Consider the following 72,089-nt stretch of genomic DNA (forward strand, 5'->3'; position numbering starts at 1 on the left):
GGAACATTTATTGTGATTAATCGCATCAAAAATACACGTTTGTTTTAACATGTCATATGTGTGAATTTTATATATTTATTATGTATATTTGATAGAAACAAAGCTCTACAAAACATTTTTATTACATGGATATTTAAATTTATACACAATTAGTATCATATACACATTTTATATGGAAATATAAATACACATTTTCTCAAATATATGCATGCCTGTGTGTATTTATATGTACATAATAAACGTACACAGTACACACCTAAATCAAAACAAACTTTTATTTTGGATGAGATTCATTTTTGCTCACCACTAATAATCATACAACAACAGGATTTTGGATCCACTTCAAATGCTGACTACTGTATATATTCACGATTAGCCTATGCCTCATATCCTGTTTTTATTGGTTGAAAATATAAAATGTGTAAGGTTCACTCATATTACAGTCAACGACATAACAAAATACGAAAAGATATTTAAAATTCATAATAAAACTTTTTCAGTAACTATTGGTGATTTTAGCACAGTGAAATCAGCAGCTAATATGGACTAGGGAGAATTTGGACTTACTGTTTCCAGCCAGAAGCGGTCCAGGTCAGCTCTGCGCTGCTGTTTGGAGAGGGTGATCAGCCAGCGGCCACCCCGCTTGTTTCTCTCATCTTCCCACATGGGCTCAATGCCATCCTATCACAAAAACACAAGAGCACAGACTCATTTTCATGGATTCAACAAAACTATCATACAGTTATTCTGCTTTATCATGTCTTACCTTGAAAAGGGAGTAATCACATCCTGACATTAAGTTACTTGATAACTGAATGTGATTGTATAACCTGAAAATATAACAGCAATACTTGTTAATGGCTTGTTGTAAGATACAACAATTTACAAATCTGAAGTCTTAGGGTTAAAAAAAATAAAATAAAAATAGAGAGAAAATCCACATTAAAGTTGCTCAAATTTGATTATCGAGACGGAAATGCATATTACTAAGCAAAAATTAAGTTTGAATAGATTTACAGACATACATTTACAAATCTTTATACAAAATTCTCCTGATTTTTGCCATAGAAATGACTCGTAGTGTAATTTTTGGCCATTCCAAAAAACTATACCCTTACAACAGAAGACTGATTTTGTTGTCCAGGGACTCACACAGACATAAATGTATTTTTATTATGATTTTTAAGTCACTGTTTTGTGCATTGGTTGTACTAAAATAGGATAACAGCTTTTAACAATGGAAAAAAACAATATTGTTCCCATATTGTACATTATTGCAGGGTCATATTCTCAGGCATTCTCTGTCTAAAATGTTTTTGTTTATAAAGCCTTTGCTTCCAGAGTTTTCTATTGGCCAGTCAGAAATACTTCACCATTATCACCAGGATTCATTTTAAAGGTACAATTCACTCTTGAGGGGATGTAAATAGTGAGTAAATTAAAATTTTTGGGTAAACTATCCATTTATGGTAGATTGGAGTCTAATTTCTGTTAAATACTTACAATATACAATATTTGTTGTGGTAGGCTATGAGCTTTAATAACATATACATTTATAAACTTATAACAGACTTAAAAAAGAAAACATAAAACGCAACAGATGGTCTTTTTTATCATATGTTTTAATATTATCAATCATGTTATTTGAGTTGCTTCAATTGTGTCAAGTTAATACTTACGCCCAGAAGTCCTCCACGGTGTCAAACTTTGAGATGAGACGGAGATTAGCTTGCCATGTTTTGCTTTTGTCATTTTTAAAGAACCAAAGAGCCCATCTGAGGAAAAAAAAGGGGGGGGCACGATAACTCCTCTAGATATTTTGCCATCGTATCACATCAAAATACATAAAACATGTGGCCTGGGTGGCATTACCTGTTCTGCAGTGGATGTTTAATGTAATCTTCAAGACTCACGATCTGTTGCTCATTTTCCTCATTTTTTTCTTCTGAATTTGATGGATTTGTTGAAGTTTCCTACAGAAATAGAAAACAACAACTGTTATATTAACAAAATATGCATCTAAAGCTCTGCATACTGAATGAGAGACTTTTATGGGAAAATAATCCATATTTTGCCATTTTAAAAACTATTGTAAAAAGCAATATTTTAAGTCCCCATAACATTTTTTTTCATTTGTTGAATTACTGACAAACTGTTTCACATTCAATATTTTTACCAATATTTTTTACTATTTTCATGCCTGCCATGAGTGGAAATAAATACTATAATGAAATGTGAATGGAAATAAATTAGAAGACTCAGTTAGCTAATTAATTAACATGTTTTTATTTATTACTTATATAGTCTATGCCAGTGGTTCTCAAACTTTTTTCATCAAGTACCACCTCAGAAAAAATTGTCCCTCCAAGTACCACCATTTAACCAGTATTGAAATACAGTAGCGTAGTAGGCCTAATTAAGCAGCTACAGTTCTGCAGTTTAAAAAAAAAAAGTTTGAACATTAACACTGCTGTGCTTATGTGTAAAAAAACAAATAAATAAAATTTCAATGTTTAAATTAAAATGTAATTTTAAAAGTTAATTAAAAATGGTAGGCTACTGTTCTTAAAAAGTAAAGAAAAAACACCTGTACTTAAATGTAAAGTGTTCACCTGTAGTATAAAAGCCTGGAAATGCTGCTTGGACCTCATAAATATAGGCTATATGTCATCATATTCATATACGAGTCATTTTTTATAAATATTTAAATATCTGTTGCATGTAGATATGGCATATCGGATTACTCTGCGTACCACTAGAAGGCAGCCCGCGTACCACAGTTTGAGAACCACTGGTCTATGCAGTTTTTTGTTTTAAAATGAGAAAACGCTATTAAGAGAGCAATCAGATTTTTTTTTTTTTTTTTTTTGTATTGTTAATGACTTTCTAAACGGGTGACAAAAGCCCCCACGAGTGAGCAATGGCCCTAACAAAAAAAAAAAAAAAAATGAACAAAAAATACAAATAATGAAAATAATAAGAAAATTACTCTGGCTTTCCACTTTCAAAAGCATTCTCTTTCAGATGAAACATGTTATAATGGTATATGCATAAATATTAGAATTTATTAACAAAATCTAGTCCTAAATGAGTCGAAGAAATAAAAAAAGGACTTAAATTTTTTCAAAAGCTTTTTGGCACTAATGTAAATAACATTAAACATAAATAACTAGCATTTTCATATTGAAGCACTAGCAAAGTTTTGTCCTAGTACTAAAAACTAAGCCAGGTCAAACTCCCTGGAATGTATTATCAGGCTTAAAGTGAGCACTATTACTTACTAATACTTTTCCATTAGCTCTGCCTAATACACACTACATTACCAGACAAGGCATTGGCCGGTATATGATTCTGACGGTGTAATAACCTTGGATAAAAATATCATGGTTTCCAGGTATCACGGTATTTCGATTACTGCTTTAATTTTTTTTTCCTTTTTGAAAACAATATATTTTATTTTTTGAAAGATTTTTTACAAATCTGGAGCAGTAAACATGTCAAGATATATAATGAAAATGAATCATAGACATGAATCTTTGGATATCTTTCCAGCTTGAGAAACTGTTGTCTTCAAAAACAAACAAAAAGTAAATAAAAAATCTTACACGGTGCGGTATTACAGAAAATTTTGACAGTTTTAAAACCTTGACTTTTCCAAACCGTGGTATACCTTGAAAACGGTGATCGTCACCTGCCTAGATCACACTGTATACGCTACAAAATACTGAGGTAAAGTTGGATTTATATCCGCACATTCGTTCATTTAATACAGTCCTTGACTACTAATATAAAGTCCCCATTTAGAATTGGCAAATAATACTTTTCTGAAATTATATTAAGAAAATCCAAATATGCTAATATAAAAAACTTTTTTACCTCAATTACAAAAATATATAAAATAATCTAATTAAATAAACAGACTTATGGCACCATTTTAGTTTCAGAAACTCTGAATAACCTCAAAACAGCATTTCAACAAAATCTTGAGGGTGAATAAATAAAATGGGTATAAATACTTAAAAAAATAACAAGTAAATTTCTTTATGGGTGCTACTAGATGAATAATTTAACCTAATATGTTTTGTTCAAAAGGTTATTTAGTTAAAAAGTTCTCAAAAGCTGCTTATATACCCTAATGAAAGAAAACTGATAGAGGTTAAGTTGGTTTAAATTCACACATTTATTCATTTAGCAGTGTCTATATTGGTTACCATATTACATTGAATATTCAATCGGAATTAGCATGCACGTATGACTTCTAAACAACATTAACACTATTTAATTCACTGTGAACAATGTTGTGCTTTGATAGTTTAACTGCTGATTTCCCTATTTAGAATTTGCAAATAATACGTTTCTGAAATTATATAAAGAAAGTCCAAATATGTAAATATAAAAACAGTTTTACCTTAATTACAAAAATATATCAAATAGTCTAATTAAATAAACAGACTTATGACACCATTTTAGTTCCAGAAACTGAATAACTTCAAAACAACATTTCAACAAAATCCTGATGGTGAATAAAAAAATTGGTATAAATACTTAAAACAATAACAAGTAAATTTCTTTATGGGTGCTAGATGAATCATTTAACCTTATAAGTTCTGTTCAAAAAGTTATTTAGTTAAAAAAGTTCTCAAAAGCTGCTTATATACCCTAATGAAAGAAAACTGCCCATATTTGAAACAGAGTTTCTCCAGAGGAAGAATGAACATTAAGTTTCAACCTTCTCATTGTTATTACACTAAAACATGAATCTTTCTAAACACATAATATTAACTCACAAACTAAAGGTTATATTACAAAAATCTTTAAAAGTATACAAAGTTAACCTTTAACAATATCGCAATATGTAACGTTACTTATATTAAGTTTCATTTACTGTCCATACAGAGGCTAAAAACAAACCACATACTTTTCATTGACACATCAGCAAACTACGAGTCTAAATAACAGAGATGCTTCAACACCACGTTCAACTCTCTGAAAAAACAAGCAGCCCACAGCCCTCCATTTCAGAGAAAACATCAACTATTTCACACTTTTGAACAGTCTCCTTCAAACGCATGTGTGCGACAGTCGGGCATCAGCTCATTTGACTGTATGATGGAATATAAATCTGTCTCTACTTGAATATTTATTCAAATTAGCTTATACACAAGCCCTGGTCGACATAAAACTCGTATTACAGATTAAACCCCGCCGTTAAAGTATGTGCAGTAGTGTTTGTGAGAGCAGTTACACTAACTCACCGGTTCAGCAGTCGCCATCTTCTACAAATGTGAAGGGTCTTTCCGTGTGTGAAAACAACATTTGATTGGCTAAACTCAGGCGAACTCGTGTGCGAGCAGCGCGCGCCCGGACAGCGACACCCAGAGGACGGCAGTCTGTTTATGACTGCCAAAAATGTCTATGGGAATTTAATAATAATGATAATAATAATAATAATTAAAAAACTTTATTTAAAAAAATATTATTTCGAGGTGCTTCACAGATATTTAATCAATGATACCAAAACTCTTTTACAAACTACTCTTTTTTTTATTATTATTCTTTTTAAAACTACTTTTATTAAATTATCATCTTGCTTCGGACACAAAAATACATTTGTAACGAATTGTAGAACATTGAATTGACCTGAAGCATTGCCCAAAAATTTAGAAGAATGTTATAAATGGAAAAAAATCATTTAAACACGTAATATGAGCTTTATTTAGATTTTGTAATTACAAAAACTTTTATTATTTGTCTCATTCATTCATTAATTTCCTTTTCGACTTAGTCACTAGATTAATCTGGGGTCGCCACAGCGGAATAAACTGCCAACTTATCCAGTATGTTTTATGCAGCGGATGTCCTTTCAGCTGCAACCCATCTCTGGGAAACTTCCAAATCACACTCATACACGATGGACAATTTAGCCTACACAATTCACCTGTACTGCATGTCTTTGGACTGTGGGTGAAACCGGAGCACCCGAAGGGAACCCACGCGAACGCAGGGAGAACATGCTTCTTTACACAGAAACAGAAACAGCGACATTTTTGTTGTGAGGCGACAATTTGTCTCACATTAAATGAAATAATTTACTTGGTTTAATGTTTTTAAGAGTCATATTGTCAACATTGGCATTATTTTACTGTATTATCTTTGAATGTTCAATATTAACTATAGCCTATTTTATTTGGCAAATATATACTTTTAGTCATTAATTTATTTTGTGGCAGATTCATATTACTTTTAGTTTTAAGAATCACTACAAATCATACATTTTGGTTTTCATTTGTTTAGGCAACTTGGACAATTTGATGTTAAGAATCAAAACTTTCACAAACATTGACAATCTTACTAAAATCAATTCATTACAACCAAATAATCAAACGTGGTTATAAGTATCATTGACAAACTAGTTGAACTGACTTTTCTAATAAACATTTTACATAATAAAACAGACAATAAATACGATCTTATTGTTCAAACCTTCAAAATAATTATATCAAGCCATTTACACTGCAAAGGTTTATTGTGAAAAAAATTAACTAAAATCACAAAATAAATTTGTAACAATTGTAGAACATCAAATTGACCTGAATTAATGCCAGAAAAAAAAAAAAAATGTGAAGCTTAATTTTTGAGGAAAAATAAATTTAAAAATCTCAATTTGACATTTATTTAGCTTTGTTTTCCATACCAAAATCTTTTTTTGAATCTTTTCTAAAGAAGGGGGGAGAATGGGTTAATACTTTTCTTTATGTGTTTAAATGTTCATGTTTATATCTTTATATCTTGATCTATTTTAGTTAACATTGATTAATTGTGACTGTTTGGGGTTTAATGGTTTTTAAATACTAAACTGGAGAACATGTACTGATGTTTATACTTACCTTTCAATTAGGGTATGTTGGTCTGTGTTAAGGGGGTGGGGCTTCACCTTTAAAAGGCAGCCTCAAACAACAATTCGGGGTCAGTTCACCTGGCGAGCGAGCGAGCTACTGTGGTGCCGTAAGCGATCTGTGACTTGTATATTTTTATTGTGATTGTACATATATCATTTTGTTTGTTGTTTATTTGTTCTTTTATTTTTGTTTGTTTTGCTACTTTGCTGGGTTTTGGGTTTCACTCTCGTACACTGTAAATAAACCATCACTTTACACGTTATATCAGCGAGTTGTGCCATCATTTAGAGGTTTTCTCATTTTTTTATATCCTTTGAGAACCCACTACGAGCCTTCCTGGCTCGTAAACCTCACATTTGGTGTCAGAAGTGAGATGGCAACTCGCAAGACGTCTACGAGAGGCAGGAAGCCTAAAGCGGGGCTTCGTTCACAGACTGGAGCCCTTAGCAAGGAGGATGGGGCATGGGTTGCAGCTGAGTCTACGGAGACGGAGTTGGAGGAGGAACTTCCTCTCGTTCGACCCAAGTCCACATCACCGCAAGTCACAAAACCTGTTTCTTCTCCTGAAGCAAAGACTTCATCTACTGGAGGTGGGATGTATGCATTAATGAGGGACTTTCTTGACTCACAAGCAGAGCGGGAGCAGCGTTACCTAACGGAGCTACAGAGCTTTAAAGAGTCAATTCTGCAAGCGGTCCGGCCAGCTGAGGGGTCGAGTGAAACAGAGAGTCCACGATTGGGGTTGCCAACGCCAACAGCACAACGACCCCCATCTTTCCAGAGAGATCGAGACTCGCCTACTGACCTGAGGTATGGCAGCCAGCCAATAATGCGAACAGAGCCGAAGTTACCAGTCTTCCAGCAAGGGGAGGACATAGAGAACTTCCTGCGTCGGTTCGAACGACTAGCCAAAACCTGGAGGTGGCCAAAGGAGGAGTGGAGTTTCCGCTTGGTGCCACTGTTGACTGGGCAGGCACCTGAGGCGTACTTAGCCATGGACGAGGACCAAGCTGAGGTATATGAGGACCTGAGGGAGGCGTTGTTAGCAAAGTTCAACATCTCACCTGAAACCTACCGTCAGCGGTTCCGGGCTATGTCTACTCCAGCAGGAGAGTCTACTGAAAGTTATAATCGGCTGCGAACCCTTTACCGGCGTTGGGTGAAACCTGACAGTCATTCCAAAGAGGAAATTGGTGAGACGATTGTCTTGGAGCAGTTACTCCGGGTCCTACCACATGAGGTGCGGATGTGGGTAAAGGAACACGAGCCAACAACAGGACTTGAGGCTGCAAAACTGGCACAGCAATATATTAATGCTCACCGAGGCATTCAGCGTTCTCAACCACTTAAAGGTACTGTTAAAAACTTTGTTGGTAATCGCACTGAACCTGTTCCAGCACAGAACACTGACACTGGGAAGGGGTTGGTGTGCTTTCACTGCCAGCAGCCAGGGCACAAAGCTCTTGTGTGTCCTGTGCGTAAAGGTAAACTGACTGGATTTTGTTATGTTCCAAGGGAAGGGGACAGTGACAATATTACAGCTCACAAAGTGCAGTATGTGAAAGCTTCTGTGAATGGACATAATGTAAATGCCATGTTGGACACTGGTAGCTCAATGTCATTGATAAAGCGGAGTCATGTCACACATGTGCCTTATTCAACTATGGTGAATGTACAATGCGTTCACGGGGATGTAAAATCGTATCCACAAATTGAAGTGAATGTGGGGGTACAAGACCAATTGTATTTACTAAATGTTGCAGTTGTCGATGACCTACCTGCTGATATGATTTTGGGAAGAGATATACCAGTGTTAAGTGAACTGTTAAACATGAACTGTGATACAAAATTGCCTATAAATGTTGCACTGTCGTGTCCGGTGGTAACACGGGCCCAAACAAAAACAGGTCTGCAGCCATTGCCTGACTTCCATGATAGTCTGTTGCAAGACCAAAGGCCCCAAAAAAACACGCCGTCAAAAGCGGCTGGAAAAAGGGCTTGGTACTCCAGCCCCAGAAACACAAACTGAGGGTCTGGAAACTCATAGTTGGGAAATCCCAAAGGACATTGCTAGCCTGCAGAGGGCTGATAAAACATTGACTGGGTTATTTGTTAAGGCCAATGAGGACAAAATGGACTTATGTGGGGAGAAGTATGTTATAATTAATGATGTTTTGTACATGCAAACCTCTGAATCCACACGTTTGGTTGTCCCTACATGTTGTCGTCAGGTGGTTCTGTCTGTAGCACATAACATACCGTGGGCAGGGCACCTTGCATTCCAAAAGACATATGCACGCATTAGTTCACGTTTCATATGGCCTTCCATGTATACTGATGTACAGAGTTATTGCACCACATGCCCCACCTGTCAAAAGACAAGCACTGTGCGTCACCAGGGTAAGGCCCCATTACTTCCTTTGCCTGTAATCTCTGTGCCGTTTCAGCGCATCGCGATGGATATCGTGGGCCCACTGGAGAGGAGTACATCTGGACATCAGTACATTCTGGTCATCAGTGACTATGCCACCAGGTACCCTGAGGCTTTCCCTCTGCGATCCATCACCACCGCCAAGGTAATCAATGCCCTAATACAGCTGTTCTCTAGAGTAGGAATACCCAATGAAATACTTACAGACCAAGGAACCAACTTTACTTACCGACTGATGAAGATGATGCATCGTCAACTGGGCATCACTGCAATCAAAACTACCCCATACCACCCACAGACAGACGGATTAGTAGAGCGGTTCAATCAAACACTGAAGAACATGCTTCGCAAGTTTGTGTCAGAGACTGGGAAGGACTGGGATAAATGGCTACCGTTTCTGATGTTTGCCTACAGGGAGGTGCCTCAAGCTTCGACGGGATTTTCTCCATTTGAGCTCCTGTATGGATGGCGGGTTCAAGGACCACTGGATCTCCTTCGAAAGAACTGGGAGACCACTTCGTCTGATGAGGTGACGGAGAAGGCAAAAGGTATTGTGCAATACGTCCTTGAGATGAGAGACCGTCTGGAGACCTACAGAGAGAAGGCCCAAGAGAACCTCAAGAAGGCCCAGAAGACACAGAAACTGTGGTACGACCAGAATGCCCGAACTCGTGAGCTGCTGCCAGGACAGAAGGTTTTGTTACTGCTTCCCACCTCGACGAATCAACTACTGGTGAAGTGGCAAGGGCCCTATACAGTACTTCGAAGACTGGGACCAGTAACATATGAAGTTCATCACCCTGATAAAGGCAAAGAAAAGCAAACGTATCACATTAATCTATTGAAGGAGTGGAAGGAGCCACCTAACAAGGAGACATCGTTGCTGATCAGGAAAGTGGAGGAGGTAGAGGAGGAGGATCTACTGGAGCAAAGAGGTGCAGAGCCGGCACAAACCACAGGAGTGGGGCTAAATCATCTGGAGGAATCCTGATGAACCAGTATTCTGGGTTATTTCGTCAAAGGCCTGGACGAACGAACCTGGTGGAGCACCGAATCCAACTTGTTAATCAAATCCCCTCAAGACAGCGACCATACAGGGTTCCTGAAAGTCTGGTAAAACCACTCAAGAAAGAAATTGAGACGATGATCGAGCTGGGAGTGATTGAGCCCTCAACGAGTGAATGGAGTAGCCCAGTCGTCATCGTTCCAAAAAAGGATGGTACCCTGCGGATATGCATCGACTTCCGGAAACTGAATGCACAGTCAAGGTTTGATGCGTATCCAATGCCACGTTTAGATGATTTGCTTGAGAGGATTGGCCAAGCAAAATATCTTACCACTCTGGACTTGTGTAAAGGCTACTGGCAAGTGCCCTTGGAAGAAAAGTCCAGACAGTATACAGCATTCTGTACACCCATGGGATTATACCACTTTAAGGTTCTACCTTTTGGGCTTCATGGGGCACCAGCTACTTTCCAGCGGCTAATGGATCAAGTACTAAGGGGATGTGAAGAGTGGTCTGCAGCCTACCTCGATGATGTAGTAATCTACAGCTCGTCCTGGGAAGATCATCTGCAACACCTAAAACAGACCCTAGACAAAATTCAAGCAGCAGGTTTGACCCTCAATGTCAGCAAGTGTGAGTGGGTGAGGGCACAAACCAATTACCTGGGATATCGCCTAGGAAACAGAGAGTTGCGTCCTCAAGTGGATAAGGTGGAAGCAGTACAACACAGTCCAAGGCCAACAACACGGAAGGAAGTTCGGTCATTTCTTGGTTTGGTGGGTTGGTATCGGAGGTTCCTCCCTGACTTTTCAACCACTGCAGCCCCCTTAACCAACTTGCTGTGCAAACAAGCTAAGAATCCAATTCAGTGGACACAAGATTGTGAAAAGGCATTCACAACTTTAAAGAGACAATTATGTTCAGAACCTGTACTCAAGAGTCCAGACTTTACCCAGCCATTTACCGTCCAAGTGGATGCTTCTGCAGTAGGTGTCGGGGCAGTCCTCATGCAGGAAGATGCAGGACAAGAAAGACCGGTGGCATATATTAGCAGGAAGCTACTTCCACGAGAAACCCGGTATTCCACCGTGGAGAAAGAAGGACTGGCAATAAAGTGGGCATTGGAAAGTCTCCGGTACTACTTGTTGGGCCGAGAATTTACATTAGAGACAGACCACAGAGCACTAACCTGGATTCACAGCATGAAAGACCATAATGCCAGAGTAACCAGGTGGTATCTGTCTCTACAGCCATACCAGTTCGAGGTTGTCCATCGACCAGGATCCCAGAACAGGACAGCCGACTACCTTTCGAGGTACCCGAATGGCAGCCGGCTTGGAGAGGGGAAAGGTGGTGTGATGAGGTGACTTGTCCCTGGCTGACAAACAGTGCTCAACATTCAAACATAATTCACTTACCAAAATTATCCAGAAAAGCTTGAGGCGATTCGGGTGCACACGTCCGCCATCAGCTCATTGGTTTTCACACACACACAAACGCATCCACAAACGCATTTCTTCATCGCCATCCATAACGCACGCTATAGTCACAAATACACGCATATACACATGTTGTCTGAGTGTTTAATGTTTTTGGTTTGTCCGTATCTAAGTGTTTTCAGTTATTGTTTGTTTAATTTTTACCGGTTGTTTGGTTTCCATGTTTCTCCTTCATCCTGTCTTCATTTTTTTAATATCCTTTGAGAACCCACTACGAGCCTTCCTGGCTCGTAAACCTCACAGTAAAACATCAAATTGACCTGAATTAATGCCAGAAAAAAAAAATGTGAAGCTTAATTTTTGAGGAAAAATAAATTTAAAAATCTCAATTTGACATTTATTTAGCTTTGTTTTCCATACCAAAATCTTTTTGAATGTGTTTTATATTAAATAAAATAATTTATTTGGAATACTTAGCCTATTTTGGGCTACACAATGACTCAGTGGTTAGCACTGTCGCTTCACAGCTTGAAGGTCGCTGGTTCAAGTCCCAGGGTCAGTTGGCATTTCTGTCAGATTGCATGGGCTCCCCTTGTATTTGTGTGGGTTTCCTCCGATTTCTCCCACAGTCAAAAGACATGCGGTATGGGTGAATTGAATAAACTAAATTAGCTGTGTATTTGTGCATGTAAGAGTGTATGGTTGTTTTTCAGTACTGGGTTGCAGCTGGAAAGGCATCAGTTGTGTAAAACAAAAGGACTAAGCGGAGAGAAAATGAATGCATGAATGAATGATTTTGACAATTTATGTAGTGTAAGTGTTAGCATTACCATTATTTGACAGTATTTTTAATCAAACATTTTATTTGGAAAATTTATTTGATTTTAAGAATCAACATTTCACAATTATTTGACAGTTTTACTGAAATCTTTTTGGAACATGTTTTAATACAAATCAAACAATTAAAAGTGGTTATAGTATCACTGACAAACTAGTTGAACTGATTTTTTTAATGAACATTTTACAAAATAAAACAAACAATGAAGACTTCAGATGCAAAATCTCTAAGTGCTGTCTCAAATTTCCCCCTAAAATGAGCTTTTTTTTTAAGCCTCCCATGTTTATGTTTAGTTATTTCACTTTAAAGGCAATGAAAAAACGTATCCATCACTGTAAAAGTAAAATCATTAAGCTGACACACGAGTCTGAGAAAAATGCAAAAATTTCAAATGCCATTAGGAGGTTTTTGCATCTAAACTCTTCAAATATGGTTTTAATGTTCAAACCTTCAAAATGATTTTATCATTTACACTACAACAGTTCATTGTGTAAAATAAAAATCACAAAATAAATTTGGAACAAATCATAGAACATCAAATTGACCTGAAACAACGCCAGAAAAAAGTGAAACTTGATTTAAAAAAAAAAAAAAGAATTTAAAAACCTTCATTTAACCTTTATTTAGCTTTTTTTCCCCAAAGCAAAATCTCTTTGAATGTGTTTAATATTAAATAAATTTATTTATTTGAAAAATTTATACTGGGTCAATTTCTGTCTATTTGCATGTTCTCCCCATGTTGGTGTGGGTTTCCTCCTGGTGCTCCCATTTCCCGCACAAGTCCAAAGACATGTGGTACAGGTGAATGCAATTTAGGTGTGCTAAATTGGCCGTATGTGGGTGATTGAGTATGTATGGACGTTTCCCAGTACTGGGTTGCAACTGGAAGGGCATCCGCTGTGTAAAACATGCTGGATTCATTCTGCTGTGGCAACCCCTGATGACTAAAGGGACTAAGCCGAAGAAGAATGAATAAATGAATAATTATATTGTTTAAGAATCATATTGTCACTAATATTTAACAATTTATTTTTGAACGTTTTACAATAACAGAGCACTTTATATGGAATATACAGGTTTATTTGGCCATTTACAAATTTTTGGCAGTTTTTAAATATAAAAAAAAAAATTATGGGTAATTTTTAATGTTTTATAAATCATGATTTCACTACAAAGTACAAATTATTTAATATTTTTACATTTCATAATTTATTTCGCCAACTTGTATTTTTCATGATAATTTTTTTTTTTAATTTATGTACTTTTAAGAATCAAAATTTAACAATTACTTGACAATTTTACTTTTCTGAAACATGTCCTATTACAATCAAACATTAAAAAATATGTGCAGTATGCAAGGTTGACACCCAGTGGTTGAACTAGGTATTGCATTCAAAATGAACGCAGGCACGGGTTGCCAGATAGTAGACCAAGGAGCAGGTATGACGATCAACCCTAAAGGCTGATTTAAACCGTGGTCTATATAAAAGCATTGGCACACGATAGGAGGAATATTTTTTTTTATTTTAAAAGGAGTTTTTGTTCTAACCAACACCTCAAATCGATATATTAGAAACGATTTCTATTTTTTTTGCAGCTGAACAACAGAAAAATGACAATGATTACCTCAGGTAAACCTCATATGCTATATTCAGTGTTAAATGCAAACAATGCGAGTTTGAATGCCATTTTACCTGACATTTATTGCAGATAGTTCATCTCAGACCTTGAAAATAAAGTAAACTGTTTGAAATTGAAGGTTAGAACTGTGTAATAATACAAACAGCACATATCAGTGAATCAGCATCTACATTTAATAATGTTAAAGAGGTTTAATATGTATTAATTAGAATATAAAGCTTACCAATTCGTGAGGGAGTGCATATTCTGTTCTTCTGAATGGCTGCATTTAAATTTCTGTCGTGTTTCGTTTGGTGCAAACAGCCAAATTGCTTATTGCTGCAAATCTCATCATGTAGCATGTTGTTAAGACACGGGATTACAATGTAACCTGCTCAGCTAATGTTTACGCTCGGAATATTGATATTATTGGCTAATTAACAACCTCATGTGGAATTTTGAATCTGTGTCACATTTCGTAAGCTGTAACTGTCCACCGGAGGTCGCATTTTGGTCATGGCGTATGGTTAAATAAATCATATATTTTATAGCAAGGCAAACCGGAGTGCTGAAATATAAGTGGCACTAGGCAGGTTAAAATAACCAAAACAAAGACAGTGTTCTGGCACGTCACGCACATGTTCAAAGCAGATTATCTGACTAACCCTTGTATGGTGTTCGGGTCTGTGGGACCCGTTTTCATTTTTTTTAAAAAGAAAAATTAAACAATGAATTACTTTTTCAACCTGAAATTCAATGGCTTAGGCTTATTTTCTTTGAAGAACATAAATCTGAACAAATTTTCAATGACCGCATAATGTACCTACCCCCAAACATTTACGTTACATACAAGGTGTTCGGGTCCATTAGACCCAGGTAAAAATAAAAGTCTTGAAAGTGGAGTAGGAACATGGTAGGAACAATATGAAAAAACAAATTTGTGGGTTTTATTTTTTTCATAACATTAATAATAATAATAAAAAAAAAGAGAAGCGTATTAATTCATCAATATGATCGAACAAAGGTAAAGGGGAAAAATTAACCATGTTTGCTGTGCATATGGCTTGTAATTGGGACTAAGTAAACATTTGTTGAGTAATTTAATGTAAAATTGTTTGATAGTGTTAATTTGAAAAGCCAAAACTCTAGCGGGTCCACCAGACCCATGAACACTGGCTGAGTAACCAAAATACGAACACCACAAAAGGGTTAAATATCTGCAAACATATTTTGGTGTTTTCATGCTTTAGAAGAGTCAAACTTAACAGCACCCTAAAACTGAATTCTTTCTGAGCATTTTACATAATAAAACAATGTTCAAAATGTTAAAAGCTTCAAAAATAAAAAAATATATATCAAGCCATTAAAACAGTAACAGCACATAAACTGTGTTTGGTAATCAAATTTATTGAGTGTGCAACTGAAACCAGACACACAGATAACCGTAATCAAAACAACCTCAAACACAACAGTGAACAGTGCAACTACTGAGACAAAGGTGACCGTGATTAGTTTGTTTGCAGGACGAGGCTCAGGCTTCAATTCAAGGCTCAGAACTGCAGGACGGCTCGGATACTGTTGAAGACACATAATAAAAGTTTGCTTTTAGATATTGATGCTAAAATGGGGATCAAATTGATGTTTTACCAAAAAGCAGTAAATAAATACAAGCATCTTATAAGGCGTTTACCTCTTCCCAGCATGCATCAGGTCAAAGGCCTCATTGATCTGGGCAAAGGGCAAAGTGTGAGTGACAAACTCATCAACCATCAGCTTCTTGTTCATGTAGTCGTTCACCAGCTTTGGGACGCTCTCCACACTCTTCCAGCCTGAAAGACACAGAGAAAAGTTACTGATGTTAAAGAAGCATACTTCCCAAAACATCATATACATGATTATATATTAGGGGTTCTCAACTGGTTTGGCCATGGGACCCACATTTTTACATGGTCATCAAGCCGCGACCTAAATTTTTAACAACTATAATATAATTAAAGACTTACAAATAAACAATATTTTATTGCTGTCATTTAACAAAATGTATCAAATTATAGAAATATTACAAAATAAAAACGAGAAATACTGTAAACAGTGGTTATGGTAAGGAAAGGTTCAGTTACCATAAACCAAACTGAACTAATTAAATTAATAAAACATGTTTTCTGGTTTCTAAATGTAGTTTTAATTTAGAAGGTTTCCGGCTCTCTTGTGAGAGCACCTTACTACATATGACTCTGAGGCTTTAGGTCTTTTTTGCCGTCAATTTATGTAAATCCACACTTTACATATTCAGGGTCGTACTAGCGCTTCGACATATTTGTTGCTATAATTAAATGAAATTTCACATGTCAAACAGTATAGTTGTCGTGCACGCATTTCAAAATAAAAGTCAAAATAAGTTAAAAGTTTAACTTTTGTTGATTTTTTTGACTACGCTCTGCGTGACCCACTGAAAATGTTCCCACAATTCACCAGTTGAGAAACACTGCTGTATATGTTATAGATATAATATTAATAATAATAATAATAATAGAACAAGATAAACAAAAAGTAACAAAAAAGTGTTACAAAATGATGCTGATAAAAAAGCAATAAAATTATTAACAAAGTCATTACATTATAATAAAAAATGCATTTTCTTAAAAATTAAATGATTTATGAATAATAATAGCACCAAGTAATATATATATATACATATATATATATATATATATATATATATATATATATATATATATATATATATATATATATATAAATGATGAATGTAACATTGTAAATTATTAAAGTGTGTAACCAAATGTAAATAAAATTTATTTTACAATATACAGAATCAAAATCAAACATAAAACAAGTAACAAAATCTAAAAATATAATTAATATAATTTAAAATAGAATCATACATATAGTCATACATTTTATTGTTATTTTGATCAAATTGTAATTAAAGTATTTATATAATTTCTTAAAATATTAATAAAAAGGATTCATAAAGTTTAAAATCTATTGTAAAACTGCTTTAGCTTTTATTAAGAAGAGAATAAAATTTCATTAAACACAAAAGTAAATTTAAAATGCATAACAATTTCCATTCTAAAACCATACCACCAAAAGCGGTGCCTTTCCATGTGCGGCCGGTGACCAGCTGGAACGGCCGGGTGGAGATTTCTTGTCCTGCTCCTGCTACACCAATGATCACACTGGTTCCCCAGCCTTTATGACAAGCCTCGAGAGCAGCTCTCTGAATTAAAATAATAATAATAATAAAATAAAATAAAAAAACACTGTCAAAAATATAATATTAGAGCCATGGCTGTGGTGAGTCGGCAAAATGTCTAAAATGAAACTATTTTTCTCATCAGAAAACAACAAACGCATATTGCAAGCGAAACATTGTGTTAGACTTTAGCAAATACAAATGTGACACTGTTAATTACTTTTGTGATAATGGCAAGACCTGAAGGCGCGTTCAACTGAACAAAAATATGAAGAAAACGCCTTCATCGCATAGAAACAACAAAAAATGTGTAAAATTTTGTATTATTATTATGTTTTTTAACTCAAATTTGAAAGTGTACCTTCTGTGTGGTGGTCTAGGGTGCTGTATTTAATTTTGTTGCTTCCTGCACATGTCTGTAGTCATAGGAAAAAAGAAAAATGTCTCTACCATAATCTATGCAAAAGTTATTGTATTCCAACAGATGAGAAGTGCTAGAAAAACCACAGGGACCAATTATTGTTTTCATATTTCACTATTCTTTTGTTTGATCAAACATAATTCACTGTGTATGGACCACGTCAGACATATAAAAGGACTACTTACGCACATCACCTCAAAAACAGAGGAGAAATGGCCCTGAAGCGCACAGCATGAGGTAAGAGATGACAGCTGTCTTTGCTATCTGGGGCTGCTTATTGATTATGAATGTATTGTTTTCACTTCTGCGCCATGGAAACACGGAGATTCATTTGACAACTGTTTGATTTGTGGATATAATTCAGTGAAAAGAATGCTAGAACCGTATAAGCATTTGCAAGAGTTTTCATTTGAGCTATAACTGGTACATGTGTCATATATGAACCATATGAAAATGAACCAAATGTTCAAAACCCAGCTCGGGTATCCAAAATACTGAGTATTTAAGAGTAAATAACTTTTGTACAGTAGGATAAAAACCAAAGTGATGCATATGTGCATAAAATATAGATTCTACACTTTTAAATGAAACCACTTAAAGGGGTCTGCTGCAATGCTAGCCCTTCAAATCTTAAAGCGAAAGTTGATGACATCACGCAGAGTTTAACTGGTTAAATGTTTAGAGATGGTTAAATAAATGAGCAAATAATTAAACATAGCACTGCTGCGCCCCCACCGCGATAGTATCGTGTATCGGCGATCTCACAGGGGGACGATATGGCGATCTAAAAACTATGTATACCACACAACACTAGTCTCTAAGATCAGAGAAGTGTATTTGAGTTTAAGTGTATGTGTTATCCTTGAAGTATAATAATAATAATAATAATAATAATCAGGATGATCCAATGCCATGTACAACAGAATTCCAATCGATGTGTTTTTGGATCCTCTTTTTATGAAGTGGGATTATTAAAGAAAATAGATGAATTTTTATCATTAGAGGCTGGCTATATTCTCTAACTGTAGCCTCAAAAAGGTATTTAAACCCCTATAAAAGTATTTCTTGCCTATTAGGTCCCCTTAAAATCACTGCATGTCTTATTATGAGTTACAAAGGCAGCAAATATTTGGATGAAAATATTGATTTGTACAACTGAGCAGAGATCTGCAGTTCAGGAGCACACAGCTGGGTGTCTGAATCAGTCGGCTTTCGTTGATCCCAAACTAAACGGCTGGTGTTTCTGCAGCTCACCATAATGCCAACATTGCCGATGCATTCGAAGGAATAGTCAACTCCTCCATCTGTCAGCTCCACCAGCACCTCCTGAATAGGCTTGCTGTGGTCCTTGGGGTTCACGAACTCGGTGGCTCCGAACTTCTTGGCGATTTCAAACTTGTCCGGGTTGACGTCGATGCCGATGATCCTGGTGGCGCCAGCAGACTTGCAGCCCATTACGACAGCAAGACCCACGGCTCCCAGACCAAACACGGCACACGTAGAGCCCGCTTCAACCTGCAGGGACAATAGGAGCCTACTGAGCACATTGTGAGGTAGTGGAATATACTACTTATTGTTAGACGATGCAAAAATCAGGGTTTCTGCACCTGTCAGTTTGGAGATTTTCACAAAGATTTTATTTTATTTTTTTCATTTTCATTGAATTCAAACTAAGTTTATTTGCATAGCACTTTTCACAAAAAATAATAAGATAAATAAAGCATTGCCCAGAGATGGGTTGCGGCTGGAAGGGCATCCGCTGTGTAAAAACTTGCTGGATAAGTTGGCGGTTCATTCCGCTGTGGCGACCCCAGATTAATAAATGGACTAAGCCGACAAGAAAATTAATGAATAAATAAATAAAGTAGCTTTACAAAAGTGCACATTATTGCATCAAAATCAGAAAAGTTAAGGTATTAGTTTCCATAAATTTATTAGTTACTAATAATTTCAACCAATAAGTTATCTATTTAAGAAAACATCCAACCTACACATTTAAGCATTTCATGTTTTACAGAGAGGTGTTTTCTGGATTCTATACAACATTAAACTCCATGAGAAAATTGCGCATTTATGTACCGGTCAAATGTTTGGGGTCAGTTGGATTTTAAAATGTTTTAAAATAAGCTTATCCTGCTTACCAAGGCTGCATTTATTTCATTAAAAACGGTAATAGTAATTAAAGCAATAATGACTGGACGAATAATTTCATTTTAAACTGTATAAAATAAGAAAGCAATTATTTAACAATTTAATAAATTGTTAAATTAAGTCTTTTACATTTAATGGCTTTTAAAATATTTAAAACTGCTTTTATTCTAGCCCAAATAAAACAAATAAGACTTTCTACAGAAGAAAAAATATTATCAGACATACTGTGAAACTGTACCTTGATCAGTTAAACATCATTTGGCAAATATAAAAAAAAAAGAACAAAAAAATAAAAATAATAATTCTGACTTCAACTGTGTGTTTGTGTGTGTGTGTGTGTGTATGTATATATATATATATATATATATATATATATATATATATATATATATATATATATATATATATATAAAATTTTATTTATTTAAATTTTTTTCTGGAAAGCAGTATTATTCTGAATTGTGAAGTGATAAAAGATTCCAGAATCCCCTAAATAAAAACTTTTCGATTTGCATGTGTCAGAAAATATCGACTTTTTAAAGGAGATTTTCTTTTTTGTGCCATAAATGTCTTTAAATTTTTTTTTTTGCAAGAAATGTATGCACACATTTATTAAAACTTTGTGTGTATGTATTTAGTGCACCCCTCATAAATCTATTTTTAAAAAATGCAGTTTACTTTACAAAAAAAAATATTTGTGCAAGTAAATAATGGGAAAAATATTTATTTATTTATTTTTTATTTATTTATTTATTTTCTATCAAAAATATTATACATAATATATCATTAACAAAAAATATATTTCAACATGGTCAAAAATGGAGTGGGATGAAGCACAAGCTCATTTTAAAGCGAAACAAAAAATATATACAATTTAATTAATTTTGTAGTTTGTAATTGGTTCTTGCAAAACTTTGCAAGAAATTAGATGCATTATTGTTTCATTTCTAAGGGCGTTCGGTGACTAAAATATAGTTTGAAAAAAATATCTGTTTAATAAATCTGTTTCGTTTATATACACCAAAATACATAACCTATATTTACTGAGAAATAGACACAAATGTTAATTTTCAAAATGGATAGTACTTATTTATGCTAAACACTAAACAACATTTAAGTAAAACAAAAAATAAAAATATATATTATTATTATAATCAATCAACTGGTGAAGTATGCTGATAATCATTTGGAAATGAATATGCATTGTCATTCAGTCTGAATATATCTATTGTTCTGTATAGGTCGGCTATTATGCAGCATCATTTATGTAGCAAGTCAAATCATTATGCTTTAAATTTTAAAAATGTAATAAGAGAAAAAAAATGATGTTATAATTAACCATCAAGTATTTTTTTACCCTATTCACCTGCAGTGTCTTATTAAATTGAATTAGACCTTAGCAGTATTGATGGCAGCTCCATATCCAGTGGAGATGCCGCAGCCCAGCAGACACACTTTATCCAGAGGAGCGTGTTCATCTACTTTGGCCAGAGAGATCTCAGCCACCACGGTGTACTCAGAGAAGGTGCTGGTGCCCATGAAGTGGAAGAGCTGCTTCCCTTTACAGGTGAACCTGGAGGTGTTATCGGGCATCAGACCCTGGCCCTGGGTCACTCTGAAAAATAAATGAATAAATAACAGCACAACTGAGTGTCTGCAACTACAGTCATGTCCATAAATATTGGGACAACAACACAATCTTAACAGTTTTGGCTCTATACACCAACACAATGGATTTACGATTAAATGAACAAGATGTCCTTTAACTGCAAACTGGCAGCTTCAATCTGAGGGCATTTACATCCAAATAAGGTGAACGCTGTAGGAATTACAACACTTTGCATATGTGCCTCCCACTTGTTAAGGGACCAAAAGTAATGGGACAATTGGCTCTGCACAAGATGTTTGGCCATCGAAGAAAAGGTCTTGCCCAATTGAGCCTGCTTTCTCTTAAGGTTTTTTTCTTTACTTTCGCCAATAGGTAAAGTTCTTTCCTCGCCGCTGTCACCACTGGCTTGCATGGTTCGGGTCCTGTAGTGCTGCGCATGGATGGATTTGCTCTTCAGTGTTTGGACTCTCAGTAGTGACTATTAAATCAATCAAGCCTTTATTTGTCACTACACTTTCGTATAGCTAAATTGGACCCCCCAGACCATACACAAAACATCACATTTTTCAGGGGAGACAGATCATAGGAGGTAGCATTTAGAAACGAAGAAAGATACATTTGGACAGTTAGGCAAAAAAAAAACACCCCCTTAGCTTGTCCTTGATTAGGACAAAGTGAGAAAAGGGAGAAAAACAGCCCTATCTTAGCATAAGCACACCGGCAAGACACAACATAGACACAGTGGATGGGAACAGGGGTAATGGAAAACAGTCCGTTGAGTGCGGGCAGCCAACCGGTCCAGCAGCCATTTCAAGGCGCAAGTCACAGCCCCGCCAACGCCCCACGTGGGTAAAAGCACACGAAGGCGTTTGGATGGGGATTAAACCACACTGAACTGAGCTAAACTGCTCTGAACTTAAACTCTGAAAACTGGACTGACACTGTTTCAATTCACCAAAATCTTCTATGTGAAGCTGCTTCGGCACAATCTACATTGTTAAAGTGCTGAACAAATAAAGATAAATTGAATAATTCATAATTACCTGATTTTCTGGCACAGGTTGGTTTTTGGATTTTTACAGAACTTGCACTCGCCGCATTGAGGCACATACAGTGGAATAACAGTATCACCTTCATAAAAATAAAGAAAAATAAAGTGAGCTTTAGGATTTTAAAATACCACAAACATCACTCTGTTCACCATGTCTTTTCATTGCTAATTTTCACTGTTTGCAATCTGTTAGCAAACCTGTCTCTGTGTTATTCGAGTCAGGGTAAATAGTCTATTTTGACGTGCCTGGTTTGAATTTGGTGACCCCTTCACCAACACTCTCAACAGTGCCTGCCCCCTCATGACCCAGGATGACAGGAAACAAGCCCTCGGGGTCACTTCCACTGAGAGTGTACGCATCAGTGTGACACACACCTGTAGCATGGATCTGAAACACACAAACACGTTCAAGATTTCCGACTACATTACACACTTTGAATACATTGCTCTCTATACATGTTTTTATTGCTTTATTATTTTAATATAGCACACAGATATTCTGCATAACGGTGCTTAAAACGAGAAAGGCTGCACCTGTACAGTGTAAAGCTGACGCAAAACATGGTCCCTTGACAGGTTGCAGCTGCAAACCTGATCTTGTATCCCTCCTAATGCTCATTGACCAGGTGGGAACCTTGGGCTCATCTATCTCTGAGCTCAGGGTTCTCTACCGGGACAGCATGCCAAACCTGCTATCGTAGTTGAGCATTATCTAAGTGTGAACTCTTGAAAACAACATTAGCACTATTTGACTGTGAATAATGTTGTACTGTCATTGGCTGCTAATAATAATCACTAATACTATTTAGAATTTGCAAATACTTTTAACGAAATTATATTATTAAAGGGCCATGAAACCCCCTCGTTTCAGCAGGGTGTTTTCACACCTCTACTTTGGAAAAAGTCAGAAAAGTGGGCGTGTCCAGCTTTGTTTAGGGGGACGTGTCGGAGGAAGAAAAGTGGGATGGTGTAGGAGTGTCTATTTGGGCACGCGCGAGTTTCAGAGTCAAAATAAACACACAAACACACAGGAGAAAGTGATGGTGTTTAACCTACATGGACATCTGTAGTCGAATTATTTGCCAAATTATTAAATGGTGGACTTTAACTGCAGTTTGGCTCTTTCATTCAGGGAATTCATTCATGTCCCTCGTGACAAACGAGATATTTGATTTGAGGAACTGCTCTAAGCGTGTATTTTTCATGCAATGTTTGATACCGCACGGCGAATGAGAGAAAAAAAACCCTCCGCATTTCCCGGAAACTTAGATGCACACGGCAGGTAGCGTCCATTCCTGTCACTAAATGCGGTGAAAACCCTACACGAGGTTAAAGTTTGGTTGTGGTGCTAACATGTTTACACTCGGTGCAATAGTTTGTTCGATACGAACAAACTGAATAAACAAAGAGCGCTGGTTGCTCGCTTACCAAATCTGTAGAGACAGGACAATCACCAGCAACTAGAGCCGCGTCTTTATGAAAGGAAGTCTACAAGCGAATCCGGATCTCAGCGTTTGCAGATGAGAACAGCTCTCAGGTAAACAATAGCCGCATTTCCACTATCAGGCCAGTGCGAGCCAGGGCTTATATCGGCCAGGCCGGGCCAATCGCCCGGGAGGTTGAGCAGTGAGGCCGAAATCATGTCGCGTTTCCACTGTGGGGCTAGTAGCTCGCAGCGCGTCACGCAAACCCCGCCCCCAGAACATCCCCCGAATCGAACGTCACTCAAACCGCCCACTTCAGCGAGATTCATGCAGATAAAGCACACCATCACATCATCACGAAACTATTAAAATTAGGACAACCAAAACAAACAAATGACACGTTACTGTACAGCAGTACAACGCATGTCTATACGCACATGCCTGTGTGTTTTCATTCATCATATTCATTTACTCGCCGACCGACTGGCATCGAAATCCAGTGGTCTTGCCACCAACGGAGGGACCCGGAGCGCAGGGAGCGCACACATCCATAATATAACACCACATATATATAATTCTCCGTTAATAACTCGATATAAAATGTTTTTTATAACATCCTCTAGACAGAATCTGTCCAACATTCATCCCAAATGCTCCGGAGAGAACTGAAACATGATTATTTTCCCCCTATAGGCTTTATGACACTTAGTAGGTGATTCCCTTTATTTAAAGATGTTGCTTATTATATCTTAAGTAAAGGAAAGTGTTCAGTGTTTCAGCACATAAGAGCAGCACGTAATAAAATATAGCCTATATTTCGTTGCGCTCTGCAGCTATGCACTAATAAAGCTCTTTATGTATTTAAAATGTCCTTTTTTAATTTTACCACGTCATATAAAAACATACACACTTGTTTGAGGACACAGAGCACATTTTGAACTTGCAGTTTTCCCCGTCAAAAAAGTGCTGCGCGTCTGCAGTCAGAAAAAAAGGTCGCCTAGTTTCTGCTTTCACTCACCCCGAAAATGCTCTGTTTGCATGATTTGATTAATTTCATTGTATCCAAATACTTTATAAATAATATTTAAAACATTTTCCGGTGTTTATTTATTTTTATTTTTTTAGAAAATATCTAAAATCTTTTTTTCAAAGAGGCTTTTGAAAAATGAAAGTTTAATATAAATTTGAAACAGTTTGATATAGTACCTAATTGTTATAGCTATAGCTTTTGTTAGTTTTATATTGGTTTATTTATTTAATGTGAATTTTTTATAGGCCTATCTAATATTTGTAATTCTTTAAATTATTTCAATATAGGGCTATTTTATCTAGATATGACACTATTGTTTTGAGCCTACAAAAGTGGACATGAAATTTGTAAACTTTAATGTCCTACTGTTGTATTCATATTATCTCCAAAATAAATTAAAACAATAAAAATAAAAGAAAAAAGCCGCTCGCGGCATCAACAGAGCTATGAATGGAGCGCTCTTTTCCTCTGTCTCACACACATACACAGGCATCTAAACGCACAAAAACACACACAGTATTAAACTTGACAAAACCTCTTGAAAACCTTTACTGTCTGCTGTGTCTTTAATATGGTGTAAAGATTATTATGCGTTATTGAAACATCAAAGATGCAGCAAAGAAAGATCATTTTATGCAACAGCCTTACATTTAAAAGAGAAACTTAAGGGCGATCATATGCAAAAAAGACCCCAGCCTATAATTTGTTCCAGATGTTTTCTTTCCCTTATTTATTTATTTGTTTGGCGCATGTACTCGAGTGCGATCGGAAAACTGTGCCCGCCTCTCCTTTCACTCCGCCCCGAAGCCCCGGCTGGCCTTCCTTGGCCCAAGGTATTCGGCGGGCCGAAAAAGGCTGGCCGTTGGCCCCGAGAAAGCCCCGCTTTGGCCCGATTAGGCCCCGGAAGTGACAGTGGAAACGCCACTGGCCTTGGCTCGCCCTGGCTCGCTCGCTTTAGGCGCGATAGTGGAAACGCGGCTAATGTTCCTCCTTAGACACATAAGTTATTGTTAAGCGTCGCGTACACTGTTAATCCACACGTGAGTCTGAGCTCTCACAGAGAGAAAATGAAAACGAAACTTAACTGCAGCAAACTATAAAAGCAACACTTCACGCTTGTTTTGCCAACACAACGTGGTGTGTCTGTCGTCTAAGCACTGTGACAGTAATGAATATTAATGAAGTTGCACAATAGAGCGCACTGATTGGTTTGAACCAAGTCTTACTCATGCATTAATGCAAAAATTTGTTTCAAACCGGAAGTACGAATTTGCTTGAAATAACGCAAAAACAACCAATTTACACTTTTTAGTGAAATATAGGTGTCCTAATAGTGTTTTTAGCAGTGTGGGACACATATACGACTGTCAACAGCTCAAAAAATGTGTTTTGGTGTTTCGTGACCCTTTAAGGAGAAAGTCAGAATGTGGGAATATAAAACCAACTTTACCTCAATTCTAACTACCCCCTGTGAATGAAATGAAGTGAAAACCCCTAATGTCCCCCTGAGAAACAATTACCATCCTGGTAGGACTAAAGTTATGACAGCATTTGACCTAAAACCATCAATGTGGCCCACAGTTTCAGCTACAAATCATCTTTTATGTCCTACTGAGGGGCTGCATGGTGTTCGTAGTGTATGTGTGTAAATAAGTTTGTATGGATGTTTCCCAGTGATGGGTTGCAGCTGGAAGGGCATTCACGGTGTAAAACATATGCTGGATAAGTTGGTTGTTCATTCCGCTGTTGTAACCCTATAATAATGGGACTAAGCCGAAAAGAAAATGAATGAATTAATGTCCTACTGAACAAGAGGAAAAAGTCGCCTACATCTTAGATGGGGTGAAGTTGAGTCAGCTGAAGGAATGCTTACATTATTGTGTGATTGTTAATTAACAACTGTAGTCTTCGCACTACAAATGATGTATTGCTTTTGTCGAGAGGTACAATGTTCAGATTAATAGTTTACCTTCACTCGAACTTCATGGGCTTTCGGTGGAGCAACCTCCACCTCCTCAATGGAAAGAGGCTTACCAGCTTCCCAGGCCACTGCTGCCTTACATTTGATCACCTGAAAATTAATTTAGAAGCTTTTTAGTTAACAAACACTTATAAGAGATGCTGTAGTAACAATTTTTAACATAAAACGAAGGTTATGTAAGCCAGTGCTCTAATACAGTACACTTAAATACACACTGTAGTTTCTTGTGGTTTATGTATTGCAAAATATGTCCAGCATATGGCGAATCTGTATTTGCATGCGATAAGAAATCGGTGCTGACGGTGAAAGGTTGTTGAATGCAACAATGAAGAGATCAGACGAACATGTTTCTGATCGTTTATGCATGCACAAGATCACACAGCTGAATACTGAAAACAAGGGCAACTGGAAACAGGTCAAAGCAGCACAAAAGATCTCTTCATACTCGGATTTGCACTTGGACTTGCAGTCCTGTCATGAACAAGGACTGCTACACACTCTGCTATTCTGCTATATTTTTTGATTGAACTGCGTTTGGTGCTCGAGTTTTTACACAAATATTGCAAAATTATGCACATTACAAACGAGCAGATGTACTCTTTTGATATTAATTCAGAGGGTGAAGGCAAATTTCGCTGCCGACTTACTTTCCCAGTTGTGTCCATGCTTTTTCTTTCAGCGCGAGAGGAAGAGAAGGAGGGGCGTGGCAAACTGAAGAACTCTTTCTTCGGCCAATGAGAGACGAGGACGTGCCTACGCTTGAACAAAGTACGTTGTTTTTCTAATCGAGGGCAGTTCGTTTGCGTCTCATTGGTTTGTTGGTAAACGATTTATAGGACGATAAATTAAAAAGCGAGCATTTTTCCCTTCTCCAACTAGAAATAGCTTGCCAAACCATTTCTAATACTTGTATTCTGTATATTATTATTTATATTATTTTATTATTTATATGGATTTCATTTAATGATTTGATATAGGCTTGTATGTATATATCCAAAATGACGAGCAAATGAATATTCAAAGTAAGAAAATAAACAAAATGTTAAAAGTAACGTACATAAGTTTAAATTTCTATTGAGGCCACTGCAGTATTTACATACAGAATTCAAGTTTTAGATAAATACCTTTCATCAAAGTTGTCCTAATGAACATCACCCATTTTTATCTTAGGACTATTTTGAAAAGCTGTTTTGATCCACGTCAAATGTTGACTACTATATTAAGAAGCCTTTGTTATTTTTATTTTTAAACGCAACAGTAAACAGCTTCTTGAAGGATCTAGCAAACTATATTTTTAAAATGACAAAACTTAGTTATTCTACTTTTATTTTTTAATATGAAAACAAATCCAGGAGGAATCTTTAATATTGTTAATCTCTGTATTTTATTGGCAAAATTTTACATGCACAACAGCAATATGCTTTCATCTCCCACATTAACCATTTTTGTATCGATTTTGGTTTATTTCTACTGTAAAATTGTTGAAAAGTATCAATTATTATAATAGTTTTTTCAATTTTCCCTGTTAATTCTTAAAATCATTGGATGTAGAAATGCTGTACATTATGCTTTGTGATTTTTTTTTTTACCATTGTTATATTAGTTTGTTAACCTTTTAAACTGTGTATGCATGTATGTTCCTGATGGTTTGTGCAATATATATATATATATATATATATAGAGAGAGAGAGAGAGAGAGAGAGAGAGAGAATGCAATGTACTCTGATCTATTTTATTCATTTGTATGAATCAATAAAAAAATGTCAATGTCAAAAAATGAACGACTAACATGTGACACATTGAATAATAATATATTATTTATGTTGTATTTAATATTTGCCAGTATCATGCCAATAAAGCAATTATTGCATTGAGAGAGGGATTTTTTTAAATACTTAAATAACTTGTTTATTATGACAACAGATATGCATATATAACGATATATGCATGCGTGTTCATTATTACTTAAATTCTTGTATATGTTTTGTATTTTATTTATTGTTACTGCTTTGGCATCATTGTGCTTGGTTTCAGTCATGCCAATAAAACTCTTTGAATACGAGAGTGAGTTTAATAGTGGGGTCAGACTGTTTTTTGGGGTGAAAGTCAAATGCTAAATAAAAGCATCAGTGTTAGAAGACAAGTCTTTTTTAGATACATTTAAATTAAGATCTATAACCATCATCATCTACATAGATTGCTTTATAGTTATTGGTAAACATTTTCAGGCAATTACATTTATGCTAAACCATTAAAATGCATTTTCTTGTGGGGAAAAAGTAACAATCACATTATAATTATTAGGACATTTCAACAAACTACAAGCGGCCATTCCCTTTTATCAAAAGCTTGAATAACTACAGATGCAGTGGGCAAGTGTATTAATGACCACAAATAAATAGCCACCAAAATGTGATTCTGTAATGCCTGAAATGGTCAAAATTCTTACAGTAGTTCAAACAACCCTCTTTAATCTATTAGGAGGATCTTCAAAATTGTATAAAATGTTATTTTTAACTGAATTCCATGGCTGTTTCCACAAGAAAAATTCAAGAGAATTTCCCAATCCTGTCTGGTTGTACACTGAAAGATCTGGAAAATCCATGATTAAACACTTCGTCCAGCTGCTGATAACACACACACTGCTGTTCAGAAAGAAACAGTCCCTGTTAATTTTGCAGAAACAATAAATCTCTCTTATTAAGAAGATTTCAAAACCTAATCTCTTTAGCTTTGCTCAGAACAAATATCAAGACAGAATTAGTAAAAACCGAACCAAAGTGTTGTAAATAAACCACAGAATTTATTAAGTCCATGGTGGCAGCTGGAGTTCAACTGAAACACAATGGCAATCTTTTTTAAATGTAGACATCCATCATAAACCAAAAATTAAATGTTATTACACTGTAATCTGTGAAGATGGCTTCACATATCATAATCCTGGTGCTGTTCAAGTTACTACTTGTCCAACATCAAGTAATTGTAAAAACATAAGTTGATGCAAACCAACCAGCCAAGGTTGTGGAGACACCCGTCCTCTCGTACACAGACATGCGAACATTAGCCTAAAACATTAGCCCTATCAGTATACCAAATAAAACAAGAAGTCCACTGCTGAGAAAATACAAATATGGTACAAAATGAAGTAAAAAGTTCAGCTGTACAAGAGAGGAGTCAATTAGCAGTCTAAAGACTTTGGTTGGCCCCAAACGCTGCTGCTTCTGACTTCACAATGGAGGTCTTATCAGCCAATGAAAGGACAGATCCCATCCTGCGAGACATTCATCATCTTCCACCTGCAGAGCAACAGGAAATGTGTGTTAATAATGCAATGTTTACACGTTCATTGAAAATGGTAAAAAGCAGCTCAGATATATTACATTTATACTTCTTAAATGGATTGTTTACGCAAAAAATAAATTGTCACCAATCAAGAGGTTCTAAACTTTTGTATTTCAGATTAACACAAGATATTCCAAAACGCAGTCGCACGAGTGGTCTTTAATGAACCTACAAGAGCACGTGTCACTCCACTACTCATCCGTCTGCACTGGCTGCCAGTTGCTGCTCGCATCAAATTCAAAGCTCTGATGTTTGCTTACAAAGCGACTTCTGGCTTTGCTCCTTATATCTGCTCTCACTTCTGCAGATTTATGTGCCCTCCAGAAACTTGCATTCTGTCAATGAATGTCGCCTCGTGGTTCTATTCCAGAGAGGGAAGAAATCACTTTCCCGAACTCTTGCATTCTATCTGCCCAGTTGGTGGAATGAACTCCCTATCTGCATCAGAAGGGCAGTGTCACTCGCTTTCTTCAAGAAACGACTAAAAACTCAACTATTTAGTAGGGCTGCACGATATATCGATTCAGCATCGAAATCGCGATGTGCGCATCCACGATAGTCACATCGCAGGAGGGTGCGATGCAAAAAAAAAAAAAAAAAAAAAAAAAAAATTCTATATATATTATGGGTGGAGCCGAACCGGAATACGGTATTCGGAAAAGCAGGAATAGAGTGTTTTTACGAATACTTCTTTCAAACAATACTTGATAAATTATTTGTATTTGGGAACAAGAAAAACATTATATCAAAAAGCTGCGTTTCCTCATGAGACCGCAGTGCATGCCCGCGTGAGTGAGTGAGTTAGTGAGTGAGACGTTCAGGAGTCTGTGGGCGGGGTGGGGCCGGGGTAAGGAGACTGAGCAGGCTGCTTCTCTATACAGCAACAGAGAAGGCTTGGCAGAGCGAAAAATACTTTTCTGTAAGACTATTTTTGTTTATTTCATCATACTAAAATAACACCTGACAAAAGTTCACTCAAAAGTGAAAGTTCTTTCTGTTATTAATTACTAACACTCCCGTCATTCCTACTACTTTCAGAACATGAATTTTGATATTTTACCATATGAAAATTGAGAAATTAAAGCAATACAGAGATCTGGTCCCCGCGTCAGGTCAGGGTGCACCTGTAAACTTAAAAACGCAGACGCGGCGGAGGCGCACTAAACTCACACGGGAAAGAACTGGGCATTCAATTCATGTTTTCGTTAAATAATTCTTTAAATACAGCTTTTTATCTCTAAAGGGGAAAAAAGCAAAAGAAATTTGTCATTAAATTAATTTTAGCAAAGACGCAACTGCCTGTCATTTTCACATTCGTTTTTCAGTTGGGGATTTGGTCTATTAGAGTAACCTAATAAAATTGTTTTGTTGAACACTGTAGTCTACACAATAATCAATATTATAATTTATTATATACTTAACTATTATTAAAACTAAACTATACAATTGATAAAACAAAACCCTTTTTAATGTTTGCTTTCATTTTGACACCGCTAACAGTTGTAATAAGAAACATCACATTATGCAGAAGCATGCAGTCAAGTTAAAAACACCTTTGAGTTTAAAGATGATCAGTCTGCCAAGTCAAGTTTACAGTGTCATAAATGAAATGGGTAGCATGAGTAAAGAGGATTTGCCCAGCACACAACATCATGCGCTGCAGGTAGGCTGAATGATAATCTTTAAAAATATATAGGCTATGCAATACAAAACTTTAAACATTTATTTATTTTTTAATGAAAAGAAAAGAAATCAGGAGAGTAAAATATAATTTAAACCACTGGTCTGGCGCTGATACTTTATTGTTTGTATCCAGAAGAAGGGGAAAAAAGCAGATGAAAACCTGTCTGGGGAGACGGCGATAACATATCAGTTCTTCAGCAAAGATCACGACATCATTGTGATGCGTTTATCATACAACGCAGTTCGTGTTTATAATCATTAATATTAACTAGTATTAATTCTCTCTCTAGACTTAGTTTTAGGGCTTGTTCTAGTCGGCGCAATATAGCCTCGGCTTATTGCACGTACGAATCCGATTGTGAATAATGATTAAGCGCTTGCATTTTTTATTGCATCCTTTTCGCAAGTTATTCATTTGTTTTGTTTTTTAAGAGGTGCGAACATTATTTACTGGCAAACATGTTCCTCGATCTCATACATCAACAAATAATGTAGCCTACCTAAGTTAATTGACCTTTTATGTAAAAATTAAGGAATAACTTAATTAAATATTAATAAATAAAACATCCGTATAAACGTACATGTTTATTTTTGAACTTTCGTTAATAAAACAAGACAAAACTGTTTATAAATATTGTATTTAAATATTAAATTACTTTAACTGCTTGAAACTGCATAATAATAACAATTAAACGTTACATTTTTAAGAACTTAACAAATAGTCTAAATGGCACTTTACAAATCAGTGTAATAATAGCTAATATAAATATTAATAATTATAAGTAAAAAGAAAATATTAACCTAGTAACAATATAAGTCAGATGTTTAAAAAAACAGCGTAGTTTATCTCCACCTTTTGAATTCCTATTTTAAATTATTTGCCAGAAAAAACTAACATGTTGACTTTGTCCGGTTTAAGTGAAGAATGGGGTTATAATGTTTCCAGCAATACACTGTCAGACGGTGTGCTTGTAGCGAAAATGCACAGACAGGCTACTTTTTCACAACCATGCGAGAGAGGGCTTCTCCTTCTGTTCCGCCGCCCGCATTTCTCGCAACGCAGGTTTCTCTACTCTGCGGAGCGGCACGTTCTTAAGTAGTTACCAAATAGCCTATGTTGCTCAATTTCTCGTCAATTTCTTCCATTTATCACTTTATCTTTTGTATCTGGCCATTTTTGCAAATGCCTCTGCCATGCCTGGCTGAGCTGGGCTTCTGCGTTTAGAAGACAGGAGTTGATAAGGCCTACATGGCTTTTTTTCCCTCGCCGTCAATCGCCACTAGCTTGCATGGTTCGGGACCCGTGGATCTGCGTATCGATGGATTTGCTCTTCAGTGTTTGAACTCTCAGCAGTGAATATTAAAACACACTTTACTTAAAACCCCCATACAAAAAGCTTAATCCAAATTGATTCGTTCACCTTTCTCGGTCGGCACGAATCCAAAATGTTCCCAGATGTAAGAGTTCGTTTTCTAACAAGATTCATGGTTGAACTTGAACTTGCTGAATCGCGCCTAATGTTATCTTCTAACAAATATGTAATACTTGGCAACATAACAGTAATTTGTGTTTTAAAGTGCGTGACTTCACGTACTACGGCCGGTGGCAATGGACAACCGAGGTGGCAATGACCACCGCGGTGACGCGGTTGTCATGGTGACCGTCACAGCCCTAGTTTTAAGTAAAATATATATATATATATATATATATATATATATATATATATATATATATATATAAAATAATCGCAATATATATCGCAGGGGAAAAAAATATCGCAATGTCAATTTTTTCCAATATCGTGCAGCCCTACTATTTAGTCACCACTTTCCTTCCTAATCTGCAATTGCCTCTCTGGCTCCACCACTAACTGTAATGCTCTAATGTTCTGCGTCTTACACGTTACATACCTGAAACTTGCCTACAGCACTTATTCATTGTTGCTCTTATAGTTGTGTAAATTGCTTCCTTGTCCTCATTTGTAAGTCGCTTTGGAAAAAAGCGTCTGCTAAATGACTAAATGTAAATGCATATTCTGAAGCCAGTTTTGGGAAAAAGCAGTCATTGTCATCAATAGTATGAACCAAAAAACACCATAGAAGTCATGCGCCTCTTTCACTACGATACTAGTAGATATCCAGAATGACTTTACCGATAAACTTAAACCGATGTCTACACAGACAAGAACAAGAAGACCGTTCACACATCTATTACTAAATACCAGTAAATTCTGACATCATTAACCAGAAATGAGCTCTTAACATCTGTGCTTGTATTTGTAAACATAGAAGAGATCAGGCTTTAGTTGACAGCATCACTTTTATTTAAAGCTTTAGCGTTCATGCAGCTGCTTTTGTAAAAAGGCATAAATATAAAATAAATAAAAAGGCAGAAGCGTTAACCACAGCTAAATGTTTACACATCTGACTACATTACAAATTCTGGGGATGGATGAGTATTGTTAACAACTTGGATAAAGACAGGGTACCCCTAGGATCCTCCAATTGAAATTTAAGGCTTTTTAAGACCAGTTTAATACCATTTCAAATGCCAACTTCGTACCCATTCTGACAGAAGTATGAGGGAAAAAAATATCTGTCATTATTTAGTTCATTGATCAGAATGATTGCTTGGTTTCATTAAACCTCAGTGTATCATCACGAGAAATGCTGTATTCATCAATGAGCACCGTTTTAGCTAAGATAATCTTTTATGTTCATCTGCTCAAGAAAACCTCTCCTACATCTTGGAGAGTGAGAACACAATCAGCAATTAAAATTTTTGGGTACACTATCCTTTCAAATTGATCAAATATGGCAGCAAAGACATTTTCATTTAGATGACTTATTTCTGACGATCTGCTAATTTACCTCTGAATCCACGTCCACCGCCTCCACCTCTGCCTCCTCTGAATCCTCCACCGCCACCTCCACGTCCACCAAATCCTCCTCCGCGTCCACCAAATCCTCCACGACCTCCACCGTTGGCACCACGACCTCCACGGAAGCCGCCTGCAGACACAATATTCACTTTAGGACTCTCTCAAAGGCAGAAACCAATTCTAACATAATACAATTACATGGTCAAGTGCCCATATAATGTTATTCCTTTGTTTTGGCGAAATTTAAGTTGCTCTAAATCTTCCTTATGTACAGGGATGTAAACAATAGTGGGGGACTTGGGTATTATAGATAAGATATAATGCATCAATTCAATTCAAGTGTATTTGTATAGTGCTATTGACAATAACTATTGTCTCAAAGAAGCTTTATAAAAATGCACATTACTACATTAAAACCTAATTAAGTTAAAGTTACAATCAAATATATGAAGAGTTCAGATGCGAAAGCTGCTAGACGCCTAAAAATGAGCTAATGACATTGAGCGAATGCTTTAGGCAAGTAGTACATGTTCAACAAATATTTTTTGTTCAAATCATCCAAATCGCAGCATCAGCCCATTCAGAAATAAGTTTGTTTGCAAAAGCTGCTGAACAACACTTGCCTTCGACAGCAAACGCCGCTATATCTCGAGAACCAATCAGAAGGCGTGAATGAAATCATGTTTTCAATGTTGCAGCGTGCTGATATGCCGGCTTTTATGAGGAGGCAGTTTTATTCCGCTACCGATTTTAAAAGATGGAGTTTAATGAACTGGATGAGCCTCTCTGACTGTCAGTGAATGGCAAATGAAAACGTCCCTTACCTCAAAACACTCTGCATTATAAAAACAAGAAAACACACTGTACAGTCAGAAGTGTAACATGCATTCATAACGTGTTTTTGCGCAGCAATGCTACTTTGAATGAGTCCAATTTACTATACATTAAACGGCAACTCCATTTCATGAGAGACAAACTTAAGATGACATTGTTTTATCCCACATGGATGCCATGAGGATAAACAAGTGACAAAAAAGACCAAGACATTGAGTACGGTGAGAATGAATGCATGACAGCTTCTAAAAGTGTGAGAGGCATCCTCTTTTTGCACAGTAGGCCTACCTTGTGTTTTGTTTGCTAATTTAAGCTATTTTTTAAAAGATAAATGTAAATGTGTAAAACAATTAATTCTTACTTTATTTGATATGTATATACAATGCACAGATATTGATGTTGATGTTTCACATTGTTTTTACACCACATTATTTGAATTTAACAAGCTTAGTTTACAGTGTTTGCAATGTCTACATTGCTCTACTTCCATTAAATCTAAATCCCAAATATCAGAAACGACAACAGATTGAGATTTAATTAGTCAATTTATTTTATTGTATTAATTAATGCACTTAACAGATTTTATTCATTCATTCATTTTATTTCTGCTCAGTCCCTGGTTTATCAGGGGTTACCACAGCGGAATGAACCACCACTTACTTGACAGATTTATACATTTTTAATTGTAGGTGGGATGTGTAATGTGTCTTTTTTTGTTAAAATAATTTCTAATTGCAGCTTTAGTAATTTTCAACTAATTACAATGTCTTGTGCTAGTATGTGGATTTAGAGGTTCTTGCAAAAAAGGCTTGAGTGGATTTAGCTGGTTTTGACGCAAAAAAACCTACCTTATTAAAAACCAAAGAATTGTCTAAAGAGACATTTTTGAGAAAAAGTTATTTTTCTACTAGCTATTAACCTTATAAAATGAGCCTTATTAAAGAAGCCTGACAGAAAATGCTAATTTAAAAAAAAATGAGGTCTGATGGATTTAGGGGGTTTTGCATCTGAACTCTTTACATGTATACTTACAAAAATTTACCCTGAAGTTTAATAGCATACAGGTAATGTGCACATGCCTAATGAAGTGTATTTGTGCATTAGTTTATGTGTTCAGGGCTCGGCCATTTGGCCTAAAAACAAAATCTCAATTAATTGAATATTTTAACGATTACGATTAATAAACAATTATTTTTTATTTATTTTTTCATTCATAGTTCACTGACAAGTTTTGAACAGCAAATATGCTCACATATTAAAAGAGAGATTTTCGAATGAAGGACGCATTACTTGATTTTAAAGTAAACACATTATCTACCAACTATTATTATTTATCGAACATCAACATTGAGCAACTGAAATTAATATACATTGACTAAACCAATTAACTTTTTTCTCATAAAAAAGTGAAAATAAATAACTTGCATCGCACTGCCCATACTTGTCATCACTACAAAACCAACCAATCACAGAGCTTGCGCAATGTGGCGTCGCATACCTTTTTTTTTTAAGTGTATGTGACCGTTTGGAGGCTGCGCCGGACCATATGCATGTGCTTAACACGAAGTGTAAATCAGCCTTAAAGTGGAGTCCACAAGTGGCAGGTAAAGTAATCATATTTTTTTATTGTAATTTTTTTATGGTTTTTGCACTATAGCGTCTACAATGAAATGTAGTATTTTAGAATAATGATGCATTTTTAGTCATAGTGAATATTGCATGGTCTTACCTCCTCTCCCACCTCTGCCTCCTCCTCCTCTCCCTCCACGAGGAGGCCCTTTCTCACCCGGAGGCCTGGGCAGGAATCTCTGCAGGGGAAGCAGCTTCATGGGGTCAATGTAGAACTGATGCAAGAGGAGAAAAAGAGAGAAAAGCTCATTAAAAAAATAGTCTGCATAATGAAGTTAATCACAATGATAAGAGGCAGAAAAGCTAAAGGAAGCCACTAAAATAGCTTGAAGGCTTGTAAGAATTCCTTTGATATTCTGGAGTAATATCTGCTTCTAAATTATGGATATTTCTAAAGGAACACCCACTGATCGTTGTCTAATATTGGAAATAACACTGATAAGCAGTGGGGTGTTTAAAAAATATATTACCAAGTAGACCATAAAACATGGCTAACTTTTGAAAAATCCTACACTGACACAAGCAAATGTTTAGAGTCGGGAAACTCTAAAAACTTTTAAATGATATATCATTAAGGGCAGCACAATATATCATTTCAGCCTCGATATTGCAATGTGCGCATCCACAAGTCACATCACAGGATCTGCAATGTTGAATCAGTATTCCTATTGACCAGAATTTGAAAAACACATTTGCAAACACTCATGAGTTTTTACAACGCTTAAAGTTATCCAAACATTTATTATGTGTCTTTATATTATTTAATTCGGTTTAAAAATATTAAGGCATAAAAAAATGTATTTTTACCTTTAAGGTAAATTATGTATATGATGAAGACTATAAGGTGTTGTTTTACATTTAATTATAAAATTTGTATATCTAAATACTGATAGATTTCCAGAAAATTATATAGCACCGTATGTTTTATGAGTACAGTATCGTTACTCTACTATTTCCCTCAGTGACTGATTTATTTTCTTTTATGTAATCATCCCAATGTATCAAAAATGATAAAGTATTTCCAAATAGATATTAATTTCATGAAATCACTCAATATCACAATATATATTGTAGAAAAATGATATTGTAATGGCAGTTTTTTTTTTTCAATATCGTGCAGCCCTGGTATTATTGCATTAAATGCTGATATGAACAATTATGCTTTTGAAATGTTACAACTTTAATAACACTAATAAACTTGTAATAAATTAGCTTACGGTTATAGATTTTCACGTTTCATTTTTTTACTGATGTTACTTGTTTTAGTGTTATTTACATTTTCATTCCAAATTGAATAAAGATAAAAAAATGAGTGTAGCTTGTGACAATAATTATTATACATTTCAAATATATATTTTTTTAATTTACAAAATCAAATAAGGCAAAATAAAACTTCCTACATTTTACAAAAAAGGGGGTTCAAACATTTAAAAAACAGAGAACAAAGAAAATTCAAAAGGCTGAACTTACCTTCTGTAACTTTTTGAATGAGGATGCCTTCATATTATCAGAAAGTTTGACTGAAAAATACTGAAGAAATGATTAAGGACTATATACATAAGAAAGAAGATTGTCTGCAAGTCGTTTTCAGCACAGTTCTGATCATTTTGAACATTTAGAGGTCTTAGAAACACATGCATCTATAAATCAGTGCTTCCACTCTTTCATGGACACCAGATCCAAGCACATTTAAAGCACCGTAAATTTTCAAATCAAGGTTTTTTTTTTTTTTCAAATCCAGTCATCATTCATTTTTTTAGAACTCACCATTAATGTTTAAATCAAATTTGTAATTCATACCCAAGCATATGTAGTGCCACTTAAAGTAATTACTATACCTTACATTTCACTTACACTTAGTATTTACAATATTTACATAAGTATTGCGAGTAATAAATCATGTTCGAGGAACTTTAATAAAATTTGTTGAATTTGATACTGGTAATATTCAAATTAAGTTTCTCAAATATTGATCAAATGTGCATTAATTGTAATTACACAAAATTTAAATACACGATTAAAGAAGATTTTTTTTTTAAATTGTTTTTTTAGGGGTTTTTTTAGGGGCTCGAGACGGGAATCGAACTCGGGTCGATGCAAGCACTTCGGTGCTATGTGATGCACTAACCACTAGGCTATTGGCGCCGACTTTTATTCTGTTTTTGACAGCAGCACAGTACAAAAGTTGAAATAACACTATAAACAAATTTGGTTTGAAATTTTACTTAAGCACCGTCAAGGACCTTTGTTTGTTTTTAAGTACTTTCCAGACACTGACTCCATATGTCTGATACTCAAGTACTTTCAAGAAGCATGGAAACCCTGATAAGCAGAGCAATTCCAAGTGGATTCTTGCAGCACCTAAATATGCTACGATAGCCTTTACAGAAACGATTATAAAATAACTTTTCACTCCACATTACTATGAAGTCATCTGACAGCACTGCCAACATCATATGCAAAATAATTTAAGGATACAAAATCACGGAGCTGCCCAAAGATCTCGTCCACCTTTCCAATCTGTTCTTTGTTCTCCAGATATACAGGAGCATTGAAGTATGGGACTTTGTTCTCTTCCGTCACACATTTACAGACAATCTCATCCTCACAGGGGTGCATGAACTCCCCCAGTGCTGAAAAACACAATGAGCAGAAATATAAAATCACATCACATAAAGACATCAGAAAGACAAAATAGAAAGAAACCTTACCGACAACATATTCAGGTGGGCCATAGTCTTGGTTCCTGTTAAATCCACCTCTGCCTCCTCGACCCCCACCAAATCCGCCTCCACGACCACCTCCAAATCCACCTCCACGACCACCTCCAAATCCGCCTCCACGACCACCACCACCACCTCTGTTAAAACCTCCTCCTCGACCACCGCCGCCACCACGGAAAGACATGACGGAGATCCTGTAAAATACAATCAATCAAATCTCAGGATATATAGGGCAATAATGTTAAAGACAAATAATGTTTGTTTTTAAGTACTTTCCAGGCACTGACTCCATATGTCTGATACTCAAGTACTTTCAAGAAGCATGGAAACCCTGATAAGCAGAGCAATTCCAAATGGATTCTTGCAGCACCTAAACATCCTACGATAGCCTTTACAGAAATTACTATAAAATAACTTTTCACTCCACATTACTATGAAGTCATCATATTGTGGGTTTTTGAAAATGACCTTCCATGCAGTGTGTAACGCAGCTCTAAGTGAAGTGAAATATCCAGCTAATGTTTTAATCTGAAAGTGCACTGTGTTGTGCGAATGTGCGAATATAAAATCAAGTTTACCTCAATTTATTAGCTTGTAAACAACCTTTATTACTCCCATAATATGTATTTATCCTACTACTGTAGTCAATGGTTAAGGTTTCCAACATTTTTCAAAATATCTTCTTTTGTGTTTAACAGAGGGGGAAAAGGCCAACAGGCTTGGAAGATGTAAAGGGCGAATAAATGACATAATTTTCAGTTTTGGGTGAACTATCCTCTTAAAAGTAATCTCAGACTAAAAGCAAACTAATGCTAAAAGCAGATCAAACGTTCTTCAGTTTTGATGCAAAGGTTATTGCGAATGCTGATAATATATTAATACATGCAAGTAATTATTAGAATATCTATGTATTATCATAATCACAAACTCTCGTAAACAGAATAAAGCTCGTGGTACTAGTTATCGTACATGCTGAACCAGGCATGGAGGTTAGCTTTTAGCATGTCTAATACTTCCGAGAGTAAAACAAGGGGCGCATAATACCAAAAGATATGCTACGTACACACAATTTACTATTAAAATCAAAGAGAAAGTACAAATTTTTTATTTACCTTTAAAGTTGTGTGGTTGGAATATGAATGATCAACACGCTGTTGACTCTGAACCACACGTGCCTGCCTGCAGTGCACAGCCTGCCGTAAATGAACACCGGTTCGCAGACTGTCGTAAACACGCCAACACGGAAGTAGTAACCATAGCTGCGTCCCAAATCGCATACTTATGCACTATTCTACGCCATTTTGTAGTATAAATAGTGTAAGTAGTGTGTTCACATTGAAAACTCTCAAAATAATAAGTGCACTTTAATTACCCGGATGCTGCACTCATTCAGCCGCTAAAATGAAGTGTGTAATGATGAACACTTCACGCACTCAACGACCGCAGGTTTGCTTACGTAGCGGAAGGGGCGGAGCTATCGGACGCGCATGTTGGATAACTTTATTTATTTTGGATGGTGAAAGCAAAATTCTCCTACGAGAGTGATTATAGCGCCTCCCGATGGTGAATGCGGCAATACTCACGGCAGGTAATATTTGATAATTCGGTTGTTTATTTCACTGATTTGGCGACCGTCAAATGTCATCAGGGAAACGGTTTGAATTTCCGCTTAGTAAAAAAACATTAGTGTGCCATTTGGGACAACACTACATACATATACTATTCTGTTGAGTGTGTAAGTGCATAAGTGCATAGTGCATGAGTGCATAGTGTATAGTGTGCCATTTGGGACGCAGCTTGTGTTTGGGCATTAGAAGCGTACGTGTCAAGCGAAAGATCATAGAAATGCTAATATTTAGACTTAAGATTTAGCATTAACAGGTAGAACATTACTTTCTAAAGCAGATGGATTATTTATCCCGCTAATATAAAAAGTTCTCAACTTTACACTCAAAATGTAAAAATTATTTTGTTAGTTTAATTGGTGTCCAACACTGTGTGGGTTATTTGTAACACCCTGTTACTTGTTTAATTTGCTGGATTTTTTTTATGTAACCCTTTTTGTATCAGTAATACTGTATATTTGTAAATGTTTTTTCTTGCATAATAAAAAAAAGAAAAGAAAAAATCCGTTATGCCCATTTCCTTTTTTATCATTTAATTTGATACATTTTCCTGGGGTGTTTTCCTTTATTATTCTTTTTTTATAATTACTATCATTATTATCATTATTATTTTTAATAATATTATCATTTTCTATCTGACTTATTGTTGGCAATATCAAACATATTACTCTGAAAATCATCTTAATTGTATGCTAATATTTAAGGGCATGTCCTTATGTCTGTTATGCCCATTTCCTCCTTCAATTTGTAATTTTAAGTGTTTTCTTGGGGTATTTACCTATATTAGTATTATTATCGCATATCTTTTTTTTAATCTTTTTTTATTAAATGCATTGATAGGGTTTTTTTGCTGGTTACTATTTATTATGTGCCAAAACCTTGTCAAGCAATGTGAAACATTTTGTTGTATAAGGAAACATGCTGGCTCTTATTAATAAAGCTAAATAAATAAATAAATAAATAAATAAATAAATAAATAAATAAATAAATAAATAAACAAACAAACCTCAGTCATAAATAAAGCTGCCATTTAATGCTAAAAAATTGGGATTTTGATTTAAAAAATGATCAAGACATGCACTGGTGAAACAGCAGAGGTCAGTCTTACCACACGAAAAGCAGCTCAGGCGGATTCAGTCTCTGATGGGCCCTGATGAGTCTGAGGGACCGGAGCATTTGGATTCTGATCAGGGAACCGCTGCTTCTCCTGGGTCCACGCAGGAGAAGGCGATATCTGTAAATAGAAGTCAGTTTCCCCCGAATCTCTCTCCCTCTTTTTTATTTTTTTCAGTTTTCTTGAATGCCGCAGGCAACTGTCAGCATCCAGCATAGGAGCTTGAGTAGTGTAGAGAAGAAGGAGAGAGAGAGAAACCCTACATCAAGAGCAGTGGCGCGCTTTATGTGGAGCTTATTATAACCTTGTGTTGTATATCTTGTACCGCAAATACCTTTACACTTTCCCTTAAACCTTTTAGAGAATAAATCCATCCTTTATGCCCGCACGTCCTCAGACTCAACAGTGACTGGAATTCTGACTTTATCTCTTCTTCGCTGACTGAGAGACACTACAGCATCTGAATGTCAATATTTGATGTTAGTCCAGCACACACATGCTCGAAGCTGTGCTGCTTTACACACAGGAGGGGAGACGTAACCCGAAAATTTTGTTTAGTATGTGCAAAAATGTGTCTGAATGGGTGACACAGATTCAGGGCTGAAAACACTATATTTTGTTCCTAATGCATTTTGTATTAAATCAGCGCTCTTGATGAAACCTTTATACTGTGAATGAATAATGAATAATATTTCATTTCAGAAAAGACAAAAATGTTGTACGCCAAGGACAACATCATTCAAAGCCAAGGTCTCTTTAAAATACATCAAATTCTTCTTGTAAAAGCCTACAAATGCTTTACCTTTGAAAACATGCTGTGGATTATGTTGCTTATTCTGGATGCTGCAATAAAAATGACATCAAAAATGATTCTTTATAGGGCGACACCGTGGCTCAATGGTTAGCATTGTCGCCTTACAGCAAGAAGGTTGCTGGTTCAAGTCCCAGCTGCATGTCGAATTTGTATGTTCTCAGTGTTTTGGCGTGGGTTTCCTCCGGGTGGATGGAATAAACTAAATTGACCATAGCGGAAGTGTGTGAATGTGGGAGTGTATGGATGTTTCCCAGTAGGCTACTGAGTTACAGCTGGAAGGGCATCCACTGTGTAAGACATATGCAGGATAAGCTGGTGGTTCATTCCTCTGTGTGACCCCTGATGAATAAAGTGGCTAAGGAAAAAGAATGATTCTTTATTGTCAGAACGCTCTTTACAATAAGCCAAGGTTTAATGGACATAGGCTACCTCAAGTTCTTTGAGGAACCAGGCATCCCGGCAAAAACATCCATTAGGAACCTTTATTGTTTAAATAACATCTTCATTCATTCATTTATTTTTCACTTAGTCCCTTTAATAATCTGGGGTCACCACAGCGGAATGAATCGCCAACTTATCCAGCATGTGTTTTATGCAGCGAATGCCCTTCCAGCTGCAACCCATCATTGGGAAACATTCACACACACACACTTATTCACACGCATACAGTACAGTCAACTTAGCCTACCCAATTCACCTATACTGCAGGTCTTTGGACTTGTGGGGAAAACCGGAGCACCCGGAGGAAACCCATGTGATAAATTGACATCTTTCAAATGTAAAATAATCTTTGCATTAACATTTATTACAATAACGGCTTAGCTCCCCAGTATTTGGTGTATTATAGCTCCTCACGTCCACTGCGCTCAATTAATTCTGGACAATTGATTATTCCCAGAATATCAAAACCAACAGTAGGCGGTAGATCACATCTGGCACTCTGTCTGTTTAAAACTAGATTAAAGACGCATCTCTTTGAATTAGCACTCATATAAAATACAAATGCTCTAAAAGATTGTTAGTCTGCATTATTTAGGGCAACCAGAGACGGTAACACTTCCCAAAAGACATTATAATTTGAACGGCATCTGCGCTTATGTTAGTCTTGTTTTTTATTATTCCCGAGGTTTCTATAATCCTGGACCAGGCCGTATCCTGAGCAGCTGCTGTGATAGTTATGGAAGAGTGGAGAGCATGAGACTGATTCCTTTAAGACCCCATTGACAGTAAAGTCCTCGCATTGATCCTGAAGGGCCAGCCAGTACACCAGCTGGTGACCTCCCTAACCTGCAGCTTCTCCACGATGGACGTCCAGCGTTCTCCAGCCTCCAGCGCCTAGACTGCAGCTCTGCACAAGACGTTTGGCCATAGGAGAAATGGTCATTCCCAACTGGTTTCTCTCAGGGTTTATTTAATCCTTAATTTTCGCCAATTGGTGAAGTTTTTTTCCTCACCCTTGTCGCCACTGGCTTACATGGTTCTGGAATTGTGAAGCTGCACACTGATGGATTTGCTCTTCAGTGTTTGGACTCTCAGCAGCAGTGAATAATAACCCCCTGAACTAAACTGAACATTAGTTTCAATTTACTATAATCTTCTATGTGAAGCTGCTTTGACACAATCTACATTGTAAAAGCGCTATAGAAATAAAAATGAATGAAATTAAGCGAATTTTGTAATACCCAGTGAGTCGGGGTAGGCTATTGGCAAAACAAATGAACAACATGCCTTCTGTTGTTGCTAACAAAAGCTACAACTAGCCTATGTTTTTATTAAACATGATGATTAGTAAAATATATTATGTGAAGAAAAAAATTCGCAAAGATGGTTTCAGATACATTAACATTACAACACGACAGAACAATCAACAAACTTCGGATCAACTGAATCAAATGATTCACTGTTTCGAATCACTAGGCTACACACGCCATGGTGGCGACACCTGCTGGTCAAAATACTGTAATTTTAACAAAACAGTGTCCAAATATGCATAAAATAGATTTAGTAATTTCTCTAAATTACACCCATTGTCATATGGATGGTTCAGCTATAGGAGTAACAGGGTGGACACGAAGTAACAGGGTGGACATTAGAACTGAGGCAACTTATTTGCCATACCCTTCCTCACTCAATTATTCATTTATTTATTCATTTTCCTGTCGGCTTAGTCCCTTTATTAATCTGGGGTCGCCACAGCAGAATGAACCGCCAACTTATCCAGCACGTTTTTACGCAGTGGATGCCCTTCCAGCCGCATCTCTGGGAAACATTCACCATCTCTGGGAAACATTCACAAACACTCATTCACACACACTCATACACTATGGACAATTTAGCCTACCCAATTCACCTGTACCACATGTCTTTGGACTGTGGGGGAAAACGGAGCACCTGGAGGAAACCCACTCAAACACAGGGAGAACATGCAAACTCCACACAGAAACACCAACTGAGCGAGGATCGAACCAGCGACCCAGCGACCTTCTTGCTGTGACTGCTTACTACTTTGCCTTCATTTAATTATCAATAACAAAATGAAGGTTACTGAATTATCATAAATAAAACAGCAACATTTTTCAATGTCACTTTTTAAATAAATGTAATTAAATTAATGCTGAATTTTAAGCATGATTAGTCTTCAGGTGTCTGTAAAGCTGCATTCAGTATTTGCAAATGATATTAATTTACTTACTTCAAAATTACGTTTGCTTTTTTGTTCAAATTATTTATTTAAAATGAGCTGAAAACAAGACAATTCTCAATTGCTGTATGTTTGAACCATTTAACTTGTAAAAACTAATCAGTTAACATAAAAAAATAGAACACAGCCAGAAACTATGTTTAACTATAGCTCCAGAGGTGTAATTGCAAGTGTACAAGTTTGCGACGCAGTTTGCGAATGTTTGAGGGAACGACGGATTTGGGAAACGCCAAATCGACGATCCATGCTTGTAATGACAGAACTCGCGACCTTATTTGGTTAACAGTGGTTTTCGGAAACGCACCTTCAAGAGGCAACATATAAAGCAGATATAACACAGCAGGGACACAATTTACAATAACAATTTCACAAATGCTGATATTAAACCAAGAAAAAACTAAAAAGAAGCACAGTGATCTTGTAATATTAACTGGATTAAATTTTTAAAGGATGATAGTGAAATAAAAGTGTGATTCCAAGTATCAGCAGCAGAAAACTAAAAAAAACTAGCAACCGAAAGAAGTGAAAATTTTGGGTATGTAAATGTTAATAAAAACCTACTAGAGCGCAGATTTCAACTTGTTTTCTGAATGTTAAGAAGTGACTAAATATAGTGGAGTTTTCCCAATAAGAATTTTGTAAATGAACAGAAACCAATGAATATGTCAACATGGTTGAAGCAAAGGCCAATTCCTTCATGTTGTCCAAACACAAATCGATTGTGAGCATTTTCTATTGCTCGTAAGACCACATGTATCATTGTGTAGGCCTAACATTTTTTTTTTGCCTATTTTTAGACTCCCAAAGGGGTGTCATTATGGATCACCAAGGAAGGAGTAGCTAAAAATCTTTAATGTTCTGCTGAAAAAAAGAGACTCCTAAACCTTGGATGATAAATTAACAGCAAATTTTCATTTTTGAGTGAACTGCTGGGTGGCCACTCCAGTAATTCCACCTTTTAGGAGATGAACCGTGTGATTTAATTGCACAAATGTAGAGCGGTTTTGTATTCTACCGTATCGATTTCTTGGTTGGGTAATCCGTGATTGTCACAATAGTCAGTCAGATTAGGGGGTAAGGAAGGTAATGTGGCCTTTTAGACTGTAATGGGGGAAAAGTCTGCTAATTGCCCCTGACTGCTGAAAGTAAATTAATTATTGATCCCTTACGCCACCCTTTTTCTGTACTTACATAGCTTTACAAATCCTTTTATCTCCCCTAAGTGTGAGTACATTTCCGTTCCAGCATAATTACACACGGAGGGAAACCCATGGACCACTAACCACTAACCACCTCATTAGAATCAAAAAAGTTGTTTATTTTGGATCTGTGTGTGTATCAAAATACATATTTTGTGTACATGGGTCTCATTTGGTAACTGAATTTTATTTACTTATTTATGTTTTTGTGCTGATGACAATATTAATTGGATTGTGCATAAATGTAGTCTAAATTTGGTGGAAAATTTTTAACTAACATTTACAAGTCTAATTTATTCACCATTTTATTTATAATATTTATAAAAATATAAATTTTTCCATGATTTTCAGATGACACCAACTAAAAAATCGTTCAGTATAATATTTACTGTACCAAAAACAAACAAACAAATATTGTCAAACATGTTTAGAAGATAGAATCGTTTGAAGACATTAAAATAATTAATACTTTTTTTAAGTTTACTATTTAATAGAATTACACAATTTTAGTTTTACCATTTTAAATCACCAACACAAAGTAGTTTTTAATAATTGAAAATGTAATAAAATTTATGTTGATCACTTATATTCATTTACAGTACATGTTTTACATTCAGGTCAGGAAAAAGTATGATCGTTTTACATAAAAACTTACAGCAAGAAGGTCGCTGGTTTGAGCCTCGGCTGGGCCAGGTGTCATTTCTGTGTGTAGTTTGCATGTTCTCCCCGCTATCGCGTGGGTTTCCTCCGGGTTTTCTGGTTTTCCCCCATAATCAAAAAAACAAGCGGAACAGGTGAATTGGGTTGGCTAAATTGTTCGTAGTGTATGAGTGTGTATGGATGTTTCCCAGAGATGGGTTGCAGCTGGAAGGGCATCCGCTGGATAAAACATATGCTGGATAAGTTAGCGTTTACCCCAGATTAATAAAGGAACTAAGCCGAAAAGTAAATGAAAGGATGAACATCTTTTCCACTGAATGACAAAGTGATTATTTCTTAAAAAATACTGATATTTTATTTTCCATCTGCGATAGCACCCTCCTAATGGATATTGGATAAGAAGAAACGGCCAAGCATCCAGCCCCACATATACAACTATATCTAATTGAAACTCATTAAAGTAATTTTTCAAAGAGAGAAGTTAAGGGCCTACAAGTCTTTGAATGTCTACAATTCTGTTGTGTGTGCTCATGTGCAAGAAATAATGTTCCAGGATTACCAGATTCAAAACTTTGTAGTGCTAAAATGTGAGATTCTGCCTAGCCAAAGACAAGGAAAGAAGACGGAACTGTACAAGGCCTGGGTAATCATCAACAAGCAAAACAACTGCATTCTTACAGCAAACTGTACCTGTACGGCAGGGTATGTAAACTAAACTCACACTTTCACGTTTTATTCATAACATTCGCTGTCCATAGTTTAATTCACCATATTTAACTGTTTTTGCTGATTGTCTGATTCAGCATAGCTTCAACTTAACAGATATTAAATGAGAACTGCAGAGTCCAGCAGTTTTAATCAGGTCCTCACTCCATTCAGCTCCCTTTTAGCCAAAGATGTCTGCAGTTGGCATTAAAAGCAGTGTGGTGTACGGTAAAGTTTAAGTTTGGCATCCTACCGCACAACACCACAATTTTGCTATTGCAACCAGTCTTTCTTTTTTTTGCAACCGAGAACCTGTGTGACGTCATGTGTGATGCAGGTTGGTAATTCCTCAATAGTATAAGTATGAGGAGTACATTTATTTCGATTTGCTGTAAATCAATTTTTAAAAAAACTTATAAAAATACACTAATTTAGGTATGTTTTGTCTGGTTGATTGATTAATTGATTTTTTTTCATTTTGCACCATGAACAAAGTTATGACTATATATGTTATTTAAATATGATGTTTTTATTGAATATAGTGTGAAAGAATCTTGAACAAAATGTATCATATTTATCCGTAAAAATATTCATCAACTAAATTGTTTAAACATTAATAATAACATGAAATCCTTCCAGATCCCCAAATCAACACATTAAAATTATTTAAGAAGGTCACATGATGTTGAGTACTTAAATATACAAATTTTTCCTGTTGTAAAAATAAATACATTTTAAACTCTAACATAATAATAATAGGGGCATCACGGTGGCTCAGTGATTAGCACTGTTGGGTTTCCTCCGGGAGCTCCGTTTTTCCCCACAGTCCAAAGATATGCTCTAGATCAGGGGTCACCAATCTCGGTCCTGGAGGGCCGGTGTCCCTTTAGGTTTTAGCTCCAACTTACCTCAACACACCTGCCTGGGTGTTTTAAGTATACCTAGTAAGACCTTGATTAGCTTGTTCAGGTGTGCTTGATTAGGGTTGGAGCTAAAATCTGCAGGACACCGGCCCTCCAGGAACAAGTTTGGTGACCCCTGCTCTAGATGAATTGGAGAAACTAAATTGGCTGTAGTGTATGTGTGCTGAAAGGGCGTCCTCTGTGTAAAACATGCTGGATAAGTTGGCGGTTCATTCTGCTGTGGTGACACCTAATGAATAAAGGGACTAAGCTGAAGGAAAATGAATGAATGAATAAATAATAATACATATGTTGGGTATTTGTAACCCAACTTGCCTCAAATATGGACAGAGCCAGCGGCTGGGTTAATTTTTTAAGTTACAATTTTAACCTAATAGTTGTTTTGGTTTTATCCATATTTGCTGTCACATTTGAATTAAAAGAGCCCAAATATTTTTACCCAAATATGAGTGTATTGTCACTTCACAGTTTTATTCTTTTTTTATTTTTCATCAATCAAACTGCACCTTTAGCAAAACCAACTCAATGGTATCTGGATGCAGAATTTGCAAGCTGCATGAGACATGCCATATCAGACACAATGCACTCACTGGATCTAGTGATGTCATTGTGAAGGGTACAGTTAGGTGTGCGCATTAAAAGCAATGCATGCAGCTCAGCTTAATAGTATCTGGATGCACAATTGGATATGCAAGCTGAGACTGCATGCGTGCAGCTCACCATGCAACTGTACCAAATCTGCAACCAGACCCCTCTCACTCAGCTTGCAACTGCACTAAGTCCGCATCCAGACCTCTCTCAAACCAGCAGAACTTTAGCATGAGTTCCTTTTTCACTCCACACACAACAATAAATAAAACTTCTCACTGACACTTCCGCTTTTCTCCATACAGCAGCCGTGCACAAACTAACCCACTTCCATCATTACTTGTTGATATACGTGGATGGACAGAAAGAGAAGAGAGTAAGAACTGAGAGAAATTACTAAGGCAGGTGAGAACTCGCATCCAATCTGTGTTCAGGATGACACTGAATGCAAAGCGCGGATCCAAGCCAACTCAAGCCTGCATCATTATTCTGCCCATTGATTTTCCACTGGGCCTCCGAAGGGCCTTGTGCTCTTTGAAACGGAGTATAAACAAAGTACCAGCGTGATACAACAGCATTTTGATTCTGCTTCAGGAGGCAGCAGGCTCTGTGGATTAGAGGTTTCGCTCAAAGAAGCACAAGTGGTATGCATGCGTGTGTGTACAGTTGAAGTCAGAATTACTAGCCCTCCTGAATTAGCCCCCCTGTATATATTTCCCCCAAATTTCTGTTTAACGGAAAGACTTTTTCAGCACATTTCTAAACATAATAGTTTTAATAACTCATTAATCGATTTTTTTTCAAGTTTCCAGGTTCTGCAGATTGCATTGTCCCAAATTTTGCTTGACAATCTTAAGCCAATTGTAATCAATTGTGTTGGTTCAATTTGGAATTTTCCCAACCAGCGCATGCAGAGCCCGGGGGACCAGAGTGAGTGCTCTGACTTGGCCCCCCTGGTCCATTCCTTTTTTTCCCTTTTCCTTTCATCTTTGCCATGATGACAGTACATAATATTTACTTGATATTTTTCAAGATACTAGCAGTGCATCCCACACATAGACTTTACTTGGGTGAGCCAAGGAATATTAAAGGCTGCCCAAATAGTCTACATTTAGTGACACTAGACAGATTACAGTTAATCCAGAACTCAGCAGCTAGGGTAGTCACCCGCTCGCATGCTTCTGAACACATAACTCCAATTCTCTTTCACTTGCATTGGCTTCCTGTTCTTTATCGTATACAATATAACATTCTTTTATTAACTTACAAAGCTCTTCACAACCTTGCACCTGATTACCTCTCGGATCTTCTTCACTGGTACACTCCTCGGCACTCAGAGATCTTCTGCAGCTGAACTGTTATTACTTCCTAATTTTAAGATGAAATCATTTGGTGGCAGGGCTTTTAGCTGCATAGCAAGTTATGGAATTCCCTACTGTTAGATATTCGCAGGTTGGACTCTATCTCTAATTTTAAATCCCAGGTTAAAACCTTTCTGTTCAGGATTGCTTTTCATGACTTTCAGGATTAATATTATGTTTATTACTCTTTTGTCTTGTTTTTTTTTATAATGTGCCATATTGTAAGGTGTCCTTGAGTGTTTTGAAAGTTGTCTATAAATAAAAAGTATTATTATTATTATTATTACTTTTCATTTGACTATTATTATCATCCTTTTACATTTTTTTTATAATATACACTTTCCAATAGAACCAAACATGGATGATCGATTAAGTAGTTATTGTTTACCAATTTCGTTCTGTGACCACGAGGCCTGTTAACACTCTAACAGATAGTCTCACATGCTCTGCAGAACCATAGAGACGCACATTTTTAGGACTTAAAAAAAAATCCAGCAGTGGTTTCTAAGGGTGCTTTCACACCTACACTTTTGTTTCGGAACGTATCTCGTTTGCCCAGTTAGCGCGGTTCGATTGGCATATGTGAACAGGGCAATCGCGCTCTGTTCCGCGCCAAAGTAATCGCTCCGAGATCGCTTGAATGAGGTGGTCTCGGCTCGATTGAACGGACCCTGGAGCGGTTCGATTGCAGTGAGAAAGCGATCCGATCCGAGCGCGGTTATATCACAGTGTTTTATGGATATGTAATAGGCTTACGGCTATATGAAGAGGGAATTATGAGTAGGGCGGGAAGTTTCGCGAGTCTCCGGATGCCCGCAAACGAGTGATGATCTCCCGGTAATCTCGCGTCTCTCTACCAGTCCTCAAATAGGCATCGTCGCACACCCTTCTCACCCCTCCCCACCGCGTCTCTCCTCAGACACGTCACGCGCGCGCACCCTGTCAATCACCACCAAACCACCACCTCTCCTGACAGCTGAGCAGGACGCTGCAAAATAAACCCTGACACTCTGACCAATGTAAGGAGAGTTTACTCGCACGTGACTTGTTTTAGCTCTTTTAGTCCGATTAGAAACTTTGCAGTGTGAAAGCGAACCGCTCCAAGAGCAAAGAGCAACAATGTAACAATTTTAATCTCTGTTTCGGAGCAACTGAATCGATTCACAGGTGTGAAAGCACCCTAAGTCTCCAAAAATATCCGGGATTCGGCTTTTGCTTTCTAAAGCTGTCATTAATCGTATAAGTTTCAGCTGATTTGAATGGTGTCACTCGATTAAATGGCCATTGTCAGTGGTTATCAGCTAATAGATATGGGCCAGTAGGGGCCTACTGCACCTACTAGTAGGCTCAGAAGGCTGTTATCATCTATCCACATGGCTAATCAGCTATAGATCACATAAGGCTGCGGCCGTAAGTTAACGAGAATTATGTATATTATTTATTAAATTTCCCATTAATTGTGTTTTTTAACGTCTACACCTTCCCCAACGTCACAGTAACGTAAAAACAGATCTGGATCTGGGGTTTTCTCTAGTATAGCTGATTAACCATGAGAATTATTTATATTGTTTCTAAAATTTCCCATTGTATTAACATCTACATCTTCCCCAACCCTGAACCCAACCGTCACAGTAATGTAAAAACAGATCTAGAGTCTTCTCTACTAGCATAGCTGATTAACCACAATGATTATTTTTATTATTTCTAAAATTTCCCATTCATTGTATTTTATTAACGTCTACATCTTCCCCAATCCTAAACACAACTGTCACAGTAATTTTAAAACAGAACTGAATCTGCAGTCTTCTCTATTAGCAGCTGACTAACCATGTTGATGGATGATAACAGCTACTAGTATGCCCCATTTAATCGGGTGATAACATTCAAAGTGGGTGATGCTTTTTTGATTTTTTGAGAGTGAGAGAAACATTAAATAATTCTTTATTTTAAAGGACTGAAGCCGCCTTTCCACTGCATACGACAAATGACAAGCAACAGACAGGAAGTCATTCATTTCCAATGAAGAGTAGTCTGGAAGCTGCATGGAGTTCCAATTATCTCCGTTAGCAAAAAACTCATGCGACTAGACTGTATGCAACTGGCTGACCGGATGTGATGTTCTAGTATTGTCCAAGCAGGTTTGTGGTTGCGAGATGAAAAATAGGAGTTGTTTTCGCTATTTTTTGAATCAGAAAAAAAAGTTTATATTAAAAACATTTCTATTCAACATTTCTAATGAGTAATAAAAAATATTTTTTAATGTTGTCTCCACATTCCCTCCAAACTTTTTTGAAGTCTATAAGTAACTATTTATTAATTCATTTAACTATGGTTAACAGATGGAGAATAAGGCTCTTTTTGCACTTTATTTCAGACCACGAGAACCAGCTTGTCTTCCATGGTGCACAACAACATTGAAAATTCTGTGCGACTGCCACAAGGGGGCATATTCCGACAGCCGTGACCAAATATTGTGTGCAGTGGAAAGGCGGCTTCAGAAAAACTTATACTCGAATAGCATGACATGACTGATCTAAACTGGCTGCAAAATACATGTATATGTACACTATTTTATGGTTAATCAACACAATTTATTTATTTAAATGATCTACACATTTTAATCTCTTTAATTATTATAACTTTTTGAGATATTGTCTGTTTATATTTCATTTTGTGTCATTTAATTCTCATTTGCTGTATATTTTATATACGCTACCCAACAAAAGTCTTGTTGTTGATCCCAGTTGTAAAAGCAACAAATAATAACTTGATTTCTTGTTGATCATTTGAAAAAAGTGGCAGAAGGTACTTTTTTTTCCCGATGAATCATCTGTTGAACTGCATCTCAATTATCACAAATAATACAGACCTATTGGAACCCATGTGGACCCAAGATTCTCACAGAAATCAGTCAAGTTAGGTAAGGGAAAAATCCTGGTTTGGGGTTACATTCAGTATGGGAGCGTGTGACAGATCTGCAGAGGGGATGGTATCTAGACATTTCGTCACCTTAGAATTATAAGGTTCTATCTGACATTTTTGTCAAAATTGAGTAATTCACATATTCTTTTTAAATGGCAACTAATTTACATTATGGGATGTGTTTTTATACGTTGTTTAATTTTTATTTAAAAATCAAAAAAGGTGTATCTACAAAGTTGAACTCTAGCTTGGCTCTATAAGGTTCTATCTGTGAGCCAATCAGCATTTTTAATGCACGCACGAGGACCAATCAGGATCAGCTTTCTTTATCATTTCGCCGGACTGCTCCACTGACAGCGGGAAAGAACCTTATAGAACCTTATAATTCTAAGGTGACGATTTGTGCTGCCCATTACATTACAAACCACAGGAGAGGGCAAATTCTTCAGCAAGATAGCACTCCTTTTCATACTTCAGCCTCCACATCAAAGTTCCTGAAAGCAAAGAAGGTCAAGGTGCTTCAGGATTGGCCAGCCCAGTCACAAGACATAAACATTATTAAGCATGTCTGGGGTAAGATGAAGGAGGAGGCATTGACAATAAATCTAAAGGATCTTGATGAACTCTGGGAAATTTGCCATTCCAGATGACTTTATTACAACAAATAAAATAAAATAAAACAAACCAGACTTTCTTCATAAGAAAAATATTATAGGAAATACTGTGAAAAATTCCTTGCTCTACTAAACATCATTTGGAAAATATTTGAAGAAAAAATTGAAGGTTAAAAATCTCAACTGTATGTGTATTTGTCTGTATCGAAAGGCACGGCGTTTATCCGTATCAAAAGGCACTCATCCTCTGATCAGCTGGAGTCAGTGTATCCTGAGTGGGTGAGGAGAACGGAGCGTTCAGGGACATCTGAAGACAGGTCATCTGATGCTTACAGCCAGCCTCTGATGCATTCGGAGTTGGCATTTCACCTCTTGAGATGAGAGACGATAAGAGCTGGCATTATGTTCGCTTTCTTTTAATGCTTTGACAGGCCGAGTCCGATTTAACCAAACTGGTTGAAGTGTTAAGACAAGAGTGGGAGGAACGGCACTGATAAAGGTCATATCTGTTAAGATCCAAGAGTTATTTCTTGGGTTTTGTGTGTGTCTGAAGTGACGGCTGAGTGAATGAAAGTTTAGAGTTTCAAAAAAGAAAGACAAATAATATTTTTGACTGTTTCACTAAATTGAATGTCAGTAGAGCCAGTATCCATGTGTCAGGCTGTGTGTCCACCAATGCTTTTTTACCTGGTTGTTACAGTAGATATGCAGTTATAAAGGTCTTGTCTGTAAAAGGAGATCCATTATGTCCCTTTTTACAAGATGTACAATAGGTCTCTGATGCCTTTAGAGAGTGTATGTGAAGGTTCAGCTCGAAATACCACACAAATAATGTTTTATAACTTTTTCAAACTGCCCCTTTTAGGCTTTGCTGTTTTAGTGACTGTCCAAAACAAAATTAATATAGTTAGTTTTGATTTCATGTGTACTGTAACCTAGGGTTCGCCAATACAGGAGTAAAAAATCACGATATAATGTTTAATATCATTCGGTATCGATTATTATTGAAAATACAATCCATTTGGGAATATTAGGAGTTTTTTTATTTTACCATTTTACTTTCATTTACCAACATTACTAAGGCAAATAGTTTTAAAAGTCAAAAACAAAAAAATAGACAAAAATGTCTCGTCTCTTATGTCTTTAATAAAACAAACATACAAGCTAAAGAGACCTAAACTTAATAAGTAAAATGTTACAAAGTGTGTGCAATGATAAAGCATTAACACTGGTTGATCAGCACCTGTAAGGTGTCTATAATAATCCTACAGTAAACCACAAACTCCATTAACAAAACAAATTATGATAATCAAATCTGAGCTTTCAAGTAAAGAATCCAGCCCTCATTATTTAAATACATATAGCAGCATTGCAAATTGTGAGGTTGGATGATTACATTACCGCCATGCTAAAAATCTTTCAGATGGGGTGCTAGTGGCTGGGATGCACAAGAAAAGAAACCAAAAAGCCACTCTGGCGACATTTTTACATCCTTTTTTATTTACAATCTCCTCACTGCTGCTTGTCACAGCACTTATTTTCACTTGTGTTATTCTGACCTGGGGTGGCAAAACCCAACAGGAGTCTGTTCACATGTTGCGTCTAAAAGCATGTGGAAAGTGTGAGCACATGGATTCAGTTTCCTTTACCATTTTTAATGCGCTTTCTGCTTGCGCTCCTCTGGCATCTGTCATAACTAGGCGACCATCAACCGTTTTCTCAGAGGATGATCAACAAACAAACCATTGCTGCGGTTCCGAAACTAGTTTATATTTATGAAGAGAATAAAAAAACACTGCAGTGTTTGGATGCCATTATTACCAAATTGTATACAAAGTGTGAGCAGATTGGTTAGTTTTATTTACATAAATCGCATTGCGCATTAAGCATTCTGAAATGTTTTGAACTAGGTGCGCCTAGAAAATGCGCATGCGCCACGTGCGCCTCTATTGTAAATAACCCTAAGCTTATTGATATTCCTTCCAAGGTGCACGCTCAGCAGCCACATTTTAATAAAGCGATAGCGCTTCATACAGAAACTTCATACCAAATCCTTTTTTTAATCGTTATTGACAATGATGTTTGGTCAATTAATATTGATATCGCTTTATCTGCCCAGCCCTACTTTAATCAAATTTCAACCACAAATGACCCTGTCATCATTTACTCACCTTCTTGTTGTATCAAATCTTCATGACTTTATTTCCTTTGCAGAACATAAAACAACCAGGGTCATTCTGAATACGTACCCCTATATACAGTTCTGGAGAGCGCCAAATACATCCCAGGTGGTATGTTTTTTTGTAGTTTTTGTTATTGCAAATCGACCAGGGGTTGCTGTGTATGCTTTTTGAGATCTCAAATTTCTCTCACAAGTGCCATTCACGCCTGTTGTTCTTACGTAAATCCACCAGAGGCCACTGTCGATTGACTGATTGACTGACTGATTAATTGACCTACCCACCACCTTCGCTAAACCCAATCAACAGTGTTTTTAAAAGCAATCCAGAAAAAGAAAACCCCTTGCAGCCCTCTGATTTTTACCAAGTTTTCAGATTTTACCACATTCTCACTCTGTTATTTACTTGTTTATTTAATTTTTTGGTCGCTGGTTCGAGCCTCGGCTAGATTAGTTGGCATTTTTGTGAAGAGTTTGCATCTTCTCCCTGTGTTCTTTTGGGTTTCCTCTGGGTGCTCTGGTTTCCCCCACAGTCCAAAGATATGCGGTACAGGTGAATTGGGCAGGCTAAATTGTCCGTATGTGAATGAGTGTGTATGCGTTTAAAAACGGGCTGGATAAGTTGGCGGTTCATTCCGCTGTGGCGACCCCGGATTAATAAAATAAAATTTGTATTATTTTATTAATTTTAATTAATATTAAATAGGATTAATAAATGTCCATTGCACTTTTATTATGGTAAACTGACTTAAAACAGCTTGCATAACTCTTAAAATTAAGTTAAAACATGATTAACTTAGGTTAATAAGTTATGAACTAAAAACAAATGCTGTCATGACTAATTGATCTAATAATTTTTGTACAGTGTAAGTGCTAAAAGGAAAGGCGTCATACCGCCCTGTAGTGTTCGTTTTAAAGATGAAATGCAGCCATACATACCTCTGGCTACATAATTCGCAATCTCCAGAAATGTACATAGGTCTACATTTTCAGAATGAGCCTATGTTAAAAAAAAAAGCATTATGGACAGGTTGGCTGAAAAGTTTATGTGTAGGCTAATAAATTCTGTTGATTCAACTTAAATATTTCTGTCTAAAGCTATTTTTTTGTAATGTCTACTTCATTTTACCAAACTTAGCCAAATATAACCTAATTAATTTCTGATTGTTTGGAATTAATCACAGCATAGTGTAGTTATTGTTATTATTTATTTATTTTTGGTTGACAATCCTAGAATATATGTATATCTATTAACTTAATATTTTTCAAAATACTGAGACTTTTTGTTTTCCAAACCAATGCCTTCATCCTATTGTTTTGTGACAGTTTAGCAAAGTAATCTGCTGGTCTGTTTCAGATATTTTTACAGTGTTCATAGACCCTTTGACTACAATATAGCGCAAATGATTTCCAAATAGAGGCCCAGAGAAACAGCCACTAATGAGGCATATATACTAGAAATGCCAGGCGCTCTGCTGCAAACACCTGAGGGGGCTTTTTTACTTTTTTTCTCTCTCCAGTTGAGTCGTCTCAGTTAGATATCTAATTTCATAGATGGTTTGATTCTGGATATAAAAGTGTCAGCATACTGTAAAGAGCTTGTTTTCCATTGTTGTGTGTTTGTTTCTGTTGTCTGTTGTTGTAGAACATTATGTGATGATTGGTCGGTTTGTTGTCTGTCCCACCCCTGATCCACTGGGATGGGAAAGCCAATAACAGACAAATGCCGAGTTTCATCAAATTTGCTGAGTCTTACAAAATAAAAAACATGCTCATTGTGAACAGAGCACTTATATATAGACTTATACTGTATACAGCACTCTCATATACAGAGCACTATATATATATATATATATACAACAGTTCTGTCTGGATCTAGAATCTGATTGGCTGATAGCTGTGTTATATTTAAGTAATATCAGCATCTGTACAGCCTCTTTACCCTTTGTGTATTACTCCGCCCACATACTGCCAGCTACAAGCAGACACTAGAGTTTGACAAATATTACTGCTGTTACACAAAAAAAAAAAAATTTTTATAGTTTGATGTTCTCAATGTGTTTGCATGGGTTCCCTCTGGGTGCTTCGGTTTACCCCACAGTCCAAAGACACGCGCTATAGGTGAATTGGGTAAGCTAAATTGGCTGTAGTGTATGTGTGTGAATGAGTGTGTATGGATGTTTCCCAGTACTGGGTTGCAGTTGGAAGTAGATCTGCTGTCTAAAATATATTCTGAATTGGGTAAGCTAAATTATCCGTAGTCTATGTGTGTATGTCCTGGGTCTCCATGTTACGACCCACCACGTAATAATTAGATGTTATGGAACACCAACATGATGTGGCTAAAAATCAACTTCAGAATGTCATTATATGAAGATAAGTGACAGCAATGAAAACACTATTTGTATATATTTAAAATAATTTTTAACTGTCACACCATAGGTTAAATCATAGGTAATAAAAGTGTTTTAATAAATTAATAAACTAAAATTACACATTGTTTTACTTTGTCAACAACCCATAAATCTACTTTAATGCTACAGAGCTGGTAGGATATTTGGTTTCCATCAGAGATAGTAACGAAGTACAAATACTTCGTTACTGTACTTAATTTTTCTAGTATCAGTACTTCACTCCACTACTTATTTTTCTGACAACTGTTTACTTTTACTTCTTACATTTTTACACAAATATCTGTCCTCCTTACATACTTCTAAATATCTTTCTACTCCTTACATTTTTTAAACCCCGGTCGTTACTTTTGTTTTCATGTGTTTGGTGGCACGATTTATATTATTTCTTGTCATTGCACAATATGAACACATTTTGATGCAGTGTCTATTTTTCCTAATTGCGCGCCTGCGTGCTGCACTGCACGTCCTTTTCAAGGTTATCGCGCACCGCACGTGCCGTGAACTAGTTTTTTGAAGATTACTATGAGAAAGGTTTGGATGACTATGCAGATGTGACAGAGGGAGTCGGTGCATCTAACACAGGGGTCAGCAACCCGCGGCTCTAGAGCCGCATGCGGCTCTTTAGCGCTGCCCTTGTGGCTCCCTGAAGCTTTTTCAAAAATGTTCAAAAAGATGGGGAAGGTTAGTATATATTTTTGTTTTAATATGATTTCTATAGGAGGACAAACATTTTTAACGTTTTCAAATGCTGTAAAAGTGTGTAGAGTTAATATTTAATTTCAACATTTCTGTCAACGAAGATTTGCGTCATAGCCTGCGACACAGGTTTCTATCAGCAGGGCGGGATGCCAGGCAGGTGGCTGTTGTAAACAAACCGGGAGATAATAAAGCATGGAAAGCCGTTCACAGATGGTGACCAACCACTTGATTTCAGTGGCTATTTAATCATGAAGGCTCATTATGTATTTGTAGCCAACTAAGTAATTTTTATAGTAGGCTAATATAGCTACTATATATACACATACAGCATGTGTTTCCTTCATTATAAGGCTTTACATTTTTTGCGGCTCCAAACATATTTGTTTTTTGTTTTTTTTGGTCCAATATGGCTCTTTCAACATTTTGGGTTGCCGACCCCTGATCTAACATGATGGTGCCCTGTTTACGTGGTAATAAGACACCTTTTGCTCATTCGAACTACAGGTAAACTTCTTTTTTTTTATTGACTATGATTTTGCATATACCTGTAGGCCTATACTGTTGTCTATAATTAATATTTTCAACAAATATTTTACAACAACAAAAATATCTATACTGGGCAATTTATAAAAAAATATATATATTGCAAAAGATCCCGAATTTTCAACACAATCTCACGGCAATTCGTACCTTTTTGATTTAGTGGCTAATTCGTATGAATTCGTACAATCTAATTTGTACAATTTAGAACGATTTGCTCCTTCTCCAATGAAAGTTGGGTTTAGGGGTGGGGTAAAGTGCCACACCTCCTTTTTTAAATCTTACAATTTCATACGACTGAACTTATACGAATTTGTACGAATTAGCCACTAAACTGGCAAAACGTAAAATACTTACGTTTACTGGTGAGATCAGGCTGGAATTTTTCACGTGAAAAAAGATCATGCACATGTTTTGTAGGCTGTAGTCACACATGTATATGTTTCTTTTAGCATAGAATAAATGTATCACAGTTTTTCTCAGTTACTTTGGCACATTTCTCAGATCAAAACTGAAACCTACAAAAGCCAGTCTCCTGCTCTAAATCCTCAGTTTATCTCTCAAAATTAAGATTCTGTGTAAATGAACATGTCAGTGGCGTTAGAAGGACATGTCCTTGTGTCACTGTGTATGGATAAGACTCAAATTACTTATTAGTCATGTTGTCAATAACATTGTACTCTGGAGGGCTATTCTGATGTAAACTGTGGCAATGTTTTCTGCCTTTTGTACTGTAATTAGTTGCCAGATCATGTCATTGTGATACAGAAAGGAAAAAACAGCACTGCACAACACGAAGAACAAACAAAATAAAAAAAACATGTTAACATAGGACAACCTCCATTTAGACCAGGGGTCACCAATCCTGGTCCTGGAGGGCCAGTGTCCCTGCAGGATTTAGCTCCAACTTACCTCAACACACCTGCCTGGATGTTTCAAGTATACCTAGTAAGACCTTGATTAGCTTGTTCAGGTGTGTTTGATTAGGGTTGGAGCTAAAATCTGCAGGACACCGGCCCTCCAGGAACAAGTTTGGTGACCACTGATTTAGACCTTAAGAAAAGGTTAGACAGATTTAACCATTAGAAAAGGTTAGACAGATTTAGAAGAAAAGTATAAAGGAATTTTATTTAAAAAAAAAGTCATCAAGACTTTTCAAGACAAGACAAGAGGCTGTACTTTACTTTTACTTAAGTACAAAAGTGTAGTCAGTACTTCTACTTTTACCCCACTTGTTTTAAACTATCTGTACTTCTACTTAAGTAAATGTGACCGGTTCTTGCTTTACACTGCGTTGTGTTTAGGTGAAAGGAACCAGTCATATGGGAGTAAACTGCCTTTTATTCTGCATGAATAAAATAAACAAATGACAAAGCGGAGTCTGTGGCCTTCCTTAAGAGCTATTCAATCTATCAGTGAAAGATTATTTTCACTATAAAGCTTGCACACTAATGCTTATGAACTCACGAGAAAACAAAATTTTTTTACGTTTTGCCAGTTTAGCGGCTAATTCGTACGAATTCGTACGAGTTCAGTCGTACGAAATTATATGATTTTAAAAAGGAGGCGTGGCACCTAACCCCACCCCTATACCCAACAGTCATTGGGGGATGAGCAAGTCATACAAAATTGTATGAATTAGATCGTACGTATTCATACGAATTAGCCACTAAATCAAAAAGTTATGAATTGCCTTGAGATTGTGTTGATGAACTCTACCCAAAACACATGCTTCATATACGTTACACAACCTCTCATACATGTTTAAACAACAATATAATGCAATTTAGAACAAAATTACATGTGTTATTGTGATAAACAACACTTATTTGATATGTTTTAACCGGAGCTTCCTTAAAACTCACCTCTCCTCAATTGCGTTTGCCGCGCACTGAGCGAGAGCAGGCTGAACCGGAAAACTATGCTTAAAGGGGCCACGTACCATGTACCGAAACAAATATTTTGAAAACAAACACAACTATGAAATCATTAATTCTGAAATATAAGATATTTAAAGAACAACTTTGAAAATGTGAAACTAAATAAAAATAGTTGATGATTAACAAGGAGAATTTTGAGTGAAATAATATATATATATAAAACACCTGTTAAAGAAAGTGTGTACTTTTGCCATCTCTGATTTTTATTGTTTTGACAGCCCAACCTAATTTAAACAAATTGAATTAAGTGTTAAGACTAGAATAAATGACTATTTTGTTCAGATCTCAATGCTATTTCATATCTTTTGTGTTGGGAGCATAGTGTAGTAGTCTACAGGTAAAAAAAAAGAAAATAATGTTTTGCCCGTTTCTTCAAATTCGATGTCTATATCCACTCTATTGTCAACAGTCTGTAACCATATGCATGTTTTCTCAGGCGGCAGATGGACTCTTTGATTGCATTAAGAGAATATCAGCATAATGTTATACAGCTACAAATGGGAAACAAAAAAAGTCCATGCCACCAGGTCAGATAATTGTTAGCTGCAAGCATAAAAAAACTCTATTTTTTGTACTTTGATGTTAGTAAATCAAATACTTTAATGTATCGTAATTGGCTCCCTTTGATATCGGCCAGTTTTACACATTCCATCTCACTTTGCCTTCTCCATGTCATTCAGTGCATCATCGATGGCCAAGATTATACCCTGAAAGCACCTATACATACAAATAGCAGTGTCATTACAGCTGAGAGGTTTTCCATGCTCTCCCTGCCCCTACTGTTCATCCACACAATCCTTTCAACAAAATCAGAGAAGATAATGTGTATTATTAGGTTTCCCATTCTCCCTAATAAAAGACAGGGAGTACATTTCGTTTCCAGGTATTAAACTGGCCTGCAGGGCGGTCATCACTGGATGAACTGGACCATGGGACTCTTGAAGTCTTATGCGAGTTGTGATTAAAGGAATTGTTCATCCATAAAGGGTAATTCTGTATTTTACTCACCCTTGTGTCATTCTGAAATCACTTTCTTCTGTGGAAAACAGTTCGGTGAACTGATTAGTGCTGACATTTTCAAAAATGATGCACACATTTTTGCTTTAAATTGTTTTTGCACTACATAGTTTGTCCACAAGGTGTCAACATTCAGCTGGGGAATTATTTAACAGTCGCAAAAGAAATGAAAAAGACAGAGCAAGATTGACAATAAACTACAGTTGTTAGCTGTGGGTGAAAGTTAATGAATTTATTTATTTATTATATGATACTCATTAGTCATCACAAAATAAAGTTTTGTACATTTATATAGTGGTTCTTTTTTATAAACAATGTATCTGTGCATTTTATTATTTTGTGAAAATTTATTTGCCCACATATTTTAGCAAATACCATAACCTACCTTCCACCCTCGAAATGACTCTTATTCAGTTCTACTAACATGGAATGCCTTCAGGGCGGGGCTATCAGCGTTTTTGGGTGGGGCTTTCAGGGCGTGTCTTCTGGTTAATTGTCATGCCATACAAAATCTGTGTTTAAGATCTGATTTCTTAAAAAAAAAAAAAAAAAAAAAAAAACAGCACTCTTCACGGCCTGACTGAGATACGATATAAAGTGGCTATCAGACCAAATAAGAAGCACTGCATTCAAATATATTTTACTACGCTATGTCTTTAAAATATGGAAATTAATTTTACCCAGGTATTTTCAATGAAATTTCTGCGCAAGCCTGCTGCTAATGATGACGCCTGCGTTTAAATGGTCTTTCGTCTCTTTTTTACGGTTTAAAAACCAAATGGATGCTTAAGTCTATAAACTGATTATATTTTAATTACAACATCAATGATGTAAAAGGAACCTTATGAAATTTAATAGTCACATAAAGCTTTCATCGGAAGCTCATCATTGGCTGAAAAACACTAGATTTGCATATAGTCCATTCACCTTCATTTTGCAAGCAACATCTATCTTCCAATGATCCAATCAGTCCCAAAAATACAAAATTACTTCTCTATTTTTTTTTCTTCTAATTTTAGGACTGTTTCCATCGGATGTACTTCACAATATGGGAAAAAAGGACAACCTTGACCTCCGTTTTATGACCACTTTAAATTTTGTTTTATTTTCATTTACCCTGAACCTAAACCTACCCTTCACAATAATGTAAAAACAGTAGGCTTATTATTGTTAGACAGCATTACAGAAAGTATGATATATTGACAACCTAGGCTCATTAGTGATACATACCCCGTATTCATTTCTGGAGATCATGAAATACGCCCCAGGAGCTACATTTTTTTTTTTGCAGTTTTTGTTTTCACGAATCCACTAGAGACCTTTGTACACTTTTGAGATTTAAAATTTCTCGCGCAAATGCCATTCGCACCTGCTGTTCTCACGAAAGTCCACCCGAGGTGGCTCTGTATGTTTTTCAGATCTCAAATTTCTCCTGCTGTTCTCATGTAAATCCACCAGAGGCTGCTGTCGACTGACTGACCAATTCCTCCATCCACCCACTTCCCTAAACTCAGCCAATAGTTATTTCAAGAGCACCGACTGACCTTCCCTAAACCCAATCGACAGTGATTTCAAAAGCAATCCTAAAAAAAAGCCCTCACTAGATTTTAACCATGTTTTCAGATCTTACCACATTTTCCCCCTGTTTTTTATTTGTTTATTATTATTTTTGCCTTTTGTTTTTGTTTAACTTGCTTTCTGGAACTGTTCTTCACCTGACTCGAACCCCGTCATCGTGGTCAACTCCTCTCTGCGTCTCAAGTCCGACATACATGGCAAGCTACTAGGCAGCAACTAAAAAGCCCTCCACATGGAGGTAATGGCATGGAAAGAAAAGCAGAAAATTGCAGTACTAAACTGACAATAAAAAGTATTGACTTTTAAGGTGTCATCTAATCTAACAACTTCCTAGGATTGTCTAAATATGTATGCATATATGTTAGTGTGTTTATACATATACACACTCACTGGCCACTTTATTAGGAACAACAGTCCAACTGCACGTTGATGCAAATTTCTAATCAGCCAATCACATGGCAGCAACTCAATGCATTTAGGCATGTAGACATGGTCAAGACGATCTGCTGCAATTCAAACCGAGCATCAGAATGGGGAAGAAAGGTGATTTATGTGACTTTAAATGTGGCATGGTTGTTGGTGCCAGACGAGCTGATCTAAGTATTTTAGAAACTGCTGATCTACTGGGATTTTCATGCACAACCATCTCTAGGGTTTACAGAGAATGGCCTGAAAAAGAGAAGATATCCAGTGAGCGACCTTTCTGTGGGCGCCAATGCCTTGTTGATGCCAGAGATCAGAGGAGAATAGCCAAACTGGTCCCAACCGATAGAAAGGCAACATTAACAGGAAGTGTAATGATGTGAGGGATATTTTCTTGGCACATTTTGGGCTCGTTAGAATCAATCAAGCATCGTGTCGACGCCACAGCTCCACGTCCATCGCTTTGACCACAGTGAACCCATCTTGTGATGGCTACTTCCAGCAGGATAACACACCATGTCTTAAAGCATGAATCATCTCAGACTGGTTTCTTGAACATGACGATGAGTTCACTGTACTCAAATGGCCTCCACAGTCACCAATTATCAATCTAATAGAGCACCTTCGGGATATGGTGGATGTGCAGCAACTGCGTGATGCTATCATGTCAATATGGACCAAAATCTCAAAGAAATATTTCCAGTACCTTGTTAAATCTATGCCACGAAGGATTAAGGCAGTTCTGAAGGCAAAAGTGGTCCAACCTGGTATTAGTAAGGTGTACCTAATAAAGTGGCCGGTGAGTATAAATATATCCATTTTAATTCTTGGATGCTCATTAACAGCGCATCACTGCATGGTTATTATTTCTAATCAAAGAAAAAACAAGAAAATAAATCTTAGCTTTGGATATATTGTGGCACTGAATTAATCTCATTATCTTATACATTATGTGCACTAGCATAAGTGTAAAAATGAACCACCTAAGTTGCTAATGTCGAAGGTTTCTCAATTCTACAAACAGTTAAGTCCCTTATTTGTCTTCTACTCAAGATGTTTTTTTTCCATAAAAATAAAGGTAATTTACAATAAGGTTGTATATATATGTTTGTTATTTAGCATATTAACGTATTACTTAATGATAGTGCCAACCACTTGTCCACCTATAATTAAATGCTGTGCAAGTGTTGTTCATTATTAGTTTATGTAGGTTAATACATTAACTAACATTGAATAAACCTTATTGTAAAGTATGACTAAAATAAAGCTAAATGGCACAAGGCTATAGTAAATAACATTGCAAGTCTTAAGTGAACTATCGTAAAGGTGAGCACATTAATCACAGATATAGGTGAACCATGACACGAAGAGTAAAGCTCATTCACAGTTGACGCCTCGAGCAAATCACTTTACCTGTAATTAGCATAGTGTACACGCCACTCGAGCAAGAGTCATCTGCTAAATGTCAGAGAACTGCGTGCCATGATTAGATGTATGTTTGCACTGAGAAGATCACTAACATTTGGAGACAGTTAAGTATCAGGTTTGTGTGCTTTAATCTTGTCTGATTTAAATCTACAGCGGGAGGAAACAAGCTGATTCCGGAGGTCCGACATCCTGCAGAGTTTAATTTCAACTTTACTCCAAAACACCTGCTTATAAACTCCGAGACCTTGATTAAACTCATTCAGGTGTTGATTAAAGTCGCAAAAACTGTCAGTCATGAAAACATTTAGTCATTTGTTACTTTAATTGGGAAGTCATAAGACCCTTATAACCTTTATATTCTGATATCTTATGCTTGGTATCGTTAGCTCAGTTATGCCATTTTAAATGCAAAGGTAACATTGTTTGGGCAACACTTTTGTTTATGTAACAGTTCACATCATTTACTGCTGGCTTGATACATGCCTTTTATTAATATATTAACTGTTCATTAGCGCTTGATATATGATCTAATTTTACATCCTGGATGCTACCCCAGACCTAAACCCACCTAATAATAAATAAGCAGCTATTTTATAGTTTATGGGGCTAAAATTCTTAGTTATGGTTTGTTAATAGTGTAAATTGTACATTCAAATAAAATGTGAGCCAACTTGACATTACCAAGACAAAATAAAATATCATAAATCTGGCATAAACATGATTGTCATGAGGCAATCATAAAATAATTGTGTCATAAATTTTCTAACAAGGTCATTAGTATTTTTTCTTGACCTCAACTAAAGTGGTACAAAATAAATTTGTCATTAAAATAGCAGTTATTATTAATATAATTAAAAATAATTAATTATATTAAATAAATAAATAATATATAAAATTATATATATATATATATATATATATATATATATATATATATATATATATATATATATATATATATATATATATATATATATATAGTATTGATCCTTTTAATGACAAATTTATTTTGTTCCTATAAAAAAAACTGAAGTAGTCAAGGCACAATTATCATGACCTCATAAATCTTTATAATTTTATATTTTTGCATATTTATGACATGGCTCATTACCTAGCTATTATTAAGATATTAATTGTTTATTTAGCATTTATAAAGATTGATCTTATTTTACATTCTGAATGCTACCCCATACCTAAACTCAACTAACTACTAATAAACAGCTAATTAATATGTTTACGTTTATTAGTATGCAGCTTGTAGAGTTGAATGTCTCAGTTAATAGTTTGTTAATAGAGTGAATTGTACATTAAAATAAATTGTGAGCCAACTTGACATTACCAAGACAAAATGACATGTCACAAATCTGTCATAAACATGATTGTCATGAGGCCATTATAAATTTCTAACAGTGTCATTAATATTTTTTCTTGACCTCAACTAAAGTACAAATTTAATTTGTCATTAAAATGTCTGTAAATATTAAAGCTGACAGCTATTTCTCTGCAACTCTCACATGGTCGCCCACTGAAGATAAGCAAGGCTGCGCCCGGTCAGTACCTGGGTGGGAGACCACATGGGAAAGATAGGTTGCTGCCAGAAGCGGTGTTAGTGAGAGCAGAGGGTGCTGTGTGGGTCCTAACACCCCAGTATATTGATGGGGACTCTATACTGCTTAGTGAGTGCTGTCTTTCAGATGAGATGTTAAATCGAGGTCATGACTCTCTGGTCGTTAAAAATACTAGGATGTCCTTCGAAAAATAGTAGGGGTTTAACCCCGGCATCTTGGCCAAATTTGCCCACTGACCTCGGTCCATCATGACAATATTTTATGCTTGTCTGGAAAATGTATCTTGAGTTAACATTTAGAAGAAACAAGAAAATGTAAAATATTTTGAGGTGTGACAATCATGTTTATGACAGATTTATGATAAGTTATGTTGTTTTGGTAATGTCATGACAAATGACATAAAGACAAAGACAAATTAAGTTTTATTTGTTACTGTGTCTTCACACTGAAAGCGGAGAGAGCATAGCCAGTTGTCATTAATTTTCAACAGGAGTCAATGGCAATAAGCGTAGAGGAGAAGCGTGTCTTTGATGATGTGGGCATCGAGGAGTCAACTTTATTGAGCTATGATGTAGTTCAAGTAATCTGAATGTGGAATTCACTTGAGAAGAGTCCAGACAACACAGTCCTGTGAACTTTGGTTCCGACCACAGTTGTTCCCAAGGGTTTGATTATTGTGGTTGCTGGATTTCCCAATATGTAAAAAAAAGTTTCTGGTGAGTTACTGTCACATAACCAGCTATAGATCTCAAGAGATCGCTGGTTCTCACACAAACTCTCAGAACTACATTTCCACATTTCCCAGGACTACATTTTCATACATGCACTGCTCCCAGACACCCATGCTGACACATTTAGCTTGATTGCATTCTCACCAGCTGAACCTTGTTAGAGACTGATACTCACCCTACTTAAGCCACACATTCACTGTTTCAGTTTGCTGAGTCTTGTGTACTGTTAAGTGACATTTCAACAAGTTTCTCCCTGTCTTGTTTATCCGTGCTTTACCCTAGCCTTGTATATCCGTGTTCTCCTGTTTAGCCGCCTGCCTTTTGACCTGTTGCCTGTTAATACTACTACGGTTTTGGATTTGCCTGCATATGCCTGTTTATACCTGATTTGACCACTGCTTGCCTGACGCTGAATAAACCTGCATATTGGATCTTACCTCCAGTTGTCTTTGTCACTCCACCCCGTCGTTACAGTTACTAATGTCAGTGTTATATATATATTTTTTTTTTCTCTTAAAAAAGGCAGGAATCTCATGCTAACTATTGACTTTATTCTAGAATGCAGAAGTGCGCTGTTTTCGCGATTGTTTCAGAATTTCTGATTCAGTCGCCTATGGGAGAAATGACTAGGAATAATAAACGGCAGAAAATGGTCAAACTACTTGCTCTACAAACAAATGTTTGCATGACTATACAGACCAAGTAGAATAATATAATAAGAAATTATAATTTTGCTACACCAAACAGCAAAACGAGCAGTTTTTAATGTCTAAAAATGAATGGAAGTGAATGAGACCGGAAGTCTCGTGCCAAAATTATTCAAATGGCTGCGCCCGTTGGCTAAGAATAAGGTGAATAACAACAGTACAAAACAGTATTGCTGCGTCAGAATATTTCACACATATGGACACAAATTGGATAAGTGGAGTAAAGCCACATTACACACAACAGCTTGATCTTCCATAGTTAAATGATTTGTTAAAAAGAAACATTTTCACACTATAAAGCATAATTTATGTGGGAATGTAACCGATTTGCTGATATCCCTTTAAATGTAAGATCAATACAGCGAATTTTGAAGCTCTAGACAGTGAAGCAGTACAGGCAGACAGGGTTGTTGCAAGGGCGGCCAGAACCAAATAGATGCTCTCGCCATCTTCGGTGTGAAAGCACAGTTAGGGTTAGCGTTAGTGTTGTCAAGTTGTCATAACAAAGACATCTTAAACAACATCATCTTTGCATTTAAATTGATGAAACTGAGCTAATGACACTTTATTTTATAAATAAATGACATTAGATAGATGACATTAAATGACAACTAAATGACATTTAGATTTCTAATGACATTTTATGTTAGTCTTATGAACACGCCCTCTTCAAATAAAGTGTTACCATTCATATAAAGCACAAATAGCATGTTCTGCCTATTAAACGCATACCCAATAAACCAAACATGTCTCTTGTTTTTAAATATTTATATCTCGAATCAGTTCTTAAATTGCGCACCGCAGCAGCTCCTTCCAGGCCACTCATGGAAAAATATCTTTTCTGTCCCCCGCAAATCCTCCTCACTTTTCCATTATGTGTCACATCAATGTTTCAATAGCCACTGTGTTTGTGCCCAATATGGTCCCATTTATATTTAATATCTGCTTTATCCAAAATATTCTGCCAACCACAGCACTGCTGATTCATGCAGTGTCAAAAGCAGAGCCCAGCAGACTATGCGCGTTCTTTACCTGCTGATGGGCAGTTGTTTCTTTACCGTTGAGAGTTTGCAGCTTGCAGACAAAGAAAAATTCAAGAAACGCATTTCAAAGTCATGCCAGCAATGACACATTAAAGAACCGCAAACAAGACAAACTCTTCATTCAGCGTGACAGATGTGTGACAGATGCAAGGATACTGTCAAATGGGTTTTGCAAGCTTTAGCTTTTTACAACTGTCTGTGGGGCCCTTATGGTAATTAAATGTATCTATTTAATTTAATGAAAGGTCATACAGGTACAACTTCTGTTTTTATTGTGAGTCAAAATGACCTGCATTGGATACAGTGCCAATCAAAATATGCACTCACCGGACACTTTAATAGGTACACCAGTACAACTGCTTGTTAATGCAAATTTCTAATGAGCC

At 36.3% G+C, this 72,089-nt stretch overlaps 3 protein-coding genes across 3 annotated transcripts in view; all 3 read right to left on the bottom strand.

Annotated features, from left to right (window-relative positions):
* Positions 1 to 5,273, bottom strand: part of eif4ea (eukaryotic translation initiation factor 4ea) — an 8,669-nt gene extending 3,396 nt beyond the window's left edge. The window contains 5 exon segments of the mRNA NM_131733.1: positions 568 to 681; positions 767 to 830; positions 1,680 to 1,775; positions 1,873 to 1,973; positions 5,256 to 5,273. Of these exon segments, the coding sequence (NP_571808.1) occupies positions 568 to 681; positions 767 to 830; positions 1,680 to 1,775; positions 1,873 to 1,973; positions 5,256 to 5,273 (393 nt within the window).
* A 10,351-nt stretch (positions 5,274 to 15,624) lies between these two features.
* adh5 (alcohol dehydrogenase 5) lies at positions 15,625 to 27,783 on the bottom strand. Its single transcript, NM_131849.2, is given in 9 exon segments — positions 15,625 to 15,808; positions 15,924 to 16,062; positions 17,339 to 17,474; positions 19,126 to 19,386; positions 21,418 to 21,637; positions 22,675 to 22,762; positions 22,929 to 23,070; positions 27,106 to 27,207; positions 27,765 to 27,783. Coding segments are annotated over 9 exon segments (1,131 nt in total). The 5' UTR covers position 27,783; the 3' UTR covers positions 15,625 to 15,783.
* A 2,115-nt stretch (positions 27,784 to 29,898) lies between these two features.
* gar1 (GAR1 homolog, ribonucleoprotein) lies at positions 29,899 to 41,414 on the bottom strand. The gene is made up of 7 exons (NM_200975.2): positions 41,323 to 41,414; positions 40,199 to 40,404; positions 39,966 to 40,120; positions 38,958 to 39,017; positions 37,588 to 37,702; positions 35,014 to 35,154; positions 29,899 to 30,413 (listed from the first exon to the last, which is right to left on the bottom strand). Exons 2-7 carry the CDS (start codon positions 40,392 to 40,394, stop codon positions 30,403 to 30,405), a joined length of 678 nt encoding a protein of 225 aa, NP_957269.2. The 5' UTR covers positions 40,395 to 40,404; positions 41,323 to 41,414; the 3' UTR covers positions 29,899 to 30,402.
* Positions 41,415 to 72,089: the final 30,675 nt, after the last annotated feature.

The sequence above is a fragment of the Danio rerio genome, chromosome 14 (genome assembly GCF_049306965.1).
Source record: "Danio rerio strain Tuebingen ecotype United States chromosome 14, GRCz12tu, whole genome shotgun sequence".
Taxonomy (NCBI): Eukaryota; Metazoa; Chordata; class Actinopteri; order Cypriniformes; family Danionidae; genus Danio; species Danio rerio.

Coding starts and splice junctions, on each gene's coding strand:
- gar1 (NM_200975.2), bottom strand. CDS start 40,394: ATGTCTTTCCGTGGTGGCGGCGGTGGTCGAGGAGGAGGTTTTAACAGA. Junction 39,018..39,965: donor TTGGGCAGCTCCGTGATTTT/GTATCCTTAAAT, acceptor TCATTTCTTCAG/TATTTTTCAGTCAAACTTTC. Junction 37,703..38,957: donor CATTCAAAAAGTTACAGAAG/GTAAGTTCAGCC, acceptor CTCTTGCATCAG/TTCTACATTGACCCCATGAA.